This window comes from Nuphar pumila, chromosome 6 (genome assembly GCF_984573655.1).
Source record: "Nuphar pumila chromosome 6, dmNupPumi1.hap1.1, whole genome shotgun sequence".
NCBI lineage: Eukaryota > Viridiplantae > Streptophyta > Magnoliopsida > Nymphaeales > Nymphaeaceae > Nuphar > Nuphar pumila.
Genome location: NC_143254.1, coordinates 99,290,997 through 99,363,085, shown reverse-complemented (window position 1 = coordinate 99,363,085; position 72,089 = coordinate 99,290,997). Strand labels below are relative to the sequence as shown.

The 72,089-nt window shown below is 37.2% G+C and overlaps 3 protein-coding genes across 4 annotated transcripts; all 3 read left to right on the top strand.

Annotated features, from left to right (window-relative positions):
• Positions 1–17,320: 17,320 nt before the first annotated feature.
• Positions 17,321–19,074, top strand: LOC149835379 (uncharacterized). Its single transcript, XM_090009574.1, has 2 exons — positions 17,321–18,006; positions 18,615–19,074. Exons 1-2 carry the CDS (start codon positions 17,321–17,323, stop codon positions 19,072–19,074), a joined length of 1,146 nt encoding a protein of 381 aa, XP_089865700.1.
• A 6,774-nt stretch (positions 19,075–25,848) lies between these two features.
• Positions 25,849–60,161, top strand: LOC149835378 (aspartate--tRNA ligase, chloroplastic/mitochondrial-like). Of its 2 annotated transcripts, none has more exons than XR_016432316.1 (14): positions 25,849–26,299; positions 26,392–26,535; positions 26,716–26,825; positions 35,911–36,022; positions 36,212–36,283; positions 39,498–39,589; positions 39,861–39,981; positions 40,113–40,235; positions 49,238–49,433; positions 49,569–49,756; positions 55,899–56,004; positions 56,128–56,208; positions 57,044–57,101; positions 59,727–60,161. XR_016432316.1 is itself a non-coding variant. In XM_090008451.1 (14 exons), the coding sequence occupies exons 1-14, from the start codon at positions 25,913–25,915 to the stop codon at positions 59,897–59,899; spliced, it is 1,956 nt and encodes a 651-aa protein (XP_089864577.1). In that variant the 5' UTR covers positions 25,849–25,912; the 3' UTR covers positions 59,900–60,161. The 2 variants fall into 2 exon arrangements, 1 of the variants encoding a protein (XP_089864577.1); XM_090008451.1 differs by having other exon boundaries at positions 55,906–56,004.
• Positions 60,162–68,100: 7,939 nt separating this feature from the next.
• Positions 68,101–70,228, top strand: LOC149835377 (uncharacterized). Its single transcript, XM_090010512.1, has 2 exons — positions 68,101–68,830; positions 69,261–70,228. The coding sequence occupies exons 1-2, from the start codon at positions 68,199–68,201 to the stop codon at positions 69,979–69,981; spliced, it is 1,353 nt and encodes a 450-aa protein (XP_089866638.1). The 5' UTR covers positions 68,101–68,198; the 3' UTR covers positions 69,982–70,228.
• Positions 70,229–72,089: the final 1,861 nt, after the last annotated feature.

Here is a 72,089-nt window from a genome sequence, read left to right as displayed (position 1 = left end):
TTTTCTCTTTTCTTTTAGCTTAGGGCTATTTAATTCATTAATTTGATTTTGTAATAAAACCATTTATTATTCTTTTGAGCCCTCTGCAAAAGGGTAACACATTATAATAATTAGTTATTTTCACTTGTTTATTTTTTAAGGCAATAAAGCTTGTTCTTATGTGGAATACAAAGTTTTCTCTTATTTTCTGAGTTCGGCTAGGATCTCACCCTAGTGTGAGCCAGTTTTTAGTATTTGGTGGCTGTCTTTCATAAATATTTTTATCAAAAATATTTTTTAAAAATTTATTTCATAAAACTTACACCAAAAGCGAAGTGATCATTTTCATTTATGTGCGACTCAATGATACTAACTATGTGATGTGAGCATCAATAGCGAAACACAAAATATGAAAAAAGGGTCTATGGGATTTGGTTGATGGTATCGAAAAAAAACCTAAACTTATACTTACAAAGATTGAAAATTAAAAGAAAGTAAGTCTTTAAGGAGAAGAGATGTCCAAGGTTTTCACTGAATATAAGAAAAAATAGAAAGAGTAGATGTTGGGTCATTCCAATATAATTAGATGGCTCATCATTAGTGTTGACATCAACAAATGCTCTAGATAAGCAAAATTTGACTTCGTTGGTGATGCATGAAAGTATCTTAAAAATATGTATACTATCAAGGATATTGCTCACATATGCAATGTGCAAAATAAAGTGAGAAATATGACCCAAGGAGATATGAGCATTAGGGAATATTACATTACCCTCTCTCTCCTTTGGGATGAATTGGATCTTCTAGATCCAAAATAGCATTGCCCCAAAGACATAGAACTCTATGAAAAACAAATTAGAATATTGCATTTTTATCAATTTGTTAATAGACTTGGACCCGAATTTGAAGGAACCAAGGCAGCCCTTCTTTATAGAAGAGGTGTATCTACCATAGTTGAAACTCTTAAAGAGTTAACTATGGAGGCAAATAGGTTAAAAAAATCATCTGCTTCAAAGGATGAAGAATTCATATTTGCTATGTCAAAACCCAAAAATTACACTAGGAGTTATAAACCCCCCCACTTTATAAAAAATAATGAGAATGAAAGAAATTTCAATAACTATGAAAGAAGTTAAAATGATAAAAGAAGTGATAATGAATACAAGAAGAGCGGCTAAATAATATATTACCATTGCTATGAACTGAAACATATTAAGCCTTTTTGCCTCAAAAGAAGAAAAGAAGATCAAAGAGATGATAAAAAAGGTAGTTTTTGTGAGACAATCCTTTGAAAGAAATGGTGTAGACAACTCCAAATGCAATGGCTTGTTATCTTTGGCACAACTCATACATGCACTACAACCAATGTTTAAAAATCAAGTTTTTTCCTTCTTGAAGGTGGTCGTAGGTGGTCATATCCACAAGTGGTGATCTTGATAAGACTTCTTGGATCCTTGATTTTGGTACTTCTTTTCATATGACCACAAATGAGTCCATATTATCTGAAAGTCATACTAATCCAAACAATTCTTATATTTCAACCGTCGATGAAACTTTCTTAAAAATTAAAAGTTTTGGGGCTTTTCAAAAACAACAAGCTTTCTTTATACCAAATATTAGAGTAGTACCAAAATTGAATTTAAACCTCTTGTCTGATTCTCAAATTGTGGATCATGGATGAAAAATTTTATTTTCATCTAATAAGTGTTTAATATAAGATCTTCAGTCCAAGAAGTCGATTGAGCGAGGTCATAGAAGAGGATATCTCTATGTTATAGACAATCTTGATTTATCAAAACAAACCTTTTATAATTTTGTAAAAAAAAAGATATAAAAAATTGACACAAAAGACTAGGACATCTTAGTGTGTCCAAATTACATTTGTTTCCATTTCTTGCAAGTTATAAAAAAATAGATTTTGTTTATGAAGATTGTATCTTTGGTAAAATGAAATCTTTATCGTTTGTGCCTAGACATTTTATATCTAAAAATATATTTGAGTTGGTACGATCGAATATATGGGGATCGGCTTTGGTTGTATCCAAATGAGGAGTATCTTATTATGTTGTATTTGTAGATGAATATAGTAGGTACTCTTGGATATATTTTTTAAACACAAATCTGATTTATTTGATTGTTTTAAAAAAAATCATTATTATACAAAGACTCAATTTAGAATTAATATTAAAAATCTTTAAAATAGATTTCGAAGAAGAATTTGTGTCAAAAGAGTTCAAAAATTGTCTTGACTTATATGTGATTATTCATCAAAAATCATATCCTTATACTCAACGAACAAATGAAATAGTTGAAAGGAAGCATAAACATATTATTGAAACCACTAGAATACTTCGTATATCAAGAAATATTTTAAAAATGTTTTAGGTTGAAGCCACTCTTACAGCGGTTTATTTGATAAATAGAATACCTTCAAAGAACATTTTTTATTGAAAATTTATTTAAAACAACTCTCGGTTATAAAAGGTTGAGAGTCTTTGGTTGTAAATGTTTGACTTTACCAAAAAAAATGACAAACTTTTTCCACAAGAAATTTCTTGTATTTTTCTAGGCTATGCCAAAAATCAAAAGGGATATAGATATTATGACATTAAAAGTAACAAATTATATGTTTCAAAAAATGTTACTTTTCTTAAAAATAGAAATAGGTTTGGTAAAGAGAAAATCTAAGAGCATTGCAACTATTCATTTCTTTTAGACCTTGTCAATGAGCATGAAACCTGTGATAACATTCATGATGTGCATGAGAGTGACAATGAGGACATTCATGATGATGCACATGAGAATCTGAATAAGGGTCTTTATAATATAGACCTGTCTCATAATGAAATTCAAACCTATACTCGACATACCAAAGACTATCCACCATGTGCTTTATAAAGATATTCTCAAAATCAAGATATAGATTTCTCTAGTGTTAGAAAATCTATGAGAATTTAAAAGGCTCCTAGTAAATTTGTATCCTATATTTTTTTAACCTAAATATAAATCTTGTCTAATGTTTATATACTCATATTAGAACTAATATCTTATCATGATGCTAAAAATCATCAAGAATGGATTAAAGCAATGACTGATATATTAGAAGCTTTAGAAAATTCAAACATTACCTAAAGAAAGAAAAAGTATATGATGTAGATGATTCTATAAGATAAAATCTAAAAGTGATGAGACATTAGAAAGCTATAAAGCTAAATTAGCAGTCAAATGATACAATCAAGAATATGGGATAGACTATGACAAGACATTTGCTTCAGTCGCTCGAATGACCATTGTTAGAACCCTTATTTCTATAGCTTTAATTAAAAAATAGCCAATAATTCAAATTGATGTAAAAATGCTTTTTTGAATGGTAATCTCAATAAAAAATTTTACATGAATCCTCCACCAAGTTTAAGTTTAGCACGTAGAAAAATTATTTGGTTACAAAAAGTATTGTATGGTTTAAACTAAGCATCTAAGGCTTGGTATGATTCAGTAGTGTGATAATACAACTTCACTTTAAATCTTGTTATATTGACACTGTATTGTTTATTAAGTCTTCTAATGTAGGAATGATGATATTACTTCTTTATGTTGATGATATGATTATCATAAAAGGTGATAAGCAATAAGTTAATCTTATCAAAGATGTGCTCAAAGATAACTTTGATATGAAATGTCTTGGTTTTTATAATTTATTTAGTAAGAAATATGCTTTACACAAAGACTTTACAACATGTAGGCATATTTTTAGAAATGTGAAAAATCAACAACTCACAATGCATTTAATACTTTACAATACAAAGTATTGTAGGCCATTGACTTTTAGTGTTTTCAAAAACATATTTAAACATTAAAAATTCATAATAAAAAATATGTCGCTCACTAAATAAATGATAAAAATCCAACATGTAAAGTTCGATCAATGAAAAACCCAATCATTAGATATTGTGTTGCATCTAGGTATTGGATTCAAATATAACCATTGGGTCTCAAAAGAAATCCAATGAACCACTAAGCTAGTGGGCTTTTGAAGTGTAGTTAAGGAGGTGGTGATTGAATAGTGGGGGATGATTCTCCATAATAAGTGGTGGATTATATCAATCTCATGGGATTACTAATTGAGGTAATTGAATGAAAAAAAATGAAAAAACAAAATGATAGACCTCTCTGCAAGGGGATTGAAGAGATCACCATATAGAGGAGGGGTTGAAATAACTAAAAGAAAGTGCATGTGTAGTCAGAGAAGTAGCTAGGATTCATGTGAGGGGGGGGGGGGCAAACAGGGGTGTAGTAAAAAAGACTGGTGTGATAGTCTGGGGTTCGAGGGCAGCGCCCCAAATTTTTTTTTTTGAGATGAAATAAAAAATGGCTACAATTATTAATAAAAATCTATTTCATATAGACAAATCAAACTATTTGTTGTAGTCTTTCTCAACCTCAGCAAAAAGTTCTTAAACATTATCTAATGGCAATATATAACACAGGTGCGATAATTTGAAGTTCATAACAATGCATAAATTTTATTTATGACAAAATAAATCAAAATACAAAAGTACCAACTAAAATGGACCCCGACGGTTACCCACAACATAAAATTCATCTATAAGAGAATCTACAACTAAAATCATAGTATATTTTCATTTGATGTACAATGTCATACAATCAGCAAGAAAATTGTCATCCATTTTGTTACGAATTTTCGTCTTCATATGCTTTATCACTGAAAATGTTTGTTCTGTAGTGGCCATAGAAACTGGTAATGTCAATACAAGACAAAATAATCTAGTTAGCATGACATAACTTTCTGACCTTCTACTTACAACCAACTTTTGATACAAATCAGGTAGAGTAGGTACTTTAAATCGAGGATCAGAAACCACATCAATCTGATAATGTTGTAACTCTGCTTTCAAGTAAAATATATCTTGAGGTGTAAAATCTTGAGGATAGAACTTTTCTGCAAACTTGCAAATATCAGCTATATTAAAGGATTCAAATGAGTTTCTAGGATCCAATGTTGCACTAAGAGAAAGAAGTTTGACTAATGTGTCATTAAATCTAGTGTTTAACTCCACCAACAAGAAATCTATAGCTTTATTGAAAATATCAAAATGATAGTGATGCTCAACTGAGTGATACTCACGACCACGGGATCGACCAACCATATATGAACCACTGAAGTCAGGTAAGCAAATATCATTTGTTGAACAAAATGATGTTACCTCTTGAAGGAATTCTTTCCAACCATCTTCTCCCAAAGCTTGAAGTGCAGTCTTTGTAGTGTAGACAAATCTCATAGCAGTCAAGATGTTTTGATTTTTCTTCAAAAGGGTCTGACATAGAATATCAGTAACTGCAAATATTCAATTCATCAAATGCAAGACAAATACAAATTCAAAACTTGTAATGCAAGTGTATGCGCCATCAACTTCAGACTGAGATCTAGCACTTGGATAATTTTCAATCAGACACTCAAATACTTTACATGTTACAACCTACATATTCATCAAGCTCTTTACAGATTCATAATGAGAACTCCAACGAGTAGCTCCAGCTCTATGCAAGTTCTCAATCTGATTAGCCCCACTTCCTGTCGATCGTTCTTCAATTTCTAACAAATGCTCAATTTCTTTTCTATGTGCAGCTTTCAACTCACCAACACATTTAGGCAAAGAAGTAATAATGTTAACAACATTATTCAAATGAGAAAAGAATTGCCAAATGTCACGAATATCCTTAGCTGCAAAAACCAATGTTAATTGCAAACGATGTGCAAAATAATGGACATAATATGCATAAGGACAATCATTTAGAAATAAAGCTTGGAGCCCATTCCAAGCACCCCGCATATTACTAGCACCATCGTACCTTTGTCCTCGCATATTCTGAATTTGAAGGTTGTGACTACTAAGAATATCAAAAATTTGATTTTTTAGATTCAACGAGGTAGTATTACTAACACTTTTAATTGCAAAAAATTGTTCTCTTAAAATTCCCTCTTTATTGACAAACCTCAATACAATGCACATTTGTTCTCGTTTAGATGCATCTCGTGCTTCATCAACAAGGATACAATATGGTGCATCTCTAACTTCATTATGAATCATCAGTTTGCCATAATGTGCAAAATCTCTCTCTAGATATCTGGAGAAGTGTATGTGGCATTTCTTGGAGCATTAGCCAAAACAACTTTACCAACATCTGCATTCATTTTTCTAGAATAATCAACCAGTTCAATAAAATTTCCATGATTCAATGAAGATAAAGATTCATTATGGCCCCTAAATGCGCAACCTTAGAGCGCTAACCATTGAAGAGCTAACATTAAAGTTTTTACTCTCAAACGAGCTTTCTGACGTTCCTCTTGGTATAACATTTATCACTTTGTCAATGTGATGACCCGGTCTCATCAAAATCTCTGTATTTCTTACACATACATTATAGTATGAAGACGGTGAAGAACCAACATGGGTATGAAAAGCATAATTTTGTCCTTGACTAACCCTCTTCCAATTATTAAACCCATCTGTTGCCAATGTTGAGAGATTCGAAGAAGGGCTATTATCAAGAAAAAGAAAGTAATAAAAATAATATGCTTTATCTTCTATCGAAATTTACTCTAGCCAACAAAACTTATCATACCAAAGTTATTGAAATCAATGCACTTGTTTAGCACATTGTCTACTTGGGTATTGTGCAAGTTTTGCTTGAAAAGGTCCCGCCCTCAGATCAGCATGTCTAATTCAATCTATTTCATTAACAGGGTGATCACACATACACTTTCTTTTACTCAGATCTCTTTTGATATAAAAATCAAATTCTGAAGTTGGATTCGAAGATGGAATATGCTCAGGTGATGAAGGAATGGTTGGAGTAAGACTTGGAGTTTCCTCGACTTGTCCATCTGAAGAGTTGTCTAACTTCAAAAAAATTGATAACAAGTTTTTTTTTCTTAGTGCTCAAGATTGTTCCTTTTCCATTTCAAATTCTACAAATAAATAAGATACTATATAAGCATAACTTTGACTATTTCAACTTACAAAAGTATTACTTTAACTGTTCAACATAACAATTATACATAACTACACTGAATCAGACACAAATAAAAAAATAATTGAATTACATCATGTTAAGGTAGTGAAAAAAACTAGAGAAAAGCAAGTATACTTTTTTCGCCGAATCATATACAATTACTGATTGGTGATAAAATTATTAACCAAACACATAAACTATCAATAATCTACACAATTAATCATTACAATTCTACACAAGTACACCGAATCAGATACAATTACTAATTGGTGATAATGATAGAAAAATACCAATATTATACTATAAGTCTATACCAATTAACAAGATAACACTATAACAATTAACACTTAACAATTATAACAAACTAATAATTGTGCATAGGGTATGAATCAGGACAAATAACAATAATAAATTTATAAATTACAACTAGATAAGAGTTAAGCATATACTCACAAGTCACTAGGAGAGTAACTAGATAAGAGTTAGCACCGCTGAAACGATATTCACTAATTCACAACATTCAAATATATCGTCTTGTCCTTTAAATAAATTCATTGATTCACAACCTTCTCCTACTTTCTAAAGATAATTAATTTGGATATCAGAACATTAAAACACAAGTTAGAAGTTAGGACTTTTCTATAATTCTATATAATTTGAGTAAATAAAGTAGATAATTGATTCTATAATTCAGAAATCAGGACTTATTCTAAAATTCAGAAGTCACTGATTCACAACCTTCTCTTGACTTTGTTCCAATTAAAATGAGTAGATAAAGTAGAATTATTGTACCAAAAAACATAAATTATCATCAACAGTCAATGTTCATCTTCCATTTTAATTTAATTTGTGAATCAAACAATTAACATGAGATAAAAGTCTAAGAGACATCTGCATATATGTATATAATATATACATATATACATACGAATATATGCATAGGAGATCATTCAGGAACAAAAAATAGGATTTATCCTCAAAATGGCTAAATTGTTTTTTTATTTTAAATAAAATTTTATCAAAAATAAATGCAGTGAATTGTTTCAGGTCAGGATCAACCCTACTTCGGAGTTGATTTGATTAAATTCACTCTAATCCACCTACAATTTGATTAAATCAAACTAGCACATATTTGATTAGTCAAATTACCCAAAAGATCGGTGTCTTATCATCTCGCTCACTCAAGAGCAGCGTCGGAGGCTAGGAGGAGAAGCGTGGGTGGGCGGCGTCGGAGGAAAAACTCGGTCGGGGCCTTTCCTTTGGCGAGTCAATCAAACAATAATGACCCGGACCACTGATAGCACATTCAGGTCCGTGTTTGCTATGCATGATCATAGCCTTAACCCAACAATTTATTATTTTATCAGGTTTGGGTAGATTTTGATGGGTGGGGTACCGGACCCGTTGACAGACTTAAAACCTATTAACATATTTTATGTTTAGAAACTTAAAACTTTATGCATGCCAAACACGGACCTGGTTGTACTATTAGTGGATTGGGTCATGAGTGAATTGATTGGTTTAATGGAATTTATACATATTTATATAAATTTTTTAATTATTAAAATTTGTGTATTTGGTATAGTGGTTTGCATTTCGTTTTATGTTAAAAAGGTCATGAGTTCAAGTATCATTTTAAATGATAGGGGTTCTAAGACCAAACTTCTCAAATAAACATAAATTAGTAATTTTATCATAAATATAAAGGTAAAATAGTAATTTCAAAATATAAGTGTTAACCCAAGAACAACCCAATTAATTCATGAATAACTGGTAGCTAGGGGTCTGCCTAACACCAGCTTGCCTTTAAGAAAAAAAGTAAGGATCATTTTTTGTTCATTCATAGTTTGGTCAGGTTTGACCCCGAGTTTGCTTTGGTACACTTATGATGATCAACCTTGTGCTTCGTATTTCAAGTCTTTTTTCTCTAATAATAAACAAGTGGCTTTCTTTTATCTCATTTACAGACTGAGCCAATTTGTTTCACTCACATTCGTGAGGAAATGGTTCATCATGGAGTGAAACAGCATTCTCCAAACGGGTTTCTGATTTTTCATAGGAAAAGATATATGTAATTTACAGTGACATATAACATGTGGTGAATTTGTATTTAGCTGCGTCAGAATTCAAATATTTAAAGAAAAAGCTATACTTTTTGAGAAATTGTGTGGTTGACTGCATATTTTACTTTTACCTTAATACGTCAGGTAATTGCCCGTTACTTATTACAAAAATGGATCGCTACCAAGTACAAACATAATTTCATCATTGTTGGGAGTTTATTAGATAACTGTGACCAGACTAACTTTTTTTTAAACAGATGAAACCATCTTACTATCACATTAAAAAAAATAAGTCTGAAATTTTGATAAGTTTTGGTTCTAAAGGTTTAAATCATTACAACTTGTTGTGAGCAAGTGTGCTCGACTAAAAAAAGTGAGTATCAAAATAAACCCATACTAGGCTTTGTATGAAAGGCTATGCCAACGATCACCTGTGTATTGTGACGAGGACGAGCCATCAATTGAATCATTGATTGTACTGCAGCACTACACTAAGCAAGTATAAATGATTTGAAGAAAAAAAATCGACAAAAGAGTTATGCAGGTCAAAAACGAAGAGAACTCACTTTTGATAGTGAAACATATATATTATTGAATGTCCAAAAAGTCCAACCCAAATTGGATACTTTTAGACTGTTTGATCAACCATGCGATCAGCTGCACAAGTTTTTTTTTGTGCTTTCAAACGCTTTAGCAGCACTCAGTGACCGCCGCTAAATCATCCAAAATAGGATACACGGTCTCCAGTTTTGTTCAACACCTCAATCGTTCAAAGTCACCACTTTCCCTATAAAAAGTTAACTAAAGCAATCATCTAAGCAATTCTTAAAATGTTTGGTGTTAATCCTAAAATATTTTGAAAATCAACGGCAGCTAAAAGTAAATTTGTCATAAGTGCCTAATATAGTTTACTCTAAAAGAAACCTTTCATATATTAAGATGTGATCTCTATAGTTTCTTTAGTAGAAAATAGGTTTTGGATAGAGTTTTTTTAACATATAAGTTGGTTTTCCAAGGGTTTTAAAAATCAATGGGCCATAATGTACCAAATTTCACAACTCACAAAAAACATATTTCTACACCAAAAACAACGATCCAAAGTGTGCTCTAAAAAACAAACTGTGCTAAACACTTCTTGAGGCTAGATTGAGTGGATACAACTTGTACTTATGATTTTTCAACTACATGGAGGAGAAGGATTCATGTGGAAGACCCATAATGATTTTCTTTGTTGGTTCATATCGCCGACCCCAATTGTTTTGGGATGAAGGCGTTGTTGTTGTTGTTGTTGTTGTTGTTGTTGTTGTTGTTGTTGTTGTATTGTGCATATAATAGACAGTGCATATGATGACGACCTATGGTTTCTATTTCTCAGTTTTCAGGAAACCTGTAGTCCATAATCCATATCATAAAATTCAAAAAAATGAGGCCAATGTTTAGAATAAGGAGCAAAAGATTCGGCCTTAAGCTAAATTTTCCCTTATTCAATTGTAATTAAACTTAATTATTTTGCAAGTTGGAATTGATTTGTTAAATGAATTTCCTACTAAATCTAGGAGCACAAAAATCTTCAGGTGGGTCCTATTGAATCATCAATGGCATCACCAAAAGCATTCATAGAGATTTTCTTTTAATTAGTTTCTTCCTACACATTGGAATACCTACGAAATCTAGACAAAATCTTAAGGCATCTGTCTAGATCACCATTGGCGTCAGCATAGACCATACATTTCATTTTCTTATTTATGATAATTTATTAAGGTATCATTCACATAGATAAAAAAATATGTTGTTTTAAGGATTAATCGAATGCATTAACACCTGTTGCTTTTAAAATAAACGTCATAAATAAGTTTAAGGATTTTTTAGTGGCTTGACAAATAACAAAAGGTACACAATATGCCCAGAGGTGCATTAATGATGATGGAGAGAGAGAGAATTCCTCGTAGTGTTAACTTGCTTTAATTTAAAAAAAGTTATATTAGTTTAAAAGTATATTATTTTATGAAATAGTAATAAACTTGAAAATTCTAAATTTTCAATAAAAAGGGTAATATTTATGTAAAATAGACTTTTACAAAATAAATATAGTGAACAATGAAAGTATTTTATGTATATTTATATTTTTTATAAGTTAATATTCATTTAATATGTTCAACAATAAAGTAAAATAACTAATTTTCAGAATCTATTAAACTATGTATTCTGTTTAAACTTCATTAATTTTAGCATTGTTACTATCATCTAATCAATTTTAAAAGCATGACTAGCTAATAAAGGCCCCATTTTACCGTATATCGTAAGCAGATTCTCTCCTTTTTAATAAATAGATAAGGAAACCGTACTTACTACAATTTGTTGTAGGTACAAATGCCTATTTCTTTTAATTTTCTTCATTTTTTAGTTGTTTCTCATGAAACCAACTTTTTTTCTTTGTGGGAACTGACTCTTATATCTTTCAATTATGACACATAGGCAGGTTTATATAAGGCTTCAACAATCTAAGTTTTACAATGCACAATACTTTCTCATCAGGTTATAAAATCATGTGTTTTTTTGTCAAAAAAAACACCATTTAAAAGTTTATCCTCACTGTTTTAAACATGCTGAATCCATCAATGAGGTTCAATTGAAAAAAAAAAGAACAAAACAACTTGTGCCATGTAGATCTAGAGGAGCCTGTACCTACAAACGTTTGTAATAAAACATCACCCTATATGGGGACCTTAAGTCTAATTAGCTGCCATTAACCATGAAGTTACCTTTGGTAAGTTCACATTGCACCACAATAATTGGATTGATTTCACTGATTTTCCGAGCACAAGGTGAAGTTATTGCTGTTTGCAAGCAGAAAACATATTGCCGCCATGATGTGCCACCACCATCCAAACCAAGATTGGGGATGCACTCGGACAAAATACTCTTTCCACATTGATTTTGAGTTTGATATGCTAATTCAGTCTAAACGGAAGGACATTAATATATTGGCCTGGCAGAGAGAGAGATATGGTAGCTGCCTACTGTGATATGTGCTTTTCAACAATTATGTAGGTTTTTATAAGGTTTAAAAATCAACCATAATTTTTCATAAAATATTCAAGGCTTCAAAAATCTTTTTTTTTATTGAAAAGGCGCCATCTAAGTATCATCACCTAACAAAATCGATAATGTTGAATGCATCTGCGGGATCAGATTTGCAAAAAAAAAAAAACGGTCTTTCACTTGTAGTAGACACCTACTCCCGTTCCCACTATATGTATGACTAATGAGTTCCTTAGGCTCATTTTTTTCCTTAAGTTTCATTAGGTTCCTTCAAAAATTGTAGTTTTAAATATTTTTATCATTTCTAACATCATGCATAAATATGATTTATAGGTTTTGTTTAGTGAAAACCAGCTTTTGGATTGCCGGAATCTGACTTTTATACAGGTTTTCTCGGTGATCCAAAATCAATGGCTATAAAGGTACCGGTTTTTCTTGTCTCATAAAACCATATTTTTTCGTTGAAAAAACATGATCCAAGAGTCCCCACTAAATTGATGATGATGAACACATCTAACTATTCAGATCTATCATAAAACATATGGGATAGAATGAGAAATGAGGCATAATATGTTCTCTCTTATATATATATATATATATATATATAGAGAGAGAGAGAGAGAGGTGATCTAGGGCTACATCCAAGTTACAGCTTTGACCAACTGCAAGTTTAAGAAGATAATGCCTACTAAGGGTCTCAACGGGTCGGTTTACACAGACCCAACCCATACCATAAGGTCTAAGGTCTGGGTATGTGATATAAATAAGAAGACCTGATTAAAACCCGGGTCCAGACCCAAAGGTCTGATTAATACATGGATCTGAGTATAGTTTGTGAAATTTATATGAGGCCCGAGCTTGACCCGAGTTTGGATTAAGACCCGCAAATTTTCAATGTAAAAATAATAAAAAATAGTATTTTACTGGGTCTGGTTGATGTAGTTCTTTTCAGGTCTGGGTATGATTTCTCTTATGGTGGGTCCGATTAAACCCGAGTCCAATCCTAATACCATACCCTAAAATTGAGGTCAGGTTTCACCTGGTCAGAACCAAACCCAACCGTTGACACCCTTAGTGCCTACACAAAGTAGGCGTAGACCCAGTCTTGTGATCTATGTCATACGGACACACCATTTTGGTTGTATCCGAGGTGATACGAGTGGACAATCCATTTCGGACAATGGCACGTATGGCATTATTTTAATATTGTAGTTTTATTTCAATAAATAAGCTATTTTTAATGTGAAAATATTCAAAAAAATGTTTTTTTAATTAAATAATTTTCTGTCTCCTCGTATGACGTATCCCACTTTTGAATTTTTTTTGGAACTTTTGGGTCCGAATCTGAATCCGGCATCCACAAGTTCGCGAATAATTGTCATAGCTTGTGGTGTTGTATATATAATATGAAAAACGTACAATATGACCGCAAACTCACCTGCCATCAGCAAAACGTTATATCAAACTCTGGCACTTCCTGATTCGCGGTTCTAGAACGTCATCTGCGTGGCTATCGGGGTGGTTGTGAAAGTGGTGACTTGAAGGAGAGGGTTGTGTATGTTCCCCCCCATGATTCACTGAATCCCACGTCTGTGTTCGGGGCTTTGAATGAGCACCACGTATACAAGCACATGGGGCTCGTATTCCCGTGTATGTTGACATAACTTTGCATCAGACTCTGGTGTTGTTGCAAAGACTTAAGTACCCTTTATTGTTATTCTTCTCATAAAGTGATGGTTTGAGAAAATGACAAAAATGCCTTTCATTCAAAAAAGAAAAAACAAATAGTTCAAAAAAAGGACAAACATGTCCTCCATCCAGAAAGTCGAGGATGATGTTGACTCTTCAAAGTCTTCTTCTTTTTCTGTTCAAAAAAAGGACAAACATGTTTTCTTCTTCTTTCTCCGTAAAACACTGTAAAACCCTTTCTCTCTCTAGAGAAGAAATCAAGGGAAACAAAGAGTTCTTCCTGGAGAAGGCCATGAACATCAACCCTCTCACTCTCTCTCTACTTCTGTGCACATCCAACAGACGATCCTACATTGCTGCATCGTCATCTTCTTCTTCTTCCTTCTTCGTAAAACACTGTAAAACCCTCTCTCTCTGTAGAGAAGAAATCAAGAGAGGTAAAGGGTTCCTCCTGGAGAAGGCCATGAACACCAACCCTCTCACTCTCTCTCCCTTCTCTCTCTACTTGTGTGCCTGATTTAGAGTTTTTGCCCTTACAGGAGGGGGGTCCGGGGGCTCCCTCCCGGCGCGGATCCCGCTGCGCGGTCAGCGGGCGGGGGTCCAGGGGGGGCCGCCCCTGGCGGGGGGCTCGGGGGGCAGCACCCTCCGGACCAAAATTTTTTTGGGCCTTCCAACAATGATTTGTAGTATTATCGGGCTTTCCTACAGCAATTTGTAGCATTTGTAGTATTATCAGGCTTTCCTAATTTGCGGAAGACACTACAAATCGCGGATTTGGAATATGACCTCCGGTTAGGGAGATATGACTCTAACAAGTTGGTCTTAATTTGCGGAAGACACTACAAATCGCTATAGCGATTTGCGGAAGACACTACAAATCGCTATAGCGATTTGTGAATCGCTATAGCGATTTGCGGAAGACACTACAAATCGCTATAGCGATTTGCGAATCGCTATAGCGATTTGCGGAAGACACTACAAATCGCTATAGCGTTTCGCGATTTACGGAAGACACTACAAATGCTACAAATTGATGTAGGAAAGCCCGATAATACTACAAATCATTGTTGGAAGGCCCAAAAAAATTTTGGTCCGGAGGGCGCTGCCCCCCGAGCCCCCCGCCAGGGGCGGCCCCCCCTGGACCCCCGCCCGCTGACCGCGCAGCGGGATCCGCGCCGGGAGGGAGCCCCCGGACCCCCCTCCTGTAAGGGCAAAAACTCTAAATAAGGCACACAATTAGAGAGAGAAGGGAGAGAGAGTGAGAGGGTTGGTGTTCATGGCCTTCTCCAGGAGGAACCCTTTACCTCTCTTGATTTCTTCTCTACAGAGAGAGAGGGTTTTACAGTGTTTTACGAAGAAGGAAGAAGAAGAAGATGACGATGCAGCAATGTAGGATCGTCTGTTGGATGTGCACAGAAGTAGAGAGAGAAGGGAGAGAGAGTGAGAGGGTTGATGTTCATGGCTTTCTCCAGGAAGAACTCTTTGTTTCCCTTGATTTCTTCTCTAGAGAGAGAAAGGGTTTTACAGTGTTTTACGGAGAAAGAAGAAGAAAACATGTTTGTCCTTTTTTTGAACAGAAAAAGAAGAAGACTTTGAAGAGTCAACATCATCCTCGACTTTCTGGATGGAGGACATGTTTGTCCTTTTTTTGAACTATTTGTTTTTTCTTTTTTGAATGAAAGGCATTTTTGTCATTTTCTCAAACCATCACTTTATGAGAAGAATAACAATAAAGGGTACTTAAGTCTTTGCAACAACACCAGAGTCTGATGCAAAGTTATGTCAACATACACGGGAATACGAGCCCCATGTGCTTGTATACGTGGTGCTCATTCAAAGCCCCGAACACAGACGTGGGATTCAGTGAATCATGGGGGGGGAACATATAACCTGCTTTGGACTTGAAGACCCCATATCAAACCCCGCTAGCACACGTGTGTGTCCATAATTTTAAGAGGTTAGCCACGTAAGGCAGGGTGGTCCTGAGACCCAGCCCATGTTTTTTTTTTTTTTGCTTTTGGTAAGGGTCCCTGGTTATAAGAAAAAAAGATTTTCAAGAGCATCTTCTGTTTTCAAGAGAATGTGGGGAGAAGGGCATCTTTGCTATTTCAAAGAGATTGTTGGCATATTGTTGTTCCCTGGGGACAAAGCCCAGCTATACATGCTGACCTCTACTCCCAAGCTCTACGCCTCTTTGAAACAAGGATGCACAACGAGCTAAGCTAGCTCGAGCTCAACCCATTTAAGCTCAGTTCAAACTCCTTGAACAAGGGTTCAGGCTCGGTACATGTAAACTAGTTGAGCTTAAACAAACAGTCTAATTCTGATAAGCTCAATAAGCAAGCTCGGCTTATGTAGTTATATAAAGAAATTAGATTTTATATATGTAGGTACTTATTTTCCACTCTTTCAAAGAGGTTTTTTTACATAAATTTTAAAAACTTTGAAAGGCTTTTTAAATTAAAGGTGTTTCGTTCAGGCTTTGAACCGATCCCGGCAAACAACGACACTTTGTTCTCGTGCGCATCCCTACTTTGAATGTTGGAAACATACAGACAAAATAAACGCATCCTTGAAATTAAAATCCCGAAAATACCCTCGTCCCCATCGTTAACAAACGAACAAAAAGAAAATACGCTAGGGCCCTCAGCCCAAGCGAAAAACAACAAACAGCATAGAGGAAAATAGGAAAATTCAACTAGGGACCAACTTTTACCATTAATTATAAAAAAAATCAAAATTTCTAAATTTTCTGATACATAAACGCTTTTTCGGAAACTGTCGAAGGTTAACTTCCAACATCTTGAAAAACTTGGTTCTTTTGATATTTTCATATAGTCATTTGAGAGGTTATTATGGTCGCTTGACTCAATTTACCTGAGTTGGTGGGTTGCAAATGGGTTAGATTCAGGAAGGGAATTCTGCAAGTTTTGGCTGTCCTGAATCTGATTCGATCAGGCTCTCAAATGTATTTTTTGATCCAAAATACTAACCGTTTGCATTCCTTGTAAGTTGTAAACCATATGGTGAATGAAAAGAATAAGACCTAAGAGTGGGTCAAGACTGTTTCCAGAAAAGCAGAGGTCTATATCAGGAAATCCAGAAACCAAAAGGCTTTATTCGGAATTACGGGGAAAATGTTGGATTCTAAATGATATTTTCCCAAAATTGAAAAAACGGAACGTCATTGAGAGGAAAACCCGCAGGGTGAGGCACCGGGCCGCTGGGTTCCCGCAAGGTTCGCACTCAGATGACGCCTGGGATCCACCCTCTCCTCATATTCCCTTTCCTCCTCCTCACTCTTGACTTCCTGTCCTCTGCGTCAACTCGCTCTATAGTTCCTCTATCCCACTGTTCCTCCTCTTCCTCTCTTCGAAGTCTACCAATTCACAGAGAGAGAGATTCTTCCTCCCCACTATTTCAGAGGAGACCGATAGCAAGAATTCCGATCTCTGCACCCTTTTCTCCGGCGTTTTCTTTGCTGGATATCATCTTCGAGGGGGTTTCCTCATATGCCGTTGGAGGTGAAGGTGGAGAGGCCAGCGGCTGCCCAGCCGTACCCGAAGGTCTGCTTCTCGTTCGCGGCCTATACGAAGAATGTGATCAGCCACCTGAGGAGCTGCCAGATCCCGGTGGCGCAGGGCCTCTCTGACCAGGAGTTCTCGAGGATCGAGCAAGGCTTCAACTTCTTATTCCCGCCGGACCTCCGGGCCATCCTGAGCGAGGGCCTCCCAGTCGGCGTCGGCTTCCCCGATTGGCGATCCTCGACGTTCCGGCAGCTACGGATGATGTTCGACCTCCCCATGGCCGGAATCGTCTACGGCGTCGCCAAGGGCTGGTTCTGGCACGACGCCTGGGGCCAGAGGCCCGACGACCCCGACGAGGCCACGGACCAGGCCAAGGCGCGCCTGAGGAAGTCGCCTGTACTCGTTCCGATTTACAGCCACTGCTACATCCCCTCCCGTCCCTTCATCGCCGGGAACCCCGTGTTCTTCATCCACGACGCACATTTCGACTACTCGGGCTTCGACGTCGCCGACTTCTTCCAGCGCGAGGCTTTCGTGCCCTTTGGCTTCCATCGCGCCGATGGGTCGGTCCCGCCGAGTCACTCCGTGAGCGATGATCGGACGTTGCCGGAGTCGGTCGTCCGGAGTGACGGGAACTCGCCGAGAAAAGCAAGCTCCCGAATGGTCTCCAGGTATGTACATATATGCACACCTGATTTTTCTCCTGATTCCCGTAGTAACCCTGTTTTCTCCCTACATTTTTAAAGAATTCCTAACGTGTCCCTCCGCCGTTGAAAACAAATCGGGGCAATGGACCGGTTCGGAAACGATTCATTAATTCGGTTCGTTCAGCCATTTTTTAACGTGGAAGTCTGTTTTTGGATACCCAATGGGTCTGGAGTGGAGTTAAGATTGGAAACCCTGGCAAAGATTAAACAGTCAAAATCAAATCGAACTATGGCTCGGCTTAGTCGACGAGTTTCCGGTTCGTATTGATTCCGATTCTTTGTATGACTCGGCGGAAGGGGACGGGTTTTATACATGTCATATCTGAAATGCGTAGGGGTATAATAGACGCTTGGGTGGATAAAAGTTTCATTGGTTGAGCTTTTCCCGGATTCTGTTTGGGACGAGATGGACTCCACCAGTAACCACGGCAGAACAGAAGAACCCAAAAAAGGCATTGTTTGCTGTCCCCGAGAAAAAGATTCAGTTTTCACATTCAAGTGACGCGACGTTTCTGAGAAAAGATGGCTCTTTCGAACATTTTGTGAATGACGAAACTGCCCACGTGACGCAGGTATAAGTACTTCAACAGCGACCGGAATCACCCGCTGCCGAGCAACGCGCTGGACCGGTTCAGGATGCAGGCGCCAGCCTGGGTGGCGAAGGCCGCTCGACGGATCGAGTTCTGGTCCGACCTCGTTGAGGGCACGACGGTCTCCGGAGACGCGGTGGTGGTGGTCAAGAAGGATGAGGAGGGGTGGGTGGAGGCGTACCTGGTGGAGATGGAGGGGAGGCTGAGGAGCGGCGGGTGGAAGGAGGACGACATCAGGGAGATGATGGTCGGCGGCACGAACGCCGAGGAGGGAGCGGCGTGGGTTTTGCCGGACGGGGAGAGCCTGGCGTCTCACGTCCGGCTGCTGTCGACGGAGCTGTTCAGAGCGGGGTGGAGCGAGCAAGACGTCGTGGAGTCGCTCGGGCTCTTTGAAGGAGAGAGCCGGTTCGAGATCGTACCGGTGGAGAATGGTGATCAATGAGAAGAGGAATTTATTTTTCCCTTTCTATTTTTATTGTTTTTCTTTTCTCTTCCTCTGGAAGAGTATAAGAAAAGTTTTTTTTCTTGAAATCCTTTGGAAAAAGAAGCCCATTGAAGAAGTGTAGTTTCGTCATAATATGTGGGGAAAAAAAAGGAGTCGTTCACATCTCGCTCTCTGAAACAGAGCCTCACGGATGCTTATGTTATTCTTTTTTTTTTTTTTTACTTTTAACGGGAAGCGAGGTTCGTGGTTTTTTGTGGGGGGGTTTCTTCAAAAAAAAAATTCTACAGAGAAAGCTAGGCACACCCCTACCAATTATACTACCATAGCATTTGGGATTCGAACTTGCAACGTTCCATCACAAGGTGACGTTCACTAACTGCTCCTGCCAGATAATCGGAGCCCCCCCGTTGGTTTTTTCTACTTGTTAATTAATAAAAGTGGTGTAGGTTTGTTGTGTTTGGTTTGGAAAGCCGGGAGATCATTTGTGACTTGAAAAGGAACAAAGAGAACGAATGGGGATTTGGGCAACTTGTCAATAGTGATCAGTCCCTGAACGGTGTCCCTCAGATGTGACTCTGGAGATTTTTGGGAAGCCGTTGATGATCTTTATCAATGGCATTTTACAGCGTATTGAATGTTGTACGGCTGAGAACAAATGTGGTACGTGCAGTGCTTCGCCTCGCGTAACGTGAGAAAGAGGCCCATTTCCGTAGAAAAATGGGCGTCTTTCCCGCGGGGTCTGAAAGCCTGGAACAAATGCCTCCGCGGGAATGAGCCAGTCAGGCTCATGTTGGCTTCGTATGAAAACGGGATCCTTCACTCGGAAAAGTGCGTTTCCCACGAAACGCGCAAGCACGGCATTGTGGATTTTTTGTTCCTTGAACGTTTAAGTCCTGAAGAATTCTGCTCAAACGTATAAAATTTTAGAAAATCTGTGCGCAAGTGTTTGATTCAGATTTTCTGCAATATGCCAATGGTTCAGTCCAACAGGCCAGATCAATCACTCATTATTCAAATTCAGACCATTCACTGTCGTCAGCCTGTATTTATTCTCTGTTTTTCAAACCGTGTGTCCCGACATCACATCCAACCGTGCTCTTAGCGTCATGCTCAGAGTAATCAACTCCGGCTGTTTGAAAATATCGAGAATTAGAAAAATAACCCACAAGCCAGTCACACCATCAAAAAAAAAAAATGGTTTGGTGATTCTTTTTCAAACAAAACAGGGGTCAAGCAGTTTTTAATCAAATCACCGGTCTTTGAAGACGGCCATGTAATGTTTCATACATCTTTTTTTAAGAGAGAAAAAGTAAACTAGGCTTACAAGAAGAGCCGGGTAAGAGGCGAAAAATGAGCCCAATCCAACAACCCAAGTCCAGACCCGATCATTTTGTGCCAGCAACGAGGAGACATGCGGGTCCCTCTCCCTCGAAGATATTCGCATTCTTCTCAAGCTGCCCACCAAACAATGAACAACCAACACCTTCAAACAAAATATCACCTTCTCATCCTTTGGCGACAGACCTGATAGTTTCATAGATCTCACCGTACAAATACAATTTTTAGTGTTTTTAATGAAGAACATGCATTAAAATATGCGTCACAGGGATACTCCAACCAGCTCACGTGTGGTGTCTTCTTGTATACTATTCTTTATAGAAAATTTGATAATAATGACATATCTCGTGTCCCCTTAGTGTCCTTGTGACATAGGTTAAAATAAGATTATCTTTTATGTATAGACATGTGTGTATATCCCGTGTCCCCTTAGCCGTGTGTCCTTGTGACATAGGTTTAAATAAGATTCTTTTTTGTACGTATAGATGTGTGTGTGCATAAGGGTTGGCATTAGGCCAGCTCGGCATGGCCCGGTTCCATTTAGAGCGCGGCTCACTGGGTTTTAAGTTTGAAGCGACCAAGAGATGACCCGACGAGTTTACTAATAGATCGGGTTTTGACCCAATTTTTAATGGGCTCCAATTTGAAGAGCAGCCCATGGCCCAACTCATTGGCCTGTTAAACAAATGTGAAGCGAACCAGGTCCAGTCCAGCTCGGCCCAAATCCATTTGTAAACAGTAATAATTAACAAGTTCTCAACTTCTCATACATCCAATTAATTATATTTTTAATTTTTATAAAATTAAATAGTAATAGTTACCAAGTTACTATGCAATAATTAAATTTTTTTTATTTTTTATTATTAAAATTAATAAATAACTCAAGTCCATTGGGCCAGCCTACATAAATAAAGAATGGGGTTTTGGCCCGATACCAAATGGGATCGGGCCTAAAACCTTGGCTTAAACCCTACTCATGACGAGCCAAGTCAACTTGGCCGATTGAGCTGGTCGGCTTGTTGACCACCCCTATGTGTGCATATCATGGGTTCCCTTAGTTGTGTGTCCTTGTGACAAGTTAAAATAATATTCTTTTTGTATGTATAGACATGTATATGTGCATGCTTGTCTGCACGCACTAAAAAAATATTTCATAGATTGTAGTAGAAACTAAGGACGTAAATGGTTGGGATTGAGATAGGAATTCAATGCTTGGGATTTCATATCAAGTGCAAAAAATGAGGGGGAGTTGGATCGGATTTGATCCATGACAACCAAACTTTGCAAAAGCCTCGTTGTGAAATTGAATAGTTTACAACCTTAGATTCAGGCAATATATGGCCAAAATACCATGTTCAACCAAAATATTGGTTACTCAATATCAGATTTAAAATTTTAATAGGAGGAACTTTAATATTTTTTGGAAACACACTACTTTTGTTTCCAATGAAGTTCTCGAACATAGACGTGCTATTTTTGCCAAAATGATTGCATCAGGGTTTTCCTCACATATGAATGTGTCAGCGAGATTTCGATATTGACTCGATAATTCTCAACGTACATGAAGACACACGGACTCGAAGTTTGGACAAGCCCGCATGAACACCAACATGGTACCTCTAGATGAAATAGCTCATTTCTACATTCTTACTTCACGAACGCATTTTTCACATATGAATGTGAATAAAAAACACTCGACTGTGGTACATGAATTCTGCATAGAAGGCTTCTTTTTGTGAAGTCGAGATGGTTGCGGGTGGCGTAGCACCCCCGAAGCATGATAGATGACTGCGGGTGATTGGAGAAACCCCCGTGACACCAACCGCTGAGCAAATGCACTTAAGAAGTAGCACACTCTAAGGCTAATTCGATTAGCTATTTACAAGCAATGTGGTGTGGACTTGTGCTGCAGATGCATGTCATAGCCAAGACATTGGCTTTCCACATAACAACATGCATGTCGCCGTAGGCTCCGCCGCACTGCACACACGTGCACCATTTTTGGCCGGTGATGAAAGTTTGGCACAATAGAAATCATGTGTCGTTTGTAAAGTTTCATGCGTCTGACTTGATCTAAGAAACTTCAAAAGCATCCCCAATATGCAACTTTAGGAATCTTTGAAAAAAATTATGCAACTTTAAGATAACTTTATCAAAATTAATCTCATTCCTGCATAGACTAGTAGTGCTAGAGAAATCCTTACAGGCATAGAAGGAAGGGCCGTAAGTATGGATGTCAACTGGTTCAGACCCAGGTGAGTCCGAACCCAAATCTGTTTTGAATTGTGGGTATTGGGTCTGAACCCATACCTTATTGGGTCTGCTATAAGAAAACTATACCTGGATCCTATAAGGATTACATGGACCAGACCACCTCCATACCTAGTAAAATAATATTTTGTTATCTTTTTATATTGAAAAAACCATGGGTCTTAATTGGAACTTGAGTCGAACCCGTGTTTGGTATAAAATTTCACAAATCCTGACCCTTTCCATCTGACCCAGTTTCTAATCAGACTTCCTTTTTTATCACCAAACCCTGACCCTATAGAATTGTTATGGGTCGGGCCAGGGCCAAACCCGACCCATCGACACCCCTAGCCGTAAGTGTCTATATGGTAAAATTGATTTTTAATTGAATGGAAAAGTGTCTGGTAAAATAAGGATAATGAGAAAAGCCTTCCTAATTCCAATATTGGACTACTCAGTTAATCTATTCTGGATCATTCTCATCCACTCAATGAGATAATGAGATGCATGACATGACATGTATGATGCGTGATTTTATGATAGTAATGAAATGTTTTCCTTTATCTATAAAAAAAAACTAATTGATATGCATACATTTGTCTCATACACTATGAAAACGGTGAAATTTTATATTTTACATCCTACGGCAGTTATAATTTGAGGAGTCTACAAGGAGCACAAAGTATCATTTTAGCTTATTTTCTTAGGGAATGCCCAATATTGTCTGTCATCATTTAGCTCTTGCATTTCTTTGTTTTATTGGGCATCCCTAATAAAAGAAGCTAAAATGATACTATGCCCAATGTTGAAGTTAGTTTTATACATTCTCAAATTCATACATGTTTTTATGATGTTGAATTCATACCTGGATCCAGGAATTCACACAAAGTTGGATTTGGGTTGAAACTGGTTATTCCAATGTCTTTGCCGTTTTCATATGCAAACTAATGGATAATACCATATCTGGTATCACAAAGGCCAATTCTAAACCAGGATAAATCTGAATTGAAAGTGAAACTAGATCCAAATTTCTTTTAACAGAATGAGATGCAGTAACAAGTATAGCATGCTGTCACTAATATCTGACCCGTTTGTATCTCTACCTAGGGATGTACTGGGACATTTTGGATCAAGTTTCTGCAAACTGGTTTTTGAATTTGGACCGGACCCAACTCTCTTTCATTTGGGTTTTTTTCGGATATGGGGTATGGCTAATCTTGTAAACCTGTATGAGTATAAACCAGTCAGATATGTTACATTAACAGGCCGGGTTTAAATAAAACTATTTCTTACTCAAGTATAAAATTTAGACTCCAACCTGACACTTTGACTCGAGTTTGGGTATAACTGAAGTTGTAGTCCCATATGGATTAATGAGTTCAGACATCTATATCTATAGACGTAAGAAGGGCATTGATGTACCAAAATATTTTGCTTTGGATAAGTTTTAAAAATTACATAGAAAATTTATTAGGTTCAATCTCCTTTTAGTTCTCAAAATATTTTTTCAAAATGTCTCCATCACAAACGAGAGAGAGAGAGAGAGAGAGAGAGAGAGAGAGAGAGAGAGAGAGAATCTTAGAGCAGTGAGTAGGTGCTTGAACCTTTGGTGCTTGATGAGTTTTTCAGTTTTTCCGGTGCTTTTTACGTGTTTCCGGCACTATAAATGTGTTGGGCATGATCGATTTACTAAGAATCCACACCTGAATCATGCGTTTTCCATGAAAAAAATGATGTTTGGAGCTTAAAAAATATACAAAGATTTTTTGAACCTTATAAGAACCCACACTTGTCAGAATCTAACATTTCAAGAGCTGATCCCTACAAAATCAATTTCATAGATCACATCTGTACTGTCAGAATTTAAAAATAAAGTAAAAAAAGGCTGAAAAACCCATTAAGCACGTTCATCAAGCACCTACGCATTATTATAAAATCTTACGGAAGTTAAAAAATAAAAAATATTAACCTACATTTACTATTTACCAAACTTTGTCAAATTTGTAGATAACTTTTAAAATGTTATCAAATTGCAATGTCCAATAAACATGGGAATCCCTTTCCAACTCCTGTTTGTTAGAATACCGTATTATGTAATAGAATTTCTGAGTCAACCATCGAAGAAGAAGAGAGTTCTACAATGACTGAACAAAAATTCTTAGTAGTGGAGTAAGTGTGAATTGTAGGTATTATTTTTTTCTTTTTCTTTAATTATGTATGTATTGAATTAAAATTTGCATGAAATGATCACAATTTTAATTTTAATTTAGCATTTTTTCATTGGCCCTGTTCGAGGACGGGCTGTTGATCTAGTAAATCACGATAGATATAAACGACTCTCATTTTTTAAGTAGACTCATTTTTTAATGAGGTTGGATATTATCCTTTAAATTATACATTAATAAAATTTATATAAACACCTGTAAATTGGAAAACATACAAAAATCACTATCCTAGAGCATACCAAAACTTAGAGATTAAAAGAACACTAACTGAAACGGGTTTGGCTGTAAATTGGTTTTGGGTTTGAGTCGGGTTGGTTCAGGTACAAACGTGGAACCATTTGAGTTGTGTATAAAAATGGGTCAGGTACAAATGAGTTTTAGTCTGTATTTTTCTCACCTAATAACCAATCTATTTCTAAAAAGTGTTTACATTATATGCAGCTTCGCTGCATGGTAGGCATGCAACAGCCATCCATCTTGGCATTTCTTCAGATGGGTGGCTTACATCTAAAGAAATGTTGAGATGGATGGTAAGTAGCGGAGCTGCATAAAAAAAGACCTCTTTCTAAAATAAGCAACATTTGCGACCGACCTGAATCCCCTGGTTTACCAAGGTCATGTCTAATGGCTTCGAGACACCGGTTCAAGTCGTGTATATCCGACCCAGTTACACTCCTATCTCTGACTCTTGATAAAAAAGTCTGCCTAGGACCCAACCGAGAATGGATCCCTCAGTCCAGATTCTCACCTGGATGCGGACTAATTCTAACCGTCCAGATGTAACAGTTGGACAGCCAAGACCAACACAGATCGTCCGTGAGAGAATGGGATCCTTTTTGGACCTAACTTTCACCTTAAATCGAACCGAGTCAGATCCGATCCATTATGCATGGCACGTGCCTGCCGAACTTCGCACGAGTGCAAAAAGGATAATATAATAGCAAAAACCGCCTCCCCAGGAAGCGAGTTATTCCTCCTCCCGCTAACCCCCCCCCCCCCCCCCCCCCCCTCTCTTCCCAAAAATGCCGCCATTGTCGATTCGCGCACCATCAGTGGCATCCATCTTCCGTTCTCTTCCGATCATCTTCGTCCCATCAACTCGCCTCTGCAACTGGATCTCCTTCCGCCCTCGCCTCCCACGACTATATCTCGTTTCCTCCAGGAGGCGATTCTCCGCTGCTTCCGCTTGCTCTTATTCGTCTCCGCTGGAAGCTCTGTTTTCCGAACCCAAAACCCGGCCGATACCTAACCAGAACGTCCTCGAATGGGTCTCCAGGACCGCTCTCTGTGGCGAGTTGACCGTTGACGAAGTCGGGAAGAGGGTTCGGCTCTGTGGATGGGTCGCGCTTCACCGAATTCATGGGTCCGTTACGTTTCTTAACCTGAGGGATCACTCTGGAATCGTTCAGGTGAGGTTGTCTCTCCGATCGTCTTTTTTTCATCGATTGGCTTCCTATTCGATGTGGATTGTGTTGTATTTGGCTGTGGTTGATTTTGGAAGGTCGCTACGCTCCCGGACCAGTTCCCGGAAGCACATTCGGTTGCGAACAAATTGAGGTTGGAGTACGTGGTAGCTGTTGAGGGTGTGGTTAGGGCTCGGCCCGGTGAGGCGATTAATAGGAAGATGAAAACGGGGCATGTAGAGGTGATCACTTTACAAATTACACGGTTTTTTTTGTGATCTTTGGTTTCGTCGTATATTTCTTGCTTAAGTTTTAAGTGCTTCTTAATTAATATTTTTCAGTATGTCATTTATTCTGAATCTTTCATTTTGTTTAATAAATATTGTAGCATTCTGCTGCTGAGTTTTCCATCATCCTGTCAGGTTACTGCAGAACATGTCCAAATACTGAATTCTGTAAAATCTGCTTTACCTTTTCTGGTCACTACTGCTGATGATGCAAACGAGTTTGTGACAGAAGAGATTCGCCTAAGGTAAAGGGTATTAACTTATATCTTGAAACATTTTGCGTGTGAAATATGGTGTCAGGTCTGCCTCATACCTACCTTGAACTTCTAATTTTTCATATTCTGCATGCATGTCATTCATGCTTTCTTGAAAACATGTTTATTTTCTTTATGATTCGGTTTTATTTGAGTGACAAAGTTTTAAGCATACTCTCCACATGTTGAAAGTATTTGATGACATAGATCCCATATTTTTTTCTGAGGGAAAGTGGATATCTTAATGGCATAGTTTTCTTTACAATCAGGAGAAAAGGATAAGATGGCAGTTATTTATGTTAGGCAAATTATCAAAATTCCCACCAAAATTTGTGTCTAAATTCATATGCAAAAATGAACACCAAACTTTTGATGGTTTCGGTCTCACACCAATGTTTTGACACTGTTAAACAAGCATCCCTGTTCATAGACTCCCGTTAAGTTTAATCCTGGTTTAACACTAACTCATGATTCAAGTTGACTAGAGAGAGAGAGAGGGAAAGGGTGGGAGGGCCCAGGTATCATTTGCTTAACCAAAACAAATACTTTGGTGGGAAATTGAAAGCAAATACTTTGGTTGGAAATTAAATAGATCAAAGATACTAGCTGCATAAGCAAGTTAAATATAATGACTATTCTAATGTGTGAAAATAAATAAAATGACTATTCTAACGAGTAGGTTAAATAAAATGACTATTCTATTCTAACTATCAATGAAATTTGCTGATTGCCATTTAAAGTTCCAAAAAGAAAATGGATGTCATTGCAAGCTGTTCTTTGTGAGCAAACTAGCTAAACAAGTAGACCTTTCTCTCTTTCTGATCTGCATTGGATGTGCACTCTCCAGTGAAATCATATTCAGAATATGTTTGTGAATATCAAGTTAACAAAATATTCTGATTTGTCTTTTTTTTAATGTAGTGCAGTGTCACAGGGACATTCAGTCGAGGTCCCATGTCTTGGACACAACACTACATAATGCATGGACATACTATGACACATGTCCAACAATATTTGTAATATATGTTACTTGGACACTAACATAGGTGTCAGTGTTGGACACGGTGGGTTTTAAGAAGCTATATACATGGACACGGGCTTCTGAAGCATTTTTTTCATGTTTTTCTCAAATCTGACCATACATATGTGTTATGCATACTTGATTTTATAGGAGTGGACTCTTGGATCATTCAGTTCCGACAAGTGGGTAAGTTTTTATAAGATTTGAAAATCGGCGGTCTACAATTTTTCTAAATATTCAAGCTGAAAAGTTCACATTTTTTCATCGAGAAAACATGATCCAAGTGTCGTTTTCTAGCAAATCTACTATGCTGAACACATATGTGGGGTCAGATTTGCGAAAACCACTCCGAAAACCCTTGTTTGCTCGCGGTAGGCTCCTTTGGTAGGCACCTACTCCCCACTCCCTCTTCTCTCTCTCTCTCTCCCCACTCCATATATATATATATATATATATATATATATATATATATAAAGGGTGGGTGGAGTAGAGATGGCAGTGGACCGGGCGGGGCTAGGGGACAAGGTCTCCACTCGTGCCCCGTCTCAAAATTCCGCCCTCCATCCCCGCATGGGTTTTGATTTTAACCTCCATCCTTGGTCCAAACGAGGCGGGGCCCCATTTCTCCCCGGTCCACTGCCATCCCTAAAGGCATTTTGGTTATTTTACTAACGGAGATCGGGGACGGGACTGGGATTGGGTGGGGCGGGGCAGGGGAAAGCGTAAGTCCATCCCCGCACGGGTTTTGATTTTAACCTTCATCCCCGGTCCAAATGGGGCGAGGCGGGGCCCCGTTTTCTCCCGGTCCACTTGTTAAATAATGTAACATAATTCAATATGTAATCTCATAGTTTTAGTTTACTTTTAAGTTTAGTTAGGATTAGGTTAGTTTATTTAACTATGTTAGGTTTCTTTTTCTTTTTTAGTTTAGTTTTTGGACTTATTTGGCTTTATGCTTTTTTGACCAAAGTCAAAAAGCATAAAGTAGAGAGAGCTGTTGGACTCCCAACAGCTCTATTTAGAGCCGTTGGGAGCCCAACACTCCCTCATTCCCTCTCTCCCTTGTATTATAAATATGGGGTGTTACCCCCTTGTAACTTACACTTTTGTAAAGCCCTCTTTTGGGACCCAACATATTGAAGTTGATATTTTTTTACGTTTGTGCATTTGTATCCGTGCTTTTGTGCACTTGTGAGAGTTCTCCTTTTATGCCTTTGTGCACACTTTGTGTTTCTAGTATTGTGTTTATACACAAAATCCTTTTTTATAGAGATTTTCACATGGTATCAGAGCAAGGTTGCTTGAGAAGGAAAGTCTTGTGATTCTTCACAATACTGAGTGCCTCGAAAAGCGTGCTTTCAATTTTTTCGAGATTGGCGTGAAGACTTCTCTTCATCAAATATTTTGGAAGATTACTACAAGTAAGAGTTAAAATCTCTTTGTGGTACGTATTTTTCTCCTTCATCTTATCTCTCTAATGGGTGAAAAAGACTCTCATTTCTCTCTTGGCTTTAAGCTCAATGGTTCCAATTATCATGTATGGGCCGGAAATATGGAAGCTCATATTAAAGGAAAGGGGCTTTGGGGATATGTTCAAGGTTCCATAACGGAACCCGAACCAAAAATTACGATGGTTGAAAAAGGAGAAATCAAAATTCTTGAAGGAGAAGAAAGACAAAAAGCTCTTGAAGAATATTCAAAGAAACATGAGGAATGAGAAATGAGAAATGAGAAACTTCAAGATCCTATCTTGGATCTTCTCATCCGTTGAAACCAAGATCAATGCCAATATCATCAAATTCAAGAAAGCATCCGAAGCTTGGCATTATCTTGAAAAGATGTATACTTCACGAGACTTATCTCACAAGTACTATCTTCAAAAGAGGGCCTTGACCCTACAACAAAATGAGATGTCTATTCGTGAGTACTTTGCTGAATTATCCTCTATTTGGGATGAGCTTGCCATGCTTGAGCCCAAGTGGAGTGGCGAAGCTATTAAACTTAGATACAAGCAATTAGAGGAAGATCACTTCTTTAACTTCCTAAATGGTCTTCGACCCGAATTTGAACAAATTCGGTCCTCTCTTCTATCTTCTTTCACATCTCCTTCCATTGAAGATGTTATTACCAAGTTAAGTGAAGAGGAAACTCGTATGGGCATTAGCAAGCAAAATCCAAGTGTTCTTGCAATGCCCACAAATCAAGATGAATGTGATGGAGCTAATGCCGTGTCTATGCCTGGCAACAACTTGAGGACATATAAACCTCCTCACTTTAAAAACCAAAATCAAGGATACAATGGTGGTCAAGGCGGAAGAAGGGACAATAGCAAAATTGTGTGCCACTTTTGCAAGGAACCCGGTCACATCAAACCGGTTTGTCCTAAATGGAAGAAACTACTTGCAATGGCAACCACATCTCAATCACAAAAAGAGGAATCTACAAGTGGAGCTATCTCTCTAAATCAAATTATGGAAGCTCTTCAACCTCTTCTTAAGGGAGCTATTTCCGGTGCCGCCGTATCCACTCCTCCTCCAGGTAAAACTTCTTGGCTTTTAGATTCGGGTGCATCTTTTCATATGTCTCCAAACATCTCTTCTCTTTCTGAATATTCTAAAAGTTTATCACCATCTTTTGTTTCAACTGCGGATGGCACTTCTCTTGAAATTAAGGGGATTGGAAACTTTGAAACTCAAAATTTTTTTATTCCCAAAATTAGATTTATACCTAAATTGAATTTGAACTTACTTTCCGTCTCTCAACTCTCGGACCTTGGATGTGACATTCAATTTTCATCTAATAAGTGTTTAATACAGGATCACCGGTCCGGGAAGTTGATTGGGGAAGGCTCTAGGAAGGGAGACTTGTACTATGTGGATTCTCTCCAAATCCCTAAAACCCCTTTTTGTAATGTGGCCCAACATAAAGACATAAATGTTTGGCACAAAAGACTTGGTCATCCCAACATCACCAAGTTATCCTATTTGCATTTTATTAAAAATCTTTGTAAAAATACTTTCTCTTGTAATGATTGTATTCTTAGAAAAATGAGAAGTATGCCTTTTGAACAAAGATCTATGTTTACCACAAAACCTTTTGAAATTGTTCATTCGGATGTTTGGGGACCGGCACCCGTCATATCCAAGGGAGGCTTTGCCTATTATGTGATTTTTGTAGATGATTTTTCTCGATATTGTTGGATATATTTCCTTAAACATAAGCACGAAGTGTTTTCATGTTTTAAATCATATCATATGATAATTAAGAATCAATTTAATAGTAATTTAAAGATTTTTAGGACCGATTCCGGAGGCGAATATCTTTCCAATGAATTTAAGAAATATCTTGAAGACTATGGTATTGTCCATCAAAGATCGTGTCCTAAGACCCCACAACAAAATGGGTTAGCCGAAAGGAAGCATAGGCATATCATTGAAACCACTAGAACCCTTCTTATTTCCCAAAGTATTTCAAAAAAATTTTGGGCCGAAGCGGCTCTTGCTTCAGTTTATCTTATTAATCGTCTTCCATCCAAAAATTTAGATAAAATCTCTCCTTTCGAAACTCTATATGAAAAAGAACCCGATTATAATAGATTGAGAGTTTTTGGTTGTAAGTGCTTTGTCCTTACAGATAAGAATGATAAACTCTCACCTAAAGCCATTCCTTGTGCTTTTCTTGGCTACTCCGAAACCCAAAAAGGGTTTCGATGTTATGATACTAAAAATGATAAGTTATATGTCTCAAGGAATGTAACATTTTTAGAAAATGATAGTGGTTTTGAAAAGAATGAATCTCATTTAGAAATTGCTGACTATTCCTTTCTCTTTGATCTTTTATCTAAAGATGATGATATCTCTAGTGATGATGAATCAACATATAACAGTGACAATGAAGTGGTTGAAATCAACAATAACTCTAACCCTACTACCTCTCAAGAAGAAAATATAACTAGAGACCCTATCACCTATACTCATAGAGATAGACTCCCCTTTAAAAGTGCTATTGAGCAATATAGTGAACCTAGCGAATCTATCCCCTCATATGATTCAAACCCTAGAAGAACCGAGAGAACTAGAAGAACTCCCTCTAGATTCGTATCTTTTGATTCTTTCTCTCCTAAATATCGGGCTTGCTTAAGTGCCATTCACTCATATTTTGAACCAAATTTTTTTGAAGATGCCAAACGATGTATTGAATGGAGAGAAGCCATGGAGAATGAACTCAAAGCGCTTAGAAAAGCCAACACTTGGGAATTTCAAACGCTTCCCAGTGGAAAGAAAACTATAGGATGCCGATGGGTGTTCAAAGTCAAAACAAAGAGTGATGGTTCTCTTGAGAGGTATAAAGCTCGTCTTGTAGCTAAAGGGTATAGTCAAGAATACGGGATTGACTATGAAGAGACATTTGCTCCAGTAGCTCGTATGGTTACTGTTAGATGTCTCATCACCATTGCTTCCATTAGAAAATGGAATATTTACCAAATGGATGTCAAAAATGCATTTCTAAATGGTGATCTTAATGAAGAAGTCTACATGGATGCTTCACCTGGTATGGAAATTCCTAAAAATAAAGTTCTTCGTCTTCGTAAAGCTCTTTATGGCTTGAAACAAGCTCCCAAGGCTTGGCACGATAGGTTTAACAATGTAATGACTGAAAATGGTTTTACTTCATGCTATACTGACACTGCATTGTTTGTTAAGAAATCTGATGCAGGGATTGTTATATTACTGTTATATGTTGATGATATGTTAATAACAGGTGATGATGTCAAAGGAATCAAGAGCATTAAATCTATCTTGACTTCAAGATTTGAAATGTCAGACTTAGGATTTCTGACATATTTTTTGGGAATTGAGGTTGCCTATTCTCACAGAGGTTATTTTTTGTCTCAAACTAAACTTGCTTGTGAGATTCTTGACAGATCAGGAATCACAGATGACAAGGTCTGTGAAACTCCTGAAATAGTAGGTTCAAAGATGAAGATTGATGATGGGATTCTCCTAAAAGATCCCACAGCTTACCGGCAACTTGTTGGATCTTTAACGTATCTCAGCATTACGAGGCCTGATATTTCTCATGCTGTACATGTTGCTAGTCAGTTTCAACATGCACCTACTTCAGTTCATATGAGTGCCATTCTCCGCATCATCAGATACATAAAGGGTACAATAAACAATGAGGTATTTCTATCTTCTTCTTCTGAATTGAATTTAATTGCTTATACTGACTCTGATTGGGGAGGTGACCCAAATAACCGTCACTCCACCACTGGTTTTTGTATTTTTTTAGGGGAATCTTTAATTTCTTAGAGATGCAAGAAACAATATAAGGTCTCACTTTCATCCACAGAAGCCGAATATAGAGCCATGGCATCTACTACCATGGAGATTGTTTGGATTCGCAACTTGCTGGAAGATATGAATATTCAAGTTCAAGGGCCCACAAAACTATGTTGTGATAATAAAAGTGCAATTTATATTGCCAAAAATCACACATTTCATGAGCGCACGAAGCACATTGAGATGGACTGCCACTATGTTCGTGAAGAATACTTAAGAAGAACTATAGACCTTCCATATGTTACATAAGAATACCAACTAACAGACTTCTTCACCAAAGCGTTGTGCTCTCCAAGATTTAACTTCCTTCTTGGCAAACTTTCGGTTATGTCACCCTAAGTTTGAGGGGGGTGTTAAATAATGTAACATAATTCAATATGTAATCTCATAGTTTTAGTTTACTTTTAAGTTTAGTTAGGATTAGGTTAGTTTATTTAACTAGGTTAGGTTTCTTTTTCTTTTTTAGTTTAGTTTTTGGACTTATTTGGCTTTATGCTTTTTTGACCAAAGTCAAAAAGCATAAAGTAGAGAGAGCTGTTGGACTCCCAACACTCCCTCATTCCCTCTCTCCCTTGTATTATAAATATGGGGTGTTACCCCCTTGTAACTTACATTTTTGTAAAGCCCTCTTTTGGGACCCAACATATTGAAGTTGATATTTTTTTACGTTTGTGCATTTGTATCCATGCCTTTGTGCACTTGTGAGAGTTCTCCTTTTATGCCTTTGTGCATTTGTATCCGTGCCTTTGTGCACTTGTGAGAGTTCTCCTTTTATGCCTTTGTGCACACTTTGTGTTTCTAGTATTGTGTTTATACACAAAATCCTTTTTTATAGAGATTTTCACACCACTACCATCCCTAAGGGGGGGGGGGCGTAAGTAAAAAGTAAGAGAACTATTTAAAAGAAAAGAAAAGAGGGAGACATCCTTGAATCTCTCTCTCTCCCCTTTATGTGGCACCACAAAATTCATCAAAATTATGAAAGAGAAGAGTTGTTTCTTAAATGGAACTGAGGGAGGCTCGACTGTGGTAATAACGCTAGATTTTTTTACAGACTAGCTTGACTCAGAGAGAGAGAGAGAGAGAGAGAGAGAGAGAGAGAGAGAGAGAGAGAGAGAGAGAGATCTTTCTGTATAGTAAAAGGTCATGGCTTGCTGACTCATTTTTGTGGAGTTAAAATCCACTGTCACCAATATCAGCGATATTTTGAAAATATCACTAGAAATACCGATATTTTAAGGTAGCCAATAATATCTAGAAAATCTCGCGGTGTTTTCAAAATATCGCTGAAACGAAAATAACATGATATTATCATGACATTTTCTATTTTTTTGAAACTTATTTTTATATATTTTCTGTTTAGTTTTTTCCATGTTTTATTTTTTTTGTAATTTAAAAACTTTAAACTTGTCTCATTATATTTTTTAAGAAAAATAATAGAAAATCTATTCTTTCTTACTAATATTTATATTTTTTCAATTTTTTAAGCTTTCGAGTTTTTCTCGCGAATTTTCACCTTTTGAAAATGTCTGAGAAAAAACGTCGCCCAGAAATTACCTTGTATGATATAGGTTACTGTTAGAATCCAATAAAATATATGGCAAGAAAATAAGGTTTAACTTAAACAAGGCTGACACAAAGTGTTCTACATCGGACACTTCGTGTCTAAGACATTCAAAAGCGTCAGACATGTGGCATCGAGTGTCCTTTTTTTCTTGGACACTTCTATGTTGAAAAATGAAGCGGGGGGAGTGTTGGTGTTAGTGTCCAAGTATCCAAGTGTTAGACACTGACATTTTGGCCCTCCTGAAGTGTTAAGGTAACAGTCTGTAATTTTTAATATTTAAACATGTGTCCATGTGACATAAATGTTTAGGAGTCTGTATTGGTTTGCACTCCCTTGTCTTTTTAGCATGATGCTTGTAATTCCATTCTCATGTCCTAATATTGTTTCTCACTAAGAGTAGATTGCGTTCTTCTGATGGATGTTGATGGTCTATTTGGTTCTAATCATAGTAATTGATATCACCGATATTTTGAAAATATCACAATAATATCATCCCTTCAAGGTCAGCTGATATTTTTTCCCATGATTTTCCTGAGATTCTCAAAATATCGTGATATTTTCCAAGATTTTCAAAAACATCTTTTTTATATGTTTTAAGTATATTTTTTCTTTTATATTTGAAAACTTTTTTATTGTTTCTTTATATTTTTGCAAGAAACCTATTATTTCATAATTTTTATTATTCATTATATTTTCAAAAATGAAAACTTCCGATATTTTCCCAAGATTTTTCTGAGAAAAAGCAACTTTTTGAAAAAACTTCTGAGAAAAACCTTACCGAGAAATTGCTGAGAATGATGTGCTTTGTTTTATGTTAATGCTACACAAAGCTATCATGGACTTTAAATTTCTTGATCGGGGGCATATTTAAATATTAAGTGGATCATAAACATCATACTATATGACTATAATTGGTCTCTGTTTTTGAAGATTGATGGAATTATTTAATCTTGAGGTATGTAGTGCGTGGCATACACAATAACATATATGGTACAACTATGTTAAGGTGCTTTGACTCTATCAATTTCCATTTTCATCATGGTTTTTACTATCCTTTGGAAAGTTGCAAACTTGCAATATTTTTTCCATCAAAGCAATGGTATTTTTACTAATTAATTGTGCATTTTGTAATAACGAAAATGCTAGATACCGTTGTCTTGATCTACGTCGACAACAGATGTATTCGAATCTGCTACTGTGTCACAATGTGGTCAAGGTCATCAGTCGATACCTGGAAGATGTACACAATTTTGTGAAGGTAGACATCTGTTGGAAATTTGGGCAGCAAATCTGTTACTAAGCATCAAACAGAAGGATCCAAGTTTTGCATCATTCAAGCTTGGTCTTCTGCTTCTTTTGTTCAGCATTTAGGTGATGATTATTTAACAAATCCAGTATAATATCTGCAGCATTTTCTTCTTCCTCATATTCACCATCTATATGGTAGGTAGAGACCCCAATATTGTGCCGATCTATGCCTGAAGGTGCTAGGGATTATCTTGTACCAGCACGAGTTCAGGTATTGTTATCCCTTTCGCTTGCGTGTATTGTTCACTTTACTTGCCTGTACATAAAAATTAGCTGTTCTTCCCATCCATGGATGCTACTAACATGTTTTTATTCAACAATGGCAAATTCTACATTTTCATTTGAGCTAATGCCCACTCCATGTAACCTCTTTAGTGTTGTTATGTTATTATATACCAGTTCTGAGTGAGACTATCTTTTTTGTTAGGTCTGTGCTGTTAAAATATAGTTATATATATATGTAATTGTAATTGTAATTGTATATATTGACGTAATAGGCAATACTCATCAGGGGTATTTTGGTCTTTTGTCTATGTAATAGGGTCTATCTAGTACGGACAGATTTTTTCTTTTTTCTTATTTTTTTATTTTATTTTTATGTCTTTTATTTATTGTGTAGGGGCTCTATGGTAAAAAAACCATAGAGTTGTTGGGAGCAATCCCAACTGCTATAATCTATGTCACCTGGGTATGGGGGTATGGAGGGTACGACACGGCAATTCCAAAAAATGTGGGTACGGGGACACTAAATATATACTAAAAATATATATATATATATATATATATATTATATATCTAAAATATATACTGAAAATATATAACATAATATAATATAAGACACAGCATTTGCCGTGTCCAAGTATCAGTACCCGTGTTGACACGTGTCGACATGGGTACGGCACCCTAAGTGCCGTGTCCCGGTTACATATGCTATAATTATAGCTGTTGGGAGCTCCCCAATGCCATGTATGTTTTTATATAGAGGGTGTTTCCCCCCTCTTTGGTGAATGCTTTTCTTAAGCATTTGTTTAGCAATAAAGCTTTATTTTTTATGTTGTTTGTGTTCTCTTGATTGGCCATTAGTAGCCATTATATGTACTTTTGTGCATGTGTGTTCTTGTATTGGTTTTTGCCCTTTGTACTGTCCCCTAGTGGACTTGTATTTGTGCTTAAGCACTTTGTTTTTGTATTTCTGATTGTTTCATTACATGTGCACTGCTTGTGAAACTGCAATGATAGAAATTCTTTTAGAGATACCAAAACATACAGATCTTGGCCAGTGAATGGGATATGTCTTGGTTAATTATTGCATGTGCATTCCGTGCAAGTCATTAAAGGCAGATAATTGTGGTTCTTCTTGATTTAGTAAATTTATTTAATGGATGAATGGTTAAATATATGATAGGTACGATGATTACTTCTGTTCTCATACATTCTGTCACACCATAGGTTGGACCTCATTAACCGGTATTTGGATCATCGTTTTTAAGTGGAAGAGATTCTCTTTGTGTGCATATTTTATGTTTGTATACATAGTAGCAGATGTTTGTTAGTCATATACAAGATAAAACTTTTACTGAATTAGATGTACAATTCTACTCATTATGTTGGACCCTTTTCCCTTTGAACTCTTTATAATTTGATTTTTTTTTCAGAACTCACTTGGTGTGTCGAGATCTTTGTAGGATTGGCGTGCAAGTAGATTGCCAGCTGTTTTTTTGTTTTTTTCATAATCACAGTATTGAAAAGAAACATTGTTTTTGATATGCTACATACAAAAAAAAGAAAGAAAAAAATGGGAAATGATGGTGGCAACAGTTTTAGGCACTATGACAACTATGTAACACGGACTCTTCTAACAGGGCACCACACTCGCATCCATGTGGGTGCGACACTTTGTGTCAGGTGAAGTCAACCACACTGAGGTCCATTTTTGTACAAAAGTAGATTCAGTTAACCCTAACCAAGTCCATTTTTATTTATATATATATATATATAAATATAAATAAATAAATATATATATATAAATAAATAAATAAATAAATATATATATATATATATATAAATGCACACACATTCACTTAATGTTAAAACTGTTAAATTTTTTATATATATACCCTCCCCCACCCCTGCACCCAAGTTTTTTAAAGTGCCGCATCACTGCATCCGCATCCATATCCACACCCACACTCGCACCTATGTGACATAGTATGACAATGACTTTTTTAACAATGAATTACGAATGCGACTTTTATTGGCTTATTAGTTATTGAGTTGTTTTACCATATTGGTTGTTGACAGAGTGCCATTTCTGGTTTTAACTTCAATGATATTCTTCTCTGGTTCTTGCTCGTGCTTCTTTTCAAGAATTCTGATGAGCAAACAACTAGTTCATTAGTGGGGTCTTTTAGGAACTCGATCCATCATATACTACAAGATCTTTTGTTCAAAGTTTGTTTCATCATTTTGGTGAACTCAAGATTTCCTATATTCATCCACATCATTTATTTACCTTGCTATAAATTGCAGAAAATGGTTTGGTGATTACCATGTACACCTTTAAATCAAGCCACTCAATGCCATGCTGATGGGAAGGATGAATATCACTCTGTCTAGCTTTTCTTGTGTAGTTGTTTTGTTTATTATTGCTATTAATGGCACCTTTCTATACCTGGCAATAGGGATGCACATGAGCCAGGTTCGAGCAGAGCTCGGGCTGATTCGGCTTGGCTCGAGAAGAAAATCTGGTTGTTCTCGAGCCAAGCTTGAACAACCTTTGCCCGGGATAGGCTCGAGTCAAGCTCAAGCAAGGCGAGCTCGAGCTGAACACCTTTAATTTCAAAGTTTTAAAATTTGTGTAAAAAGCTTCTTTGAAAGAGAGGAAAACGGTGGGATTTGAACCCACACTATTTCCAAAGGTGACCAATGACTTACCCATTAAGGTAAGACCTCGCTTTGTAATCACATTATGAACAAATCATACATATATGAACTTTAATTCCTTTATATAACTATGTGAGCCGAGCTTAATCGGGCTTATATAACTTATCCGAGCTGGACTGCCTGTTCAAGCTCGGCTCGTTTACGTGTACCGAGCTTGAACCCTTGTTCAAGTTCGACTCATTTATTTTTTTGAACAAGTTCGAGCCCGAGCTAATTCAGCTCATTGTGCATCCCTACCTGGTAATCCATTGGTGGCTTGATTGTTATATCATGGCTGGTCTATTACTGTATAATTACACTTTTTTTTTCAATCTTGTCTGTGCCTAAGTTTTTTAGCAGAATGTCAGTGGAATGATATAAAATGTTTGTGTGCTTTTCTCGTCCCCCCCCCCCCCTTTCCCCAATGAGTCGGCATTTTTTTCTTTCGGCAACATTTATGGGTTTCTCATATCTCTGATCATATGTGATTATGGTTATTGAAGCCAGGAACTTTTTATGCTTTACCTCAAAGTCCACAGTTGTTCAAGCAAATGCTGATGGTCTCTGGGTTTGACAAGTACTATCAAATTGCAAGGTCAGTGTTTCCTTTTAGCATGGTGGTTGTTTTTACAATAGAATACTTTCTCCAATCTTGTGGTTCAATATTGTTCTTATTTTCTAAATTAGACGTTCTTGCATCTTTTGATGGGAATTAACTGTTTGTGCTGACGCGGTTTAGTTATTATAAATTTAAAACATTAAACCATTACGGAAATATTTATATGGGTCTCTAATATTTATTGTCAACTGGTATGTTGCTAATTTCCCACGATCTATTGGATACTTGAACCATTTTTTGCATTCAGGTGTTTCCGTGATGAGGACCTGAGAGCAGACAGGCAGCCTGAGTTCACACAACTGGATATGGAATTAGCTTTCTGTCCTTTCGAAGAAATGCTAGGACTTAATGAAGATTTAATAAGACATGTTTGTTATACTTAGTTATGTTCCATTTAATTTTTTTTGGAGATTTGATGTATCCTCTAGAATAGCTCAGCTGATGAACCTCACATTTTCTTTCTTGTGATAATGAAATTGCAAAAATATGGTGATTTCAGGTATTTTCAGTAATAAAAGGGATTGAACTTCCAAATCCGTTTCCTAGGATTACCTATGCAGATGCCATGAGCCGATATGGCTCTGACCGACCAGACCTGCGATTTCATATGGAGCTTAAAGATGTAAGTTATCTTTTCAAAATGACTCATTAGGAATAAGGGCTCACACCTCAATAGGTTTTGCAATATACTATTGCATTCAAGATTGTTCTGTTATTGTATGTTATTTTTTTGGTATATTCCGTCTTTGAAACTTATAGTGCCTAATGCATGTTCCAAATCATACGTAAGCTGTATTCTGCTAGATTACTGCAATACAATAGTAAAACAAGTTTAGTTCTTTTACAACGAGTTCGAAATGGCCAGATAAATTTAGACTACTACTAGGTTAAATGTGGTCACTTAGGAATTACTCACACACAAACCATGTGAAGAAGAAACATGAGAACTGGCAATAAGTTCCGCACTTGCGGAGGTAATGCCATCTACATTAGGTCCTTTCTTGTCCATTTACCCATTCTTGGTCGTTCCAGTCCAATGCTCTGATTACTATGGGAGTTTAGGCAAGTAATGAAATCCAAGAATCTCAATATGTGATATTTGTTGAATGGACTAGCATCCTCTGCATAATGATAAGGGACCTTCTGGAGACTGTCCCTCCCTAGACAAGCACGATGAGCTGCAAAATCCAGTAACACTGGACTTCCTTGATGTACAGGAGGACAATTCTTAACCGCCCTCCTGAGCAAGCCCTTCCTAATTATTCCTTGAACCTATGTTTACCTACAATGGACAATGACCCTCCGCCATCCAAAGTTCCCACCTCATTGTTGCTCAAGCATTTGTTTGCAAGTGCAATCCAGTATTCCAACAATTAACAGTGTGTAACTGTAGGATAATTGCTAAAGTGGCTGCTTTGATACCCCGTCGTAATCTGCTTCATATCTAGAGAGAGAGAGAGATGTTAAAATGTGTTGTTATATATATACATTGATTGAATAGGTAATACCCATCTGGGGTATTTTGATCATTTTACAGTTGTAATAGGTTCTGTCCATTAGGGACTGACTTGCCTTTTTACACTTTTTATTTTCTTTGTTTTTAGTTTTGTCTTTTTTATATTGTGTAAGGGCTCTATGGTCAAAAGACCATAGAGTCTTTGGGAGCTCCCAACGACTCTTTGGGAGCTCCCCAAGGCCTATCCTCTTGTATATATAGGGGTTGTTTGCCCCTCTTTGGCTCTATGCTTTTACCAAGCATTGTTATAAAGCCTATATTTTTTATATTGTTGTGTTCTTTTGTGGTATTGTATTTGCTTTGGCTTATGTATTGTCCCTTAGTGGACTTGTGTTTTTGCTTGTGCACATTGTATTTTGCACTTTCGCTTGTTTCATTACATGATATCAAAGCCGCTCAGGTTTTTGGACCTCAGAATGTGTTGCTCGTGGTGATCGTGGTTGGTGTGTTCGTGATCCTCCTCCTCCCTTTGTCTATCAAAAAGGTCAATGGAACTAATTATATGAAGTGGTCTACCGCAATGGAGAACTACCTCAAGGTGTAGAAACTTTGGGGGTATGTGATGGACACTACTCTCGATCCTCAACTAAAGCTCACCAAATTTGAAGGAGGCCAAGAGAAAGCTCTTGAAGAAGAAGATTACCCATTATGCTTCTAAACGAGGTTCTTGCCGAAATATGCCAAGAAGAAACTCGTCTTAGAAAATGACCAAATGAGGAGATGAAGTGTTGGCGGTAGGTAAACCCGAAAAAAATGTGGGGACATACAAGCCTATACGTTTTGGAAGACAATACAACAATGGAAGAGCAAGAAATATAATTTGTCACTATTGTAATGAACCAGGACATATCAAATTAGTGTGTCTAAAGCTCAAAAACAAAGTGGCTTCCGTTAGAGAATCCACACCCCAAAACACTGAAGAGATGCAAAAAATGAAGATCTTAAAGATACTCAAACAACTTCTCAAAACATCATCTTCAACCTCTAGTGTCGCTATAGCTCATCCTCTCCGCCATGTATGTGCTCTTAGATTCTTGACTCCGGGGCTTATTTTTACATGACTCATGATAATGTTCTTTCTGAAATATGCACTAACTCAAATCTATCATATGTTTCAACTGCCGATGGGACATCTTTAAAAATCAAAAGTTTTGGAACTTTATATTCTAAAAATTCTCAAAAAAAATTTATTCTAAAAAGTAGAGTTCCTAAATTAATTTTAAACTTCTTTTTGGTTTCCTAAATTTTCAACCGTGGATGCGAAATCTCCTCATCTAAAGGTTGCTTCGTGCAAAATCTCCAATCAAGGAAGCTGATTGAGTAAGGCCATAAGAGAGGAGATATCTACTTCATTGACTTTTTATCTCTTTCTTCTAAATATTTTTGCCATTATAAACAAAATAAAAATATTGTTACTTGACATAAAAAACTTTACATTAAAGCTTATCAAAAATATATCTTTTCTCTTTTGCAAAAAAAAGAAAAATACTGGAAGGTAAAAGATATTGTTTGCAAAGATTGTATTCTTAGAAAATGAAAGCAATTCTTTTTCCAAATAGAACCTTTGTTTCTAAAAGACCATTTGATTTAGTGCATTTGGATGTTTGAAGCCCATCTTCGGTCGTGTCTAAAGGTGGCTTCTCTTATTATATTGTATTCATTAATGGTTTTACTATATATGTGTTGATCTACTTCCTTAACCTTAAATCGGATGTATTATCATTCTTTAAAGAATTTCACGTTTATTAAAAATCAATTTCAAAACAATATTTGTATACTTAGATCTGATTCGGGTGGAGAAGATATGTCATAAGTTTTTTAAAATTATTTAAAACAAAATAGAATTTGCCATTAAAGGTCATACCCTAGAACTCCCCAACAAAATGGGTTAGCAAAAAGAAAACATAGACACATTGTAGAAACCACTAGAACCCTACTTATTTATAAAGATATTCTTAAATTTTTTTTGGACCGAAGCCGTTGTCTTGACTTTAACATATTTAATAAATAGAATGCCTTCCCTAAAAAATGTTTCTTGATTCAAAAAATTATTTAACATGATACCCGATTTTAAGAGATTACCGATTTTTGCTTGCAAGGGTTTTGTTGTTACTCACAAAAATGATAAATTATCTCCAAAAGCTATAGAATGTGTCTTTGTTGGCTATGGATAAAATAAAAAAGGTTATATGTGTTTTGATTTTAAAAATAATAAAAATAAAAAATGTTTCTAAGGATGTGACTTTCTTGGAAAATGAGAATGGTTTTTGATAAAAAAAATGATAAAAGGTAGATTGTTCTTTCTTGTTTGATCTTTTGCCCAAAGAGGAATATGGTTCACGTGAACCAAATGATTGTGAAATAGATCATAATGATGGTAATTGTGTTTGTGATAATTCTTTGGATAATGGTGTTTACAATGAATATCATGATGATAATGATAATTTGAAATCATCTCATGGTGATCATAACTTAGTTGAAAATCCTTCTAATGATATACAAGTTATACATGACATGAGCAAAGAGACCAACCATGTACTCTTGATAAATATTCACAAGGTTGACTCATATTAGGAGATCCAACTGAGTTCCCACTTCACTAAATAGGTTTGTGTCCTATCATGAACCATCACATTATAATGAAGCAAAAAACTATCTCCATTGGATTGAAGTCATGAATTTAGAACTAGGAGCCCTTCGTAAAGCCAACTCTTGGGAAGTATTTAACTTACCTTTAGGAAAGAAACCTATAGGATATAGATGGGTATTTAAAGTCAAAACTAAGAGTGATGAAACTTTAGAAAGATACAAAGCTAGGTTAGTAGCTAAAGGGTACTCTCAAGAGAACAAAATTGATTATGAAAAAACCTTTGCCCCATTAGCTAGCATGACTAGTGTTAGAACCCTAATAGTTGTTGCCTCCATTCAAAAGTGACTTATCTACCAATTAGATGTCAAAAATGTTTTTCTTAATAGAGAACCTAAGTCATAGGGACTCTGCAAAGCAGGTGCCGCCCCCCTTCTCCCTCTGTTTTCTGCAGGGGAAGGGCCGAGCCCCGCCTCTCGCTCTCTTATTGGGTCGGCAGGGGAGGGGCTGAGCCCCCCCCCTGTTTTCGGCAGGGGAGGGGTCAAGCCCCCTTCTCTGCTCCCTCTTATTTCAGGGGAGGGGCTGAGTCCCTCCCTGTTTTTGGCAGGGAAGGGGCAGATCCCCCTTCTTGCTCCTGATTTTATTATATATATAATATATATATTTATATCAAGATAATGCCTGTATAATTGATTTGAAATTTTGAATATATATTTTTTTGTGTTTTCAGGATAAAAATGACGAATAAAGTGAAAGGACTTGCGTTATCCTCATCCCAACATGTGAGTTCTGCTGCTAGTTTTGCTGATAGTTGTAGTGGGATTGATGATGTGGGGCCACTATGGGTTTATGTAGATAAACTTGCAAAAAGTGGAGAAAGAGATGGTGGAAACAAGAGATTTCAATGCAAGCTCTGCGAAAGAGATTTTGTTGGGTCTTACACAAGAGTGAAGGCTCATTTGTTGAAGATACCAGGACATGGTATTTCAGGATGTAGAAAAGTTGATGAGACAATGCGAAGACAATACAAGAAGAATATGAGAAGAGAAAGTCAATGGCCGATTCTTGTGCAGTTAGTGTGCCATTTGAAAGCCACCAAGAAGCTGAAAAAAGAGAGTCAATGTACGAGGTAGATGAACGATACAAGCAACATTCAATACATATGAAAGAAAAGAATTTGATAAAAAAGTTGGGAGGTATTTTTATTCTAGTTCACTTCCATTTAATGCGGCTAGAAATCCTTATTTGAAGGATTCAGTAACATCCTTGGCAAATTGTAATTTGAGTGGCTATGTGCCTCCAAGTTCAGAAAAAATACGAACCACACTTCTTGCAGAAGAGAGGGCAAACGTGGAGAGGTTGCTGGAGATTAAAAAATATTCATGGGAGCAAAAATGGAGTTTCTATTGTGTCTGATGGATGAACAAATATTCAAAGGCGTCCACATATCAATTTCATTGTGTGTTCGCTTAGTGGCCCAATATTCTTGAAAGCAGTTGATGCATCTGGGGAATACAAAAATGCAGAGTATTTGAAGGGATTGTTTATAGAAGTCATAAAAGAAGTGAGTGATCAGAAAGTGGTACAAATCATTACAGACAACGCTCCAGTTTGTAAAAATGCAGCGTTGAGTTTGGAGAGTGAGTACCCTCATATTTTTTTGACTCCTTGTGTAGCACACAACTTAAATCTGGCCCTAAAAAGCATTTGCAACCCCAAAGAAGAAGAAAATTCACAAGCATATGCTTTATGTTCATGGATTGAAGATTTAGAAAGAAATGTCAAAAACATTAAGAATTTTGTTGTTAACCACCATTGTGCTAATGCTATATTTAATAGGCATTCTGACATGAAATTGTTGGTCGCTGAAACACGTTTTGCGTCCATCATTGTGATGGTGAAGATGATTAAAAGAGTGAAGAATGCTTTGATTAACATGGTGACTGATGAAAAGTGGATATTCTATCGTGCTGATGATGATATCAAGACTCAAGAAATTAAAAAATTCATTCATTATGATGAGTTTTGGCATAGAGTGGTATACTTTATTTAATTTACGCAACCTATTTGGGAAATGTTAAGAGAAGTTGATAAGGATGAGCCCATGCTTCACTGAGTTTATGAAATATGGGATAATATGATTGAAAAAATACAAGCTATAGTTTTCAAGCATGAAGAAAAAAGTCTTGCATTGGATGATTCAGAATTTTTTAATCATATTCATTTAATTTTAGTCAGAAGATGGGATAATAGCAACACTTCTTTGCATTGCATGACGCATTCTCTTAATCCAAAATATTATGCAAATAAGTGGCAGGTTGGTGGTATTGGTCGTGTCCCTCCAAATTTAGACCCAGAGCTATCAAGACATAAAAATATGTGTATGACAAGATTTTTTCCAGAAGCATATCTTCTACATAAAGTCACATAAGAGTTTGGAAAATTTTCATCTTCGAGATTATATGGACCAACATTATTCGCGAGAGAAGAGGATGATATTAGATCCTTTCACATGGTGGTCAACATTTGGATCAGAAACACCTCTTCTCTAACGTCTTGCATTAAGATTGCTATCGCAGCCTGCTAGTTCATCTTGTTGCTATGTCATATGGGTGTGGGTGTGGGTGTGGGTGTGGGTGTGGGTGTGGGTGCGAGTGCGGGTGCGGGTGTGGGGATTCGACACTTGCAAAAAACCCGAGTGCGGGGGTGCGGCAAAAAAAAAAAAAATATATATATATATATATATATATATATATATATATATAATGTCCAAAAGTTGGACATAAATGACCTTGGGTGCATTGACTGCACCTAGGGTCAGGTTGACCACATCGGGTGCGGGTGCGACACCTAGTTGGAGAATCTATGTGACATATAGGGCAAAAAATTTTTTTTAGCAATTTTTTTAAGTCGGAAAAATTGGACCAAAATGACCCTAGGTGCATTGACCGCACCCAGGGTCCGGTTGACCACACCTAGTGCTGCACCCGAACCCGCGTCACGTCGACGCGGGTGCGACACCCTGCTAGCTGAATCTCTGTGACATAGTCTTGTTGTAAAAGAAATTAGAGCACATATTCTCAAATTCACAACATGAAGAGAAACAAACTCACCAACAAGCGTGCAGAGGATTTAGTATATGTTCATTCAAATCTTCGATTACTTTCGCGAACCAATGATGAATACAAGTACTAATTTGCTCTCTTAGTTATTTGATTATTTCTTAGTTTTTCATTTAAATATACTTGTATTGTATTTAACATTTTCAAATTGGGTTTGTAACGCAGACAAGAAACATCCAAATTTTGGGATGTAAACTCAGAAGAGTGTGATTTCGAGGGAGAGCACGATTTCAACATAACAAACATAGATTTAGCTGAGCCCAATATTCCTTCTAATGATGCATTTGATAATGAAGACAAAAATTATTAAGATCCATTACTTTATCAAGATATACTTTGGTATGTAATTTAGTTTTTTTCTGCTTATTTGATTGATATTTAGGTTGATATATTGCATGGATGATGAACGATATTATGACAATGTTAACTCTTAAAACTTCAATTTATATATATATATATATATATATATATATATATATATACATTTTTGCCCCTGCCGCACCCAAGGTTTTTGAAATTGCCGCACCCGCACCCATGTGACAGTAGAGAACTTAATGAAGAAGTTTACCTAGTCATCCTTTAGGGTTTGATATTGAACAAGGTAAAACTCTTAAACTATGAAAAACTTTGTATGATCTTGAATAAGCCCCTAAGGCTTGGTATGATAGATTTAGTACTGTTACGACTAGTTTGGGTTATTGGTTTTTTTATTAATGATAGTGCTCTTTTTGTCAAGAATACTTGTACTAACATTGTTCTACTTTTTTTGTAGGTAGATATGATAATTACTAGAAATGACAAAAAGGGTGTTGATCAAATAAAAACTATTTTAAAAAAAAAAATTGATATGTTTGATCTGGGTTTTTTGAGATATTTTCTAAGTATTGAAGTTGCCTACTCAGATATATTTTGTCACAAATAAAGCTTGTTGTTGATATATGTGCTAAGTCAGGAATTTCAGATGACAAGAAGGTGAAGACTCCTGAAGTTGTCAATGCAAAGCCAAGGCTAGAAGATGAGATACTACTTGAAGATCCTACACCATATAGATAACTGATTGGATCCCTCACTTATATTTGTCTATCACCAGATCAGATATAACTCATGTTGTCCATTTAGCGAGTCAATTCTATCACTCTCCACAGTGCAATTTTAAAGATTATTAAATATATTAAAATTTTCATAACTAATTTTTTTTATCATCATATTCTTTAGATTTAATTGCTTTTATTGATGCAGATTGTGGCAAAAACCCAAATGATAGAATCTCAACAACTGTTTTTTGTGTCTTTTTAAGAGATTCTTTGATTTGTTGGAGGTGTAAAAAGCAATAGAAAGTCTCATTATCTTCTACTGAAGCTGAGTACCGTGCAATGATTACGACACCCTATGGCTGAGGAATCTTCTTAGATATATGAACGTTGTTATTTTCAAACCTTTGAAGATGTGTTGCGACAATAAAAACACAATTTACATTGCAAGCAATCACACCTTCTATGAGCGCACAAAGCACATTGTCATTATATACGTGATGTTATTTCATAATATTAGCTTGCAGATTTCTTCACTAAAGCTCTTCCTGTACTTCGGTTCTTTTTCCTCCTTAACACACTTTCGGTAATCACTGATCGTAAGTTTGAGGGAAGGTGTTAATATATATATATATATATATATATATATATATATATATATATATATATATATACCCATAAAGGGTATTTTGGTCATTTTACAATTGCAATAGGTTATGTCCATTAGTGACGGACTTGTCTTTTTATAATTTTTTATTTTCTTTATTTTTAGTTTTGTCTTTTTTATATTGTGTAAGGGCTCTATGGTCAAAAGACCATAGAGTCATTGGGAGTTCCCAACTATTCTTTGGGAGCTCCCCAAGGCCTATCCTCTTGTATATATATAGGGGTTGTTTGCCCCTCTTTGGCTCTATGCTTTTACTAAGCATTGTTAGTGAATAAAGCTTATATTTTTTATATTGTTGTGTTCTCTTGTTGGCCTTTTATGGCTTTTGTATGCACTTTTGTGTTATTGTATTTGCTTTGACTTTTGTATTGTCCCTTGGTGGACTTGTGTTTGTGCACATTGTATTTTGTACTTCGGCTTGTTTCATTAAGAGAGAGAGAGAGAGAGAGAGAGAGAGAGAGAGAGAGAGAGAGAGAGAGTTCATCATGAATATAATATTATGAAATAAAAAGCAACATCACCCTTGGTTAACTGTGCGACAAACACTCATATTCAGTATAAATAGGATAAAATATTCCTGAAATTTTTGGACAATTAAAAACTATTCACACATTTCCAGATGTCATGGTAAATATTCATTTTCTTTAATTTTTTTACCTGTATATGAAAGCAATATTAACCTTTTCTCTTCCAATATGCAGGTCTCTGAAGTTTTTGAGGGCTCATCTTTCAAAGTCTTTTCAGATACCTTGGCTAATGGTGGTGTCATCAAAGCACTATGTGTTCCTTCAGCTGCAAATAAATATTCAAATACAAGCCTTAAAAAAGGTGATGTTTATAGTGAAGCAACTAAATCTGGGGCCAAAGGCTTGCCTTTTCTCAAGATATTGGATGATGGTAAGTGATGGGTGCTCTTCCTCATCCCATGGTTTCTTTTCTCTTTTGCTTGTTCTTTTCTACTTTTGAATTTCCACAAAATGCTGTTTTTCAGCATTAACTTATGTTAGAATCTGTATTTGCTAATTGAACCAGGAAATCTTGAAGGGATTCCAGCTCTGGTCTCAAGTCTAGAATCTACAAATAGGGAGCAGTTGTTAAAATTATGCTCAGCAACACCTGGAGATCTTATTTTGTTTGCAGTCGGCGATCATGCATCTGTCAATAAAACTCTTGATCGACTTCGGGTATTTACTGCCCATCAATTAGGGATGGTGGACCATGTAAGTTATTAGGGCTATGTTCCTCCCCCCTTTGTTTTAGTTCTTGTACGATGTGCATGCCTTGCATTAATTTGTGCCGATGAAAGTTTTGGAAAGGATAAGAAACGCCTTATGTCTTGATATCAATTCTTCGTGCTAGTTCATTTATTTCAATTCTTGACTTACCTCAAAGCTTTTACAAGCAGCTGCATTGTGGTTCTGTTTACTCTGGATAAGTCAAGAGTATTCTTTGTCAGCACAATCTTGGCTTTTTTTTTGCAGTAAGGAAACACTTCGTTTTGATATGTTTGGCTTCACCTGCATTATAAAAAAATGCAACTCATGATTCATGAAGACCATTCTTAGAAAATAAAGGAAAGTCACTTGTACCCTATGTCAGATGGGTGCGGGTGCGGGTGCAGGTGCGAGTGCGGGGCTGCGGCACTTTCAAAAACCTAGGGTGCAACAGGGGAAAAAATGTAATATATATATATATATATATATATAATTTTGAAGTTTTAACAGTTAACATTGTCATAATATCATTCATCAATCATCATTCATGCAATATATCAACCTAAATAACAATCAAATAAGTAAAGCATAAAAAACTAAATTACATACCAAAGTATATCCTGATGAAGTAATTGATCTTAATAATTTTCTTCTTCATCATCAAATGTATCATTAGAAGGAATACTGGGCTCAACTAAATCCATGTTTGTTATGTTGAAATCAAGCTCTCCCTCAAAAGTCACTCTTCTGGGTTTATATCCCAAAATTTGGATGTTCGTTGTGTGCATTACAAACCCAATTTTAAAATGTTAAATACAATACAAGTATATTTAAATGAAAAATTAAGAAATAATCAAATAACTAAGAGGGAAAATTAGTATCTGTATTTATCATTGGTTCGTGAAAGTAATCAAAGATTTGAATGAACATATACTAAATCCTCTGCACACTTGCTGATAAGTTTGTTTCTCTTCATGTTGTGAATTTGAGAATATGTGCTCCAATTTCTTTCACAACACGATGAACTAGCAGGCTGCGATGGCAATCTTAATGCAATACGTTGGAGAAGAGGTGTTTCTGATCCAAATGTTGACCACCATGTGATAGGATCTGTATTATTCTCTTCTCTCGCGAATAATGCCGGTTCATATAATCTCGAAGATGAAAATTTTTTAAACTTTTACGTGACTTGATGTAGAAGATATACTTCTGGAAAAAGTCTTGTCATACACATATTTCTATGTCTTGATAGCTTTGGGTCTAAATTTGGAGGGACACGACTAATACCACCAACCCGCCACTTATTTGCATAATATTTTGGATTAAGAGAATGCTGTGAAAGTATCTCCAACAAAGATACTAATATCAAGACCTTAATATTCTTGATATTGAACCCACCACGAAAGCACAATAAGAACACTTTAGAACACTTGTGCACAAAAAGCACAACCCACAAATAACTCACAAATGCACAAAGGCATAAAATAATGGAATCAATTTATTGAGAACTTGGGCTTTGACTCAAAGCCATGAAGAAATACAAAGGGGAGAACCCCTATTTATAACATCACTAAAGGGGGCCTTGGAGGGGCTCCACCCATAGTCGTTGGAGCCCCTCCAACGGTCACAAATGTGACCGTTGGAGAGGGCCCAACGACTATGTTGGTGGGCCCCCAAAGGTACCTTTTAGGTACAAATCCAAAAAAGAAATAAAAAGAACAAAAAGAAAAATAAAAATAAAAGAAACATAATTACAGTCACATCCGAAAAGTGAATGTGCGCAAAAATAGGGAAAAGACTAAACTACCCTTATGCCAAAATAAATAGAAATATATATTTTATATATATATATTTGAGTAGATACATATACATATATATTAATATATGTATATGTATTACCATATATATATAAAATATATATATTACATAATATGATTAATGTACATAATTTAACAAATGCGTCATGCAATGCAAAGAAGTGTTGTTCTTATCCCATCTTCTGAATAAAATTGAATGAATATGATTAAAAAATTCTGAATCATCCAATGCATGACTTTTTTCTTCATGCTTGAAAACTATAGCTTGTATTTTTTCAATCATATTATTCCACATTTAATAAACTCTGTGAAACATGTGCTCATCCTTACCAACTTCTCTTAACATTTCCTAAATAGGTTGCATAAATTGAAGGAAGTATACCACTCTGTCTCAAAACTCATCATCAAGAATGAATTTTTTAATTTCTTGAGCCTTGATATCATCATCGGCATGATAAAATGTTCAATTTTAATCAGTTACCATGTTAATCAAAGTATTCTTCACTCTTTTAATCCTCTTCATCATCACAATGATGGACGCAAAACGTATTTCAGCAACTTTCAACAATTTCAGGTCAGAATGCCTATTAAATATAGCATTAGCACAATGGTGGTTAACAACAAAATTCCTAATGCTTTTGACATTTCTTTCTAAATCTTCAATCCATGAACATAAAGCATATGCTTGTGAATTTTTTCTTCTTTGGGGTTGGAAATGCTTTTTAAGGTCAGATTTAAGCCCTGTGCTATACAGGGAGTCACATTTTGACAAACTGGAGCGTTGTCTGTAATGATTTGTACCACTTTCTGATCACTCACTTCTTTTATGACTTCTATAAACAATCCCTTCAAATACTCTGCATTTTTGTATTCCCCAGATGCATCAACTGCTTTCAAGAATATTGGGCCACTAAGCGAACAAGCAATGAAATTGATATGTGGACGCCTTTGAATATCTATCCATCCATCTGACACAATAGAAACTCCATTTTTGCTCTCATGAATATTTTTTAATCTCCAGCAACCTCTCCACGTTTGCCCTCTCTTCTGCAAGAAGTGTGGTTCATATTTTTTCTGAACTTGGAGGCACATAGCCACTCAAATTACAATTTGCCAAGGATGTTACTGAATCCTTCAAATAAGGATTTCTAGCCGCATTAAATGGAAGTGAACTAGAATAAAATACCTCCCAACTTTTCTATCAAATTCTTTTCTTTCATATGTATTGAATGCTGCTTGTATCGTTCATCTACCTCGTACATTGACTCTTTTTTTTCAGCATCTTCTTGGTGGCTTTTAAATGACACACTAACTGCACAAGAATCGGCCATTGACTTTCTCTTCTCATATTCTTCTTGTATTGTCTTCGCATTGTCTCATCAACTTTTCTACATCATGAAATGCCATGTCCTGATATCTTCAACAAATGAGCCTTCACTCTTGTGTAAGACCCAACAAAATCTCTTTCGCAGAGCTTGCATCGAAATCTCTTGTTTCCACCATCTCTTTATCCAGTTTTTGCAAGTTTATCTACATGAACCCATAGTGGCCCCACATCATCAATCCCACTACAACTATCAACACAACTAGCAGCTGAACTCACACGTTGGGATGTGGATGACACAAGTTCTTTTCCTTTTTCCGTCGTTTTTATCCTAAAAACAAAAAAAATACATTCAAAATTTCAAATCAATTATACAGACATTATCTTGATATAAAAATATATATAAAATCAGGAGCACGGAGGGGGGATCTGTCCCATCCTCTGCCAAAAACATTGCTTATTGTGTGGGATAATAGATGATGATATAGATTGCAACTTAGTCATGTTTGTGTTTTTCTTCGATAAAGAAATGCTCCTACTTGCCGGACAAGGAGCCACATACAAACAATTTCGTTTTCAGTTTGCCTGCTTATGTGCACAAAAGACCTGGTCTTATACCATGGCTCTTCTGATTATTCTATCTCTAGAATTTTTGAACATATTAATAACTGTGTTTTCTGGATGATACATTTTAGAAGAATTTTCTTTTTGAGAGGGAAGAGAAAATTATCAAATACTCATGACAGAGAATATAGACTGCAAGTGGTCAACCATGGTAGAAAACTGAACCGTGTATGATGCAAGAAAGAATGACCAACAATTTTAGCACGAAATCTACCATTCCCATAACTGACCTAGTTTTGCTCAAAAATAGGCCATTGTTCTGTTACTTTTGTAGCATTTGGTGCAATCAAAATTTTAAGAGCATCTTATCTCCACACAGAATTTTGAATGCTCCCATGTAAGCCAAGTGCATCACTTGGAATCCAATTCAAAATTCCAATATATATATATATATATAATATTCCACCACCATCTTTTCCTTTTACTTCTAACTCACATGGTTAAAAATTATGAGCCGTGAAATCTCTGGAGAAGGTGCTGTCTAAGGCCAGACTTCCATGGTGTCAAAGTGAGGACAAAGCCAACTGAAGGGAACTCTCAGCCCTAAGAAACAATGCACATCATGTCGGAAGATTGAAACCCCTCTATAAAAAGTTGGGCTGTACTATTGCATTCATCGACCTAATCCATGCCAAAGTGCTTCCCTAGGATTCAGACCTACACGCCAAATTTCACTATTTGGAAAAAGTTCCATTGATGGAGCCAGCTAAAGTACGAGTAGAGTCTGTTGAAAAAAATACTTATTTCCATATAAGTCCACATGTTATCTTTCCTCTTCCCTCTCAAAAAAAGAGAGGAAGATAGCATGTATTTTTTTGAGAGGGAAGAGAAACATTCTATTTTCCTCTTCCCTCAAAAGAAAAACATGCTATCTTCCTCTTTGTTATGGAAAACACCATGGATACACTTCAGTTCCAATCATTCAGCTGTTTCCTCATCCATTAGGTCCTGACTAGAAGGAGAAGCAAGTAGGCCCTCATTTTTTTTCTTAATGTATGGGATGAAAACATGAGTTACAACCAAGTTGTGTCTGCAATGTGTTTGATAAAAAAATGGGTTTCTACCTTCTGGTTGATGCAATCACAGATGGACAATTCTGTTTCAGCATGCATGCTTGTGCTCACAAAGAAAATGAAAAGTTGGGTGATGAGAATAGCCTTCCACTGCGGCAGAATCACAAACTTGAACTTTACTAAAATAAGAAATAAAGAGCTGTTGTTGGACGCTCTTGAACTCTCTAATATGTTATTTGAAAGTTTCGAGAGAATGTAGCTGGATTTTTAATAACTGAGTTGCATAACCAAGTAGGGTAAATGAGCATACCTATGAGAGTCTAAGCTTGGCCATTGAATATCATGTTGGAAACACCTTGTACTTTTCTGTCAGGGTTGAAATGGAGCCAAGCTTTGACAACAAATATTGACATTAGCTTGGTTGATCTTGAGGTAATGTCAAGGTCTTTTCAGCTACTTTTGAGCCCACGAGCTAGGTTGATTTTCCATTTCTAAAAGCCAGTATTATTTATAGCGAAGGGAAGGAAAAAACAAGCGTCAAGCTTGTGGCCTCCAAAAATATTGCATAAAACACATTTATACATGTTTTTCTTGTAATGCGCCTACTGATTAGTCAAGCTGACATGTGAGTTCTTGTATGTTCAAGCTTGCCCCATTCGTCAAATGAGTGTTTGAGTTTGGATCATTACATGCTTTTCTCTAATGAGCCTAAAGCCAATAAGATCTGAGTCTGTGTGTGCAAATGCTCCATTCATTTCCTAAATGAGCATGATTTTTGCCTCATCACTCATTAATTGATTTCGAGCAAGCCCTCGCATGAACTGAGCCTAAGCTGCTTTCAAAAAGCAGCCTGGCTTGTTCCACCCCTACAGCCACATTAAGGTGCTTCTGTCTCAAAATAAATCTATGTTTTACTAAGCCGCTTGGATTTAAGAAACCATAAATTTTCTTTTCTACTTGCAAAGCAAATTATTTTTGTTAAAGTACATACCCGTTCGCAAGAAACTGGGAAAGCATTGCTTGATGGTTGATAATGTTTTTAAACAAGGAAATTGTTCAAATAGCGGAAAGATAAGTGAAAAAGCAGTGGTTCATTTCATTAGTTTCGGCAGTTCAAAGAGTTTTACTGTTTTCAGCCATTAAATTATCTTGTGTTACCTTGTTTATCAATAAACAGTTTGCAGATTGCCATCACAGTGGTTTCATGTACAAAAAAATTACATTTGTTGATGTATATGGACACTTGGCATCGCTACTTTTCTCATAAGTGAAACTTCATCATGTTCAATTCACATTAGCGAAGAACTACTACCACCTTGAGTTGTCTAGTATTTTCTATAGCAACTCGAAGTCAATTAAATGTGTCATAGTATGCAGGCAATGCACCACCCTTTTACTGCTCCAAACCCAAAGGATATGGACAACCTTCCTGCAGCCAAAGCTCTGGCATATGACATGGTGTACAATGGAGTTGAGGTATGCCTATGTTTTAATTATCTTTTTGATGTTTTGCCCTTCTCTGCTCCGCTATCAGCTATAATCAGTTTGATTACAAATTTTGCTGGTGATCTTGTACTATGATATCTAATTGGAAACTAGATTGGTGGAGGGAGTCTAAGAATTTACAAGCGGGAGATTCAAGAAAAAGTTTTGCAAATAATTGGTATCACTCCCAAAGAGGTACATCCCTTGTTTTGTGCTATTCTGCTTTTCCAATAGGCTCAAGGTCTCAGTTATCTGAACTGGTGATTGGTAAGTAAAAAAAGTTGTGACTAAAGTAGGATACACCTCACATTTAAAAAGTGTTTTGCTAAAAGAAATGGTTTCAAAATAAATGTTATGATTTTATCTCTAGAATATTTTAACATCAATTCCTTTGGTCTTATATTGCAAGAATCTTTTTATCTTGGGCATATTTTATACTTTTAATGTTTATTTCTGAAACAATTGATGAATATGAGTTCATACCTGATCGGAACTTAGTATATTGGATATGCAATATCTTTTTCATCTTGCTTTTTCTTCCTTTTTTTTATCCTTTTTGTTGGGAAGTGTTTGTAGATGTCAGTATGAAATGTCAACTAAGATGATCATTCCGACCTTTCGGAAGGGTTAAACTTAAAAATGACAGCTTTCCTTGTTGCACCAGAACATTCAAGTCTGTATTAAAGCATAGCTTCTGGTCCTGGGTTCATTTTGAATATTGTAGTCTGAAATGGGCAGTCGAATTAAGCAGATGCTATGGGTTTTCCTTCATCAAGGAATAACATATCTAGTAAATGCATTTGTGCTTGGGACTGGTATCTTGTTCTGACTTATTCTAATCTTCCGGTGATTAGTATCCATTTCCTAGTTAAAAAAATAACTGATGGCTATTCTTTTAGGAAACAGTAGTTTAAGAGAGTAGCTATTGTTGTATTTTGTTTCTTTATCCACATTTTGACGAAAGTGAAGGAAATGGAATGCTACATAACTTCTTGTTTTGACCTTTTAAGGGCATTGTTTTGTTCTGCAGGCTGAAGAAAAATTTGGTTATCTTCTAGAGGCACTTGATATGGGTGCTCCTCCACATGGTGTGTTCTTTCTTCCTAAGCCCGTTTTTCTTTTATGTGACTTCAAGCTAATTTGCTAGGAAAGGATGTGCATGCATCTTAATTTCCTCAGCCTTTTCAACTTAATTCTACATCTCAAGGAAAACATAATTATGTAAGAAGAATGTCAAACAACCTTTCCCTCTCTCTCTCTCTCTATATATATATATGGGTTAATCTAACATTAAACTAGTTATGTTTAACATTAGATGGATTCAACCTTATGAAAATGACTAAAATGCCCTTAAAAGAATGGTACTTTTGGAAATGCATGGCTACTTTTTGGACATTACAGCGCTTTTGAACTTGGAGGGAATTGAAAAGTCAAAAACCTTTTCCGAAAAAGTAACTTTATGAATCCATCAAATTTACCTCTTTTGACCTAAAAAGGTAACCATACATTTTAAAAAATGCCACTTTTTAATGGTATTTTAGTCATTTTAGTATGGTTGAATTCTTCTAATGTTAAACACGACTAGTTTAATATTAAATTAACCCTATATATATGGGTTAATATTTGTGCCATTGAAGACATGGAACTATTGAGCTGGAAATCATAGGTTCAAGCTTTATTGACTCAATCTGACCACATAGATGTGTTCAGCATGGTTTGTTTGCTAAAGATCAAACCTTGGATGGTGTTAATTCGATCTAAACACATGATTGAAGTCTTAAAAAAATCTGCTTACATGTCACAAGCACATGATTCAAAACTAATTTTCTACTGAAGAAACCGTGTAGATCACATCCATAAGGTCTGATATGCAAATTGAATTTTAAGAGTGAAAAAAAGGTGATTTATACTCAATAGTTTCATGCCTAAAATAGCACCAAATATTAACCCTATATATATATAATGCAATCCTCCCTACTGAAATGCTATGAACTCCTGTATGAACTGGGTTTTTGGAGGTCTTTTTTTTTTTAAAATCTGACCACACGAATATGTTCTACATGCTTGACTTGAGATAGGAATTAGCTCTTGTTTTGTTTTGTTTTGTTGAAATAGTCAATGACATTTGAGGAGAAAACAGCGATTGCTAAAGGCAATGAGAAGGATGGAATGCGTCACATCCCCTTCAAAGTTCATTACGCACGTGCACACACAAACACACTAAACGTGCACACACACACACACACTAATTTGTTGCGTCAAGGAAACATTTATTTTATCAGGTTTCATCATTAAAACCAGCCAACAGGGTTCATGAGATTACATGAGTACAAACAAACCAGCAAAGCGTGTGAGACCTATGTCATGTTATTTACAATGTGGGATACTATTATGGAAACTTAATACATTATATGGCTAACCATCTAGCTGCTGCCCTCTAGATGTTTTTCCTGCCCCTTCTAGAGGACCACCTATTTATTTGTTTCTCTATGTTAATCTCGGAAATGTTCACATTAACCCATTTTCTTCAATTTTTCATTTGACAAAGATAATGAACTTCCTACAGTTGGATCCTGGTTGTTTATTTGAAGGGGCTTTGATCAAACTTAAATCACCAAATCCAAAGCTTTAATTTGATAACGAAAATTTGTAGGTTTTATGAGAAAATTAAGGCATTTTTCTCTTTAGGAAACTATTATATGTTACAGATGTGCATATGAAATGTTGTAAACTCATACAGCATGCATATTTTAGGAGGTGCTCTTGCTATCTTTGGAAGGTCCTGTTAGCAATCCTGTGGACACGTTAAGGGTCTCCTTAAAGTTAGATCTACTACTGGTAATATGGTTTTAGAATCAGACTTACATTAAATTAGCTGCCCGATGTAAAAAAGAAAATGGGAAGAGGTAAAAAAAAAAACTGCACCTGAAGCAGCTATTCTTGATGAGTAAAGCATCCTTGGTTCTTCAGACTTCATTCTTTTCCCTGTTTCCAATTCGGTTTTTATGCTTCAATTCAGTGTGGGAAAGATTCATTTCGCTGTTGACTGTGGATCAGTTCAGATGATTGTTTCTTTGATGAGTTACTCTTTTAATGATCACATGTTTTTTATTCGGTAGAGTATAAAAAATCTGGCATCTTCGATATTTTAATTGTTTAGCGACAGTATTATGTGCAGCAAGGGGGGGCAGATGGTTAGTTGAAAGATGCTTGCTTATGTTCCAACCAACTAGCATGTTAACAAATATTTGTAAAGTATTATTAAATGCCATTCTTCTATCCTGATAAATTTCATGCAGATGAGTGCTTGAGAAAGCCCAAGTGTTCTTTTATTACCCAGGTCCTTTTCTGCTCTGGTTGTTTTGTGATGATAAATGGAATTAGTTTTTTTCATTTTTATTTTTCCTTTCATGGACCTTATGTTTTATCATGTTTCAGTCCTGCTGAACCCAAAGGTTTCTAAGTTAGTCTATTTAGCATATGACTCGAACTTCAGAGTATGGCTACCAAATCACTGCTCAATTGGCTTCTGACTTGGCTCATGATGTTTTAATCTTGCCATCTATTTTCTTCTGTCCATTTCTAGTTATGCAACCAGATATTTAACTGGCCTGGCTTTGTGTAGCTAAGCATATGAAGTTAGCTTGTGTCCAGTGATCTAAGTTTTATCATGATCAAGACAGACACTGTGAGCTGTGATATTGTTTGTGTAGGGGGAATCGCATACGGATTGGACCGCCTGGTCATGTTGTTGGCTGGGGCTAGTTCTATAAGAGATGTCATTGCTTTCCCAAAGACTACAACTGGTCAATGTTCCTTGACAAGGTCACCATCAAGCGTTGATCCCCAACAACTAAGGGACCTTTCTCTTTCTATGTCATCCTAGTGAAGGACGAAGAGAGGCCATATTGCCAGTCTGGCAAATGCTTGACCTGGATCAGCCCATCTCTAGAATTCATTTTAGAAATTAATGCCCTTCCAGTGCGATGCTGAATCTGGGTGTTGTTGAATTGCTGGTTTTTGCCACACCAGTAACTATAATTCCACGTTAAAATTTGTCTTGCTTGTAATATATGCTGGATGGATTAGGAAATTTTGTAATGACGCAAGAAATTATTGGTTATTGTTTATTGGTTCTATTTTATAAACTGATTCGGTACCAGCTCTATACGATAATGGTTCCAAACATAGGTGCTTTCACCGAGACGATTCTGATTGTATATGAATATCCAAGTAGTTGAGCTTATTAATTTTAGTTGTTTATTATATCTTCTTAAAATTCGTATGTAGTAGGTGGATAGTTTATGGTGATGTATTGTGCTTGCTGACTCGCTCTGGTTAACTGCAGAAAATACTCTGCATTATGACGACAAATGTTAAAAGTCTACAAAACATTAGACTTTGTCCATTGATTAAAGCCTCGAGTTGAACAACGTTCATATTCTATTGGGAACCCTAACTTAGAACAGTAAGCCTTGGTCGGTAGTCAGTTGCCCTTGGCTTGCTTGTATGCTCAAGCCCTATGATTTCAGATTTAGGGTAGAATTGCTAAGAGTGTTGTCTCCGGTGGTTGGTTGATTGATGGTTTCCCACATTTAAACCCTGGTTGGATGCCTAGGATTGATTAACTGCTGTCTGCTCATGGCCATAGTTAGCAGTATGTTGAACGGAAAAAATCATTAAATACTGATACATGATTTAAAAGGTTTTGCATTTGAAAAGATGGATGAATAAAATGTCATAAAAATGTGTTACAAAATTTTAAAAAAGAAACGAAAGAGGTGGGCTTGATTCACTTTTAATTTTATAAAACGGGTCAGAGAATCAATGTTAAAATCGGTTCAGTTGGTGAATGGGTTTCTCAAAAAACTGCCTGAATCGAATTGAATAGTTTTGATCGATATTTTTCACCATAGGATGACACGTGTCATTAAAAATATTTTAAAATGTTAAAAAAACTTTAACCTTTAAAAAAAATTAAAAAATACTAGTTGAATCGGCCCCTTTTTAATAGGCCTTTGGGCCGATTTGATCTTAACCGGCTCATTCAGGTCGATTGTGACAACATTGCAGAAAACAGACATTATAAGGTTTTTCCTTGAAAATGTTAGGGTATAGGAGTTATGGGGTTCAAATTCAAGAATTAATGTGATCTAAAACTAAGTTCCAATGAAATTTGATCTGTGATTGAGTTTTTTTTCTATAAGAGTTTTTTTACACTAGAAATTTTCTGTGTTCTATACATTTCTCTCAACGAAAGGGTTTTTTTTTGCCGGTTTTTTAAACGGATGGTGTTTCTTTTTTTATCTGTTTTTTGAAGTTTTATTGAAAAAAGATGTGTTTTAAATGGCGGTTCGATCACTATGTTTTTCGGATAGGCATCAAGACAGATACTGGTAACGAACGAAACTGCTGATTGACTCAAAGTTTCTTGACGACGAGTAGATGAACTGTCGCCTGAATGTTTCCCTTGCTCTGCTTTTTCTGGTAGGATCAGCTAGTGCACGTCACCTTGTGTTGGGACGTTGCAAGTTCGAATCCCAATGATATCATTGTATAACTGCTAGGGGTCTGCCTAACCCCAGCTTACCTTTCAAAAAAAAAAAATGGACTACATTATTTGAAGGCTGTTTCCAACTTTCCGTTGTTCTAACAGCAGCCGCAGATTATTGTTGTTGGGAATGTTGATGCACTAATATGCCGAGAATTTTAATTTCCATCTCCCTAGAATGATATGAGAATCCATACTGTTGTATCATTGAGGCATACGGGACTATTTTTCCTGCCATCAACATGCACTGAAAACGTAAACATTTCACTCCAAAGAAAAAAACAAGTACTCACAAAGTTTTTGCAATACTAGTGTTACCAAGTCTGGAAATGTGTGATATCAAAATGTACCCACATTTAGAATTTATTCGATTGTGATTCTCTTAGTAGTCTGTAGGAATATTTGACAACTTGCAAGGTAGCCCTGCAAAGGCTAGTTGAACATTGACAACAACTGGAGACGCTTAGCAACATTATCCATAAAAATAGTGGAATCTCATTCTCATCAAGGAGGATTAATTTCCCACATAATCACGGTGAGCTATTGCTTGTTAAAAAAAATTGCATGCTTTGTTTTGATAAAACAACAACAACACTGCTATCCCTAGAGTACTTCGTGGAGAGGCTGTTTTCCAAAAACCACAAAAAATGTTTGCTAGTCTACCTGTAGATAGTTGATGAGAGATGGTACATTTTTCTTCTTAAAACGTGTAGACGATATGAGCAAACGATAGGAACAGTTTCAAAAGGTTCCAAGAAAGCCCAAAGATTGTATCACGTAAACGTTACTGGTAGGGTTTGTGGCTTTAATTTGGTGTCAACTAATTCTCGACAAACTCAGAGTCATGCATATGACCATGGCTTGGTATACCAGTTGGAGGAACCAAGCCATAATGACCTAGTGTAGCCCTGTAAGTGTACAATCTGAAACACACTGTTTGCAATCGAGTAAGAGTTGCAGTGACTGTGCTAGGGGCGATGCCAACACTTTTTGAGGATTTTGGGCCTACCACAATAAATATTGCTAGCTTTTGGGCCACCCATCTACAGTTTCAGTCATCATGTCTGTAAAATTGGACAAAATGATCCACCAGTTGGTTTTCTGGACAATCTCATTCCCAATTTCTATAACTGGAGAATTTTGTGATTATCATCCATATCACATTACTGTGCCTCCAAGACCAATGTTGTCAGTCTGGGCAGAAAATCGACACAATACTAACCTGAATCAGTTATTTTTTAATAAATGTAAAAAAATAATGCTTACAATTATTATTTTAATGGTTTTAACACGTGTCTCAATCTGATTGACACAAAATATTTTTAATATGTTTTTTAGCTGATTCAGAACTATTCACTTGAGAATGGGTATCGGCTGATTCAAACGATTCAAGGGCTCATACTGACAACATTGTCCAAGACCATCTGTTATGGAAGCCACTGATCCAAAGTAGAGATCAGACACTCTGTAGTATTGGTTGGACATCAAAGATAAAAGACCATCAAGTGGTAAAAAAGTGCATAATGATGGACCCAGGAAATGATATGCCATTGTGCACCCACATGGAGAGAGAAAAACAAAAGAGGCAGGGAAAAGCCCTCAAAGATGCTACCCATGTCCAATCGTCTTCCTATAGGGATCACTGTGACCAAAATGAGCATAACATACACATGGACAAACGCATGCTGGATATGAAAGGACATCCATTTTGGTTTGGCAAAGCAAGGCTGGCAAGGTAGGTTCTTCATCTAAATCATGACGTCACATGAATAGAACCAGTCCAAACGAGTGACCTAGATGCTTGCCATCTACCCTACCCCTACCATCCTTTCACATGGGCTTGTTTTTAGAGATGGGATCAGGTCAGAGCATCTCTGGATACCATTGATCTCCAGATGAACGGCATCCGAAACCTGTACCAACGGGATGCCCATCACACTCTTTTTTCCCATGGAGGATCAGGTGCAAATGAGTTTGCACAGTTTTAGTGTGCCGCTGCATCTGATCGCCCTCCATCATTTCTTGGACCCTACAACTGATGACAAATGCTATCACCAACCCCAAGATGGAGGGTGATCAGGTGTAGCTTGTGCAATCACATTGCACCTGATTTTTTTTTTTTTTTAAACTTTTTTCCGATGTCATTTATATTTTGGATGGACGGCATCAGAACGGTTTAAGATTAACGACTCACAATGAGCAGCTTGTTCATTGTTTTGATGGGTGTCGTTCATTTTTAAGATGAACGACCCAAGATGCCTCTGACTGTTTTAGACAGAAGTGCCTCTGACGTGATCCTCTCTGTTGTTTTCATGAAACAAAATACTTGACATTATCTTTAGTGGCCTATACACGTGCAGCCATGTAGATATCTATCTTTTTCGTTTGAAATATTTGACAATGATTTTCTTTTATACAAATTGATTAAAATAACCATTTGACTCTGCCCAAATTAAAAGAAGCCTAGGATCCAGTGTGAACTGTACTGACCCTTATCATACTACTGTATAATTTCCCACTAAAAAAATGCCACTGGGTAATGCAAGGCCTATTTCTTACCTTTTCTTTTCTGTCATTTTAGCTTGTCAGATGTCAACACTTTTTTTTTATTTAATCCTAATTTTATTAGCTTATTAAATAGAAATGCTGTGCGTGCTCGATTAGGAGGATAGACTACTGCAGTATTTTTTTTTATTTGTTTTTTTGTATTACAGTATGTTGTCATGTTATGAAACTAACCACTCTGGTCTAGTACCATGGTAACCTAAGTTCAGTTATATATATATATATATACCCTCTTCGCACTCTACAACCTTGCACTCAAGTTTTTTTAAAGCACTGCATCTGCACCTGCACTGATGGTAACAAGGAACCTACTGCCCTTACCAATGAGGGAAGGTGGGGGTCCGCCTGTTTGGTAGGAACTATTAGTGCACGTTATCATGTGTTGGGACATTGCAAGTTCAAAACCCAATGGTATGTTATGTAATGTAACTGGTTGGGGGTCATCTTAACCCCAGCTTACCTTTAAAAAAGAAAAGGGAACTTATTGTCCTTGGCTATGCAACTACCACGAAATAAATGAATTAGCAAATATTTGTTATTATCTCTTACATCCAGGGGAGCTCCCCTTATCCAGTAGGGAAAAATTTGTGAACCTCACCAACCCATGTGTGAGAGAGACTGGATCTGGGAGTAGACCCTAGTGGCCACGGGAGGCCTGAGGCTTTGCACTGATGAACTTGGTGAACGGACGTTTTTTTTTTCATTAAAAATAACATATTAGTTGCTATTTTCGAATTGTTTTTATGATATAAATGGTTGTTTTACAATGTTGCATTTTTTGAGGCTTATAAACTCAAATAACCAACCAATTTTATTGTTTACATTTAATTTGTTGGTCAGAATCTGGTGATGAGTTAATTGGTCAATGCAAATTCTTGCACCAACCAAGACCGATGACAGCCTAGAGAAATGGCCACGGGGGTCATTGAAGGTGCGTTTGAATTGCCGTCTGCAGGATGTACCAAGCGCAGGTTCCACATACACCCATGCAAACGCGGGATGCACGGACGTGTTTTGTGGAAGCTTATTTGAAGTCTGCCACTGCTCCGTGCTCCACATGGAACAGTAGCAGACAGACACTATTGGACAAAAAAATGTTTTCTTTTGGCACATGGACCAGGACAGTGCGTCCTGTCTTGTTCGCGGATGTGCGTGGACATCCCGGAGCATCATGTCCACATACGTCCGTGATTCAAACACCTTCTTTCCACTTTTTGGTGATTTGGTCCTGTAAAAAGGTACAGTGAGCACCATGCCCTGACAGTGTGTAACACTAACTTGAACTCATCGATGATGCACCACATTGCTTTTTGTAGAACTTGAAAGCATAGCGTCACATATACACTTAAACTCAAATGAGAACAATACTTCAAATTTTGAATATGTGTAGACTTACTCGTATTCCTATGTAGGGAAAATTCAATCTTCAAGACTATCTTTTACGGATGGGGCCACCTTTCTGCCAATCTCAAAACAGACCTGTCTTTTTTGGTAATTGAAAAAAAACAGTGTCAAGCTGATCAGGCCCAGGATCGAATCCCTCTGCCACATTGGGCGGCTGTTGTTTCGGTAGGGTCTGCCTAACCCCAGCTTGCCTTAAAAAAAAAAACATAGGTTGAGACCAAAGGGAGCTCAGCTTGTTTGGTAGGAGCAGCTAGTGCATGTGGGTAGTTGTAGGTTCAAAACCCAACGATATAGTTGTATAACTGGTAGGGTCTGCCTAACCCCAGCTTGCCTTTAAAAAAAAAAATAGGTCGAGACCAAAGGGAACTCCACCTGTTTGGTATGAGCATGCACGCGGGTCGTTGTAGGTTCAAAACCCAATGGTATAGTTTTATAAATTGTAAGGGTCTGCCTAACCCCAAGCAAATATATCTTGTTATGATATAGGGAAAAATACAAACTTACCATTTCGTTATGATATAGGGAAAAAGAAAGAGGGGTGGTCGACCACACCCAAGTGAGAGAATGGGTTGATCAACCCTCTCTTAGAGGGAGAAGAATTGTGCATAAGAGAGAGAGAGAGAGAGAGAGAGAGAGAGAGAGAGAGAGAGAGAGACCTGAAAATTGGGGTTGGTGGGAGGAAGCTCTTCTTGTGATGGCTTATGGGATGATGTGTTGTGGGTAAATAGCTGCTCTAATACAAAAAGAATTTTTGATAGAAAAAATTCCTCCACTCCTCTGTGAAGGGAATTTAACTATAAAAAAATCACACATAAAAAAAAACTTTTCTTTAATTTTTTTTTCTTAGGTAACAATTGAAAAAGTTGTCATTTATTCTTTTTTACTTGCATTTTTTCTATTATTTGCTCGTTTTTCCATGTGTGCCCTGAGGGTAATTACTACTCAAAGCCCTGTTTGAAAACGGGTAAGATGAGGTAGAATATGCATTTGGAAAAGTGGGAGTTGACAAATCTCAATTGGTAATTACCAAATCCAGAATTTGGTGCAAATGCAAAAATGAGATGACCTCCCTCCCTTCTGCAAAATGCTTAAGCTCCCATCCCACCACCACAGTTTTCAAACATCTACCACTGAGGTAGTTTGACCACGTTTCCACCAAATACATAAACTCCCTTGCCAGTTACTAATTTTTCAAAAAAAAAACAAAACTAACTTTTTATTTGAAAGTAATGGTTTTTTTTTATAATTATACAAAGAGACGGTCCCAAAGATCATTGATGTAGCCGCGCTGGCACTGTCAAGAAAGTAACGAATTAGATAGTGACAAATTTGCAAAGAAAATGTAATATTTAGGTTGAAAATAAAAATCAGAACATATTTGAGCAATGTGTAAGGGATGTCAATTTCAATCGTAATTTCCTGAGATAATATCATTATTTGTGTTTCCTTTAACATTTGGATATACTTCTAATTTCCTTATTTTTCACAAGGTTCTTGAATAAAAAATTAAAAAAGCATGAAAAAAATTGTGAAAACTAATAAAAAAAAAACAAAAAGGTGTTGATATGATCTTATTCCGCTATTTTTCTCATTTTCACCCCCGTTTTTTAAGAGTTTGTAATGAAGTCGTCATGGATTCGTTAAAAGTTAAAGCTTGGTCAAACAGTCAAACATTACTGTTAAAAAAATAAATAAATAAACGCCACTCAAATCATAACAAGCAAAGAATTTTTTTTTTTTTTTTACTAGTACCACTTACCAACTCCCACTGCATTTATTACCTTCCTCAAAATTTTACCGTTTTCCGTTACCCACACCCTGCAATCCGAGGGCCACCAACGGCGTTGGCAAAACTGCTCCTCCAATCTCCACCGTCGAAGGGAAAGAAGATTCCATCCATCCATCGCTTTACCTGGATTTTCTGACACGCACGCACTCGTGTCAGACCGGGGCTCTCAGTCTCACCAACAATCACAATAGAAAACCATTTAAAAAAACAAATAAAATTATCCACGTCAGCATCCAATCACATCAGGCCAAGCCGAGCTAGCCTGTCGGGTGCCCATCCCCGCCGGTCGACGTCAGCGACAGCTGGCCTCCCTACCAGCCTGTCAACAGCCAAGCAGATTGCATGTGGGAAGAGAGAGCGAGAGGGGAGACCCAGATTAATGGCAACGCCGGTTCAATCCACAAAAACCGTACAGATGGGCTGGCTCGTGCGTTTGCTTTCTCTTTCTCTCTCTAGCTCACCTGACCTGAGCCCCCACCACTCGCTTTTTTTCTCTCTCTAGATTAGTACTGGGAGTTGGATGGACGTGAATATTATAAGATAAAAAAGAGTAAAGAAAGCGAGAAGGAGATGGGGGAGGTAATAAAAGAGCTGTGGAGCGAGGAGATTGGACTGGCCGTACGTGCGAACAGCTCATCTCCCGCACGCTCGACGATGGGATTCCTTGCCTTCCGATCCCATTCCAGGCTGTAACAAAGCAAACTGTGGTCGCCACGTAAGGCGGCTTTTGGCTTTTGGCTTTTCTTTTTAATATCAGACGCCGACCACCATCAGCTCCACAAACACCATAAGGAACGACTCTTTCTTGCTGTTTGTAGACTGAAAAAATAGGAGGAGGAGGAACCTGGAAGAAGAAGAAGAAGAAGAGCAAGGGAGATGGATCCGTGCCCTTTCGTGAGGGTGCTGGTGGGGAACTTGGCGGTGAAGATCGCGGCGGCGTCGAAGGCTGCGCGCTCCGGGGTCCACCCGTCGAGCTCGCCGTGCTTCTGCGAGATCCGGCTCAAGAACTTCCCCGTGCAGACGGTGATGGTGCCGCTCGTACCGCCGGAGACTTCGATCCCTGAGGGACAGGGACTCGCGGCGAGCTTCCACCTTGGCCGGGACGACCTTCAGAAGCTCGCCGGGAAGTCGCTGCTTTTCGCTGGGAAGACGAGGGTCACGCTAGCTATATACACAGGACGAAGGGGTACGACCTGCGGAGTGAGCTCCGGGAAGCTGCTGGGGAAGGTGTCGGTGCCGCTAGACCTCGAGGGTGCGGAGTCGAGGCCTTCCGTCTTCCAGAACGGGTGGGTCAGCGTGGGCAAGGGCGCCGCGGGGGGCTCGACGAAGCCCTCTGCGCAGCTGCATCTGAGCGTGAGGGCGGAGCCTGACCCGAGATTCGTATTCCAGTTCGACGGGGAGCCGGAGTGCAGTCCTCAGGTGCTTCAGATTCAGGGAAACATCAGACAGCCAGTTTTTACCTGCAAGTTCAACTGCAAGCCCGGTGGCGAACGCAATATCAGATCCAGGTCGGTCTCTTTCTCCTTTTTTTATTTTTGGAAATGGCAAATTATTTCACAGCTTTTATCGCGATTTTGCTAGTCAGATAAATTTCTCGAATTTTGTTTAATATTAGATAATCAAACGAAGATCTTGTGAATGGTTTTCTTTTTTTCCTTCTGTAGTGAACAATTAAAGCCCAAGTTTTAAATGTGGAAATGTAAACCTTGTTCATTTTGAAATATTTTTAGATCTGGTGTTCGTTTCTTCACTTTTCTTGTTCAAGCAATTGCTTGTCTTCTTTTAGTTTTTGAAGTTCGGGATTTTTTTAGGTTTTCAGCGTTCTCTAAACTCTAAAGCTTGGGTTTCGTTCTCCATCTTCTGTGTTATCTCTCTTCTCTTGATCTGGGGTAGAAACTAAACCGCATTTTTTTCTTTTGCAATGTGTGATTTTTCCAGATCCTTGCCGTCGGATTCTTGCAGTTCATCTAGAAGCTGGCTGGGGTCGTTGGGAAGCGACAGGGAACGCCCCTCCAAGGAGAGGAAGGGGTGGTCGATCACTATCCACGACCTCTCCGGTTCGCCGGTGGCGGCTGCGTCGATGGTGACGCCGTTCGTGGCCTCCCCCGGCTCGGACCGGGTCAGCCGATCGAACCCAGGCGCCTGGTTGATCCTCCGGCCTGCCGAAGGAACGTGGAAGCCTTGGGGCCGGCTGGAGGCCTGGCGGGAGCGCGGTAGCAGCGACTCTCTTGGCTGCCGGTTCGAGCTCATTACCGATTCGGTGGGCGGCGGTATGGGGAGCGGCATCCTCCTTGCTGAGTCGACGTTGAGCATGTCGAGGGGCGGGAGGTTCGCCATCGACATGAGCGGCAACGGGCGCTCAACCCCTGCCAGCTCGAGCTCCCCGGTCTGCAGCCCGCGCAGCAGCGGAGACTTCGGCAGCAACCTCTGGCCCTTCTGCGCCTTCCGCGGGTTCGTGATGGGTTCGAGCGTCGAGGGTGAGGGCAAGTGCAGCAAGCCCGTCGTCCAGATTGGCGTCCAGCACGTCGCCTGTATGGAGGACGCCGCTGTCTTCGTCGCTCTCTCTGCGGCCGTCGACCTCAGCATGGACGCCTGCCGGCTTTTCTCTCAGAAGCTCAGGAAGGAACTCTGTGTTCAGCACGACAACTCTTCTTCTTAGAGAGTTTTTTTTTTCTTCCCTTAAATGGGTTTTTCTTTGTATTGTTATTATTTTCCATTTTTTGATTGCGAGTGATTTTTCTTACTAACAATCAATGCTTATGAAACTGTACATATGATCGAGGATAGCTATCAGCGGCTTTATTTGTTCTTTCTTTCCTGTATATTTCATTCACGACCGTCTTTTTTCTTATCGTCTTTTTCTTATCATGTAATAATAAGAGAGTGAAGTGAGTTTCTTTGTTTCATTCGTTCTGAAAGATGTGTTCGTTGAGCAGTGAGCTGCACTTGTTCTTTATTAGTTTTTATGTATTTGTGTGTTGAATGGCGAGAATGGAATGGGTTTCTGTTTTGATGGAAAAGCCTGTGAATTTTGAACGGGGGCATGTACATTAAAAGCTGTGCTCTGTGAAGGATGAACGCAAGTTGGTAAAGTGCGTTTGGGTTCGGTGCAGTACTTCACGTGTATTGTACTACTAGTTGCAGCGATGGCAGTGAGCATCTGGCAGCCTACGCCCTACTCCATGTGGATGTGTGTGTGTGTGTGGATTCATGCCTCCTACCTACCCTATAAATGAGGAGGAAAGTAGCAGTACCACCACTACCACCAACACCAAAAGCATGAACCATTGAACCAACGCACTCATAAATTGTCTAAAACGTAGCCGGGTTTCCGTGCTGTGGGGGAGAGAAGAACGTGCACCTCCCGTAGTCACCAGGGCGTATTATCGGGTAAACGTGAACCGGCACCTTTTTTTTTTTTTTCTGTTAACCAACTCGCCACTTCCCGTTTTTGTTTCTTTGATTCAGAAGTCGCATCTTTTAGAGTGGTGTGTTATAGTTGGCTAGTTTCATTGAACTGTGCCCCCATTTCTACTAAATCAGAATGGTTTGGTCAACTGTCCAATTGATCCAAAATCAGAATGGGAGCACATTGAGTTGATAGAAGCAATGTTGTCAGTATCGTTTACGACTTCAAATCGATTCGGTGAATCGGGCGATTCAAGATCGTTTTAAATCGGGCCAACTTTTAACCCCAGAAAGACACCCAAAAATATATATTAAAGTTTGTTAAAAACTATTTTAACCATTTTTAAGATTTATTTGAAAATTAACTGGTTCAGATCTGATTCGTGTCGAGTTTCTGATGATACGATACCAATCGGCCGATTCCAGCCGAGGGGCGACGATACTCATTGGATAAAAGACCTTGGATGCTGTATGATGTAACTCGCAATGACTACCTTTATGGGTTTCAAACGCTCTAGTTAAAACTATGAGTGTCAATGGGTCGGGTTTGACCTAGACCCATACCAAACCCTATAGGGTCAGCGTTTGGTGATAAATAGCAAGCCTGATTAGAATCGGGTCAGACTCATTAATGTATGGGGTCAGGTATAGTTTGTGAAATTTCATACCAAACCCGATCCAAGTTTTGATTAAGATCTGAAAATTTTCAATGTAAAAATGAGAAAAAAATATTATTTTACCAGGTATGGTCTGGATTGGTTCACGTAATCCTTATAGGATCCTGGTATGGTTTCTCTTACGATGGGTCTGATTAGACTTAGACCAGGTACCATAATCTCAAATGAGGTTTGGGTCTGGTTCTAGGTCTGAACCACACGGAACCAGTTGACACTACTGATTAAAACTCATAGATGAAAAATCTGACATGGTCAAAAAGTAGTATTGAACTCTCTCTCTCTCTCTCTTTTTTACATAAAAATATATTTTTTTGAGGATTGAAAATTCAACATATTGTAGGCTGTTGATTATTCAACCCTCGCAAAATCTGTCAAATACGTGAGGAAAACATGATCTAAAGGCTGATTTCTATTAAACCAAACATGTAGATCACATCTCAAGTGTGAATAAATAAATAAAAACAGTTTTTTACTCTGAGGTTTGGCACCCATTTAAAGTGAGTCCAGATCGGGTGCAATCACATGGCACAAATTTTGTGCATTAAGCACCTGATCGCCCTCTATCAGGCCTTGGGCCCCACAACTAGCAGACCTGTCCCCAAGGTGGAGGGTGATCAAGTGCTTAATGCACAAAATGCACAAATATTTGTGCAATCATATTGCACCTGATCTTTTTCCGATG

What these genes read in the sequence shown, in the direction of transcription:
- LOC149835379 (XM_090009574.1), top strand. Translation starts at nt 17,321, where the DNA reads ATGCCGTTGGAGGTGAAGGTGGAGAGGCCAGCGGCTGCCCAGCCGTAC. An exon ending in AGCTCCCGAATGGTCTCCAG is followed by an intron (nt 18,007 to 18,614) that starts GTATGTACATAT and finishes CACGTGACGCAG; the next exon opens with GTATAAGTACTTCAACAGCG.
- LOC149835378 (XM_090008451.1), top strand. Translation starts at nt 25,913, where the DNA reads ATGCCGCCATTGTCGATTCGCGCACCATCAGTGGCATCCATCTTCCGT. An exon ending in TTGTACCAGCACGAGTTCAG is followed by an intron (nt 36,284 to 39,497) that starts GTATTGTTATCC and finishes TGGTTATTGAAG; the next exon opens with CCAGGAACTTTTTATGCTTT. An exon ending in ATGAAGATTTAATAAGACAT is followed by an intron (nt 39,982 to 40,112) that starts GTTTGTTATACT and finishes TGGTGATTTCAG; the next exon opens with GTATTTTCAGTAATAAAAGG.
- LOC149835377 (XM_090010512.1), top strand. Translation starts at nt 68,199, where the DNA reads ATGGATCCGTGCCCTTTCGTGAGGGTGCTGGTGGGGAACTTGGCGGTG. An exon ending in GAACGCAATATCAGATCCAG is followed by an intron (nt 68,831 to 69,260) that starts GTCGGTCTCTTT and finishes TGATTTTTCCAG; the next exon opens with ATCCTTGCCGTCGGATTCTT.